The sequence below is a fragment of the Salvelinus alpinus genome, chromosome 18 (assembly GCF_045679555.1).
Source record: "Salvelinus alpinus chromosome 18, SLU_Salpinus.1, whole genome shotgun sequence".
NCBI lineage: Eukaryota > Metazoa > Chordata > Actinopteri > Salmoniformes > Salmonidae > Salvelinus > Salvelinus alpinus.
This window is the reverse complement of record NC_092103.1, coordinates 16,244,428-16,315,707: the sequence shown is the minus strand read 5'-3', so window position 1 is coordinate 16,315,707 and position 71,280 is coordinate 16,244,428. Positions and strand designations below refer to the sequence as shown.

The 71,280-nt window shown below is 42.6% G+C and overlaps 2 protein-coding genes and 1 pseudogene across 3 annotated transcripts in view; 1 reads left to right on the top strand and 2 right to left on the bottom strand.

The window, feature by feature from the left end:
• Window positions 1–414, top strand: part of LOC139543878 (calcium-binding protein P-like) — a 4,562-nt gene extending 4,148 nt beyond the window's left edge. The window contains exon 2 of the mRNA XM_071350383.1: window positions 1–414. This exon is cut by the window's left edge and continues 2,593 nt beyond it. The gene's annotated coding sequence lies outside the window, so the exon portion shown is untranslated.
• A 29,034-nt stretch (window positions 415–29,448) lies between these two features.
• On the bottom strand, window positions 29,449–51,976 carry LOC139543877 (calsenilin-like). 2 transcript variants are annotated; one of them, XM_071350381.1, is made up of 9 exons: window positions 51,699–51,976; window positions 41,751–41,931; window positions 34,696–34,820; window positions 34,313–34,382; window positions 33,901–33,971; window positions 33,624–33,731; window positions 33,323–33,427; window positions 32,909–32,971; window positions 29,449–32,132 (listed from the first exon to the last, which is right to left on the bottom strand). In XM_071350381.1, the coding sequence occupies exons 1-9, from the start codon at window positions 51,831–51,833 to the stop codon at window positions 32,085–32,087; spliced, it is 906 nt and encodes a 301-aa protein (XP_071206482.1). In that variant the 5' UTR covers window positions 51,834–51,976; the 3' UTR covers window positions 29,449–32,084. The 2 variants fall into 2 exon arrangements, with proteins under 2 accessions (XP_071206482.1, XP_071206483.1); XM_071350382.1 differs by lacking the exons at window positions 41,751–41,931; window positions 51,699–51,976 and adding an exon at window positions 35,543–37,767.
• Window positions 51,977–63,569: 11,593 nt separating this feature from the next.
• Window positions 63,570–69,664, bottom strand: LOC139544662 (proliferating cell nuclear antigen-like; annotated as a pseudogene).
• Window positions 69,665–71,280: the final 1,616 nt, after the last annotated feature.

Here is a 71,280-nt window from a genome sequence, read left to right as displayed (position 1 = left end):
ATAATAATTAAGTATGGAATGGTCAGAGTTTTGTTATTAATCAATCACTATTTCTGTTCCTATTTTTCTTTTGTGCTCTCTTGTCCCATCTCTCTACCTCCCCATCTAGTCTCCCTCTCCATGTCCTCCATGTCCCCTTGTTATCAGAAGTGCACTTATTTCTCTTGGCGAATGGATATAAATGACTCTTCTTTTTCAAGGATGTATTTAGTGATTAACTCATTTATATTGGTTTTAACATAGAGAACAACATGCATTGTTTTAATGTGTCTTTAAAATACTTCAAAATAACCACTTTGTCATGCTTGAACTCAATGGGGAATTTTACCATTATCTTGCTGAAATGACTGATGTCTTCTTCCATTTCCCAAGTACAGAATGACTAAAAACAAATAAAAAAAACACATAATCGCACTTCCTTTTGTGCTCATTGAAAATGTGCGGTCATTTTCTTCAAGGAAAGCACGAGGGCAGTTACCATGATTATCTCACAGAGCACATATAAGCTTTTAAAGACGTTTGTTGCTAGGAAACTAGTTGCCTCAGGGGAAATTGTTACAGAACAGTTATTACTGAGTGAGAAAATCGAACAGACATGGTTTGTGCCTGCTAGTTGGCAGCATTACAATTCCCATACTGTTAAATAAAAAATTATAATTAAGCTATCTTTACAACAGAACACAAATTCCTCGTCGCATCTCTTTCACTAAAAATATGTATTTGATTATGAACGGAATACTACGTCTGTTATTCATTTAAAGCATTTTTTTTGTATTTCTGTGATAAGAAAAAAAAACTTCCAATATTTTTCCAATATTTGCTGAAGCCTGGCACACAATGCTTATACTTAAAGTACTATACTGTTGAGTTTATTTTCAAGTATTTTAATCCAAAATGCAGAGGGAAGGCCTTTTAATTTCTTATTTACTGATCCCCTCCCCTACACTTATCCATGTCACTACATGGTCCTGAACTTAACTACTGCCACATGCATAATAATTAACATTACCATAATAAAGCAACTCACAGAAACAGATATACAGCTCTGGAAAAAATGAAGAGACCACTGCAAAATTATAAGTTCCTCTGGTTTTACTATTTATAGGTATGTGTTTGGGTAAAATTAACATTTGTTTTATTCTATAAACTACTGACAACATTTCTCCCAAATTCCAAATAAAAATATTGTCATTTAGAGCATTTATTTGCAGAAAATGACAACTTGTCAAAATAATAAAAAAGATGCAGTGTTGTCAGACCAGTGGCTTGTAGGCATCTCCAGGTCTCGCACCCACTGTGAAATTTGGTCAATCAAGGTGTGAATGGAGGACCACCAGATCAAGACCCTGTCATGGCCAGCCCAATCTCCAGACCTGAACCCCATTGAAAACCTCTGGAATGTGATCAAGAGGAAGATGGATGGTCACAAGCCATCAAACCAATCTGAGCTGCTTGAATTTTTGCGCCAGGAGTGGCATAAGGTCACCCAACATCAATGTGAAAGACTGGTGGAGAGCATGCCAAGACGCATGAAAGCTGTGATTGAAAATCAGGGTTATTCCACCAAATATTGATTTCTGAACTCTTCCTAAGTTATAACATTAGTATTGTGTTGTTTACAAATGCATTATTCGAGGTCTGACAACACTGCTTTGTTGACCAGTTGTCATTTTCTGCAAATAAATGCTCTAAATGACAATATTTTTATTTGGGAGAAATGCTGTCAGTAGTTTATAGAATAAAATAAAAATGTTCACTTTACCCAAACACATACCTATAAATAGTAAAACCAGAGAAACTGATCATTTTGAAGCGGTTTCTTAATTTTTTTCAGAGCTTTATATATTTTATCAAATTAAACTATAGTGGACCAGAGTAGATAAACCAAGCGTTGTGAATAAAACAAGTTTCCTTTGTAACGATCGTCGTATAGAGGAGAAGGAGAAGACCAAGGTGCAGCGTGGTAAGTATTCCTAATTTATTTTAATGAATACGAATACTAGAACAAAACAACAAACACGATAAACGAACAGATCTGCAAGGTGACATACACTAAACAGAAAATAACCACCCACAAACACAGGTGGGAACAGGCTACCTAAGTATGATTCTCAATCAGAGACAACGATAGACAGCTGCCTCTGATTGAGAACCATACCAGGCCAAACACACAGAAATTCAAAACAAGGACAACATAGAACACCAGACATAGAATGCCCACCCAAACTCACGCTCTGACCAATCAAAATAGAGACATATAAAGGATCTGTACGGTCAGGGCGTGACATCCTTATGATAAGTAATAAGGTAGTTCTGCACTCCCATCCCACTGGGAACACACTGGTTGAATCAATGTTGTTTCCACATCATTTCAACGAAATTACATTGAACCAACGTGGAATAGACATTGAATTGACATCTGTGCCCAGTGAGATTTTAAGAATTCCATAGAAAATAAAATGAACTAGTTGGAAATTACTTTAATATGGGTTACAAAAACGTATGTTTGCTATTTGCAGATACTAAAGCTAGTCAATAATCACACATTTATTGCAATGGCAAAATATGACTTATAAAAGTATTAAAATCACAGCAAAGTAGATGTTAATGGTAAAATTCATTATTTTCAGCATGCTACTTAAGTTCATCCAGCTATTACAGTTTATAAAGCTGAAAAAAGATCTAGCACAGTCCAGTTTGACAGTCTGTGACACATGATTTTACAACATAATTATATACAAACACCCCCCTGACATTTATTCGAATTCAGTCCACTCTAGTCTTTCGGCCCAGCAATTCTGATAAAATCCACTTCCAAGGAAATGGTTTATGACTAGATTCCCCTAAGAAGAAAGGCACCATTGATCCCAGTGTGAGGAGGATGTTACTCATGGGTCCAGGTCCGGGGCCAGCAGCATTTCTGTAGCGACGCCAGTCAGACTGGTTGTGAAACCCTTAACCTTCAGGATAGTGGAATCTCTGGTCCTCTGAGGATGAGTCTGCGTCGTAGCCATACCCACCTCCCCTGTAGCCATTTCTTGGCCTACCGAGTGACCCCAGCCCGTAGCCAATGGCAGCCCCACCCAGTGTCCCGGCGGCTGCTGCCCTGCCATCTTCAGCCCCTGCCTGGAAGAGCCATGACTCTGGGAGGGGGGCCCTTTGCTTCCCACCCCTGTACCCTGTCCCCGTCACCTGAATCCACCCCCGTGTTTACATAGGGAACCTGGGCACAGTGCTGCCACCAGCAACATCCATGCCCACAGGAGGAGAAGCTTCTGCTGGCCTCTCATGACTGGATATTCCTGCAAAAACAAAATACATTGTAAGATTGAACCGTAAGTGTGTGGAGCTGTACATGAACTACTCTGAGCGTTTCCTGGAGAAGCAGACAGCTGAACGTAGCAGCGGCAGCAACAACAACAACAAGTATGAGAACAGTCGCAGTAACCCCCTTGGCCAGGAGCTGGTACAGCTGATAACCACCTTCCTCATGGTCCTGAGCAGCACTCTCCTGCTGCAGTAAGACAGGAACACATAGCCATGTCCCAGTTGTCTCTCATTTCTTAGTCACGCCTCCTCAATATGCCACTGATTTCCTGTGAGGATAGGTTAATTAAATAAGGTGTAGGTGGAGATATAACCAGTCCTTTAACCAATCCGTGGTCATGAAGGAAAGAAGCCAGTGGAAAAGAACTTCCAGCAAAATGAGGACCATTTCCTCCACATTTTATGGGGATATTTGAGCTTTAATATTGTTTTACCGTTTCTCTAATGGCCAATCTCCTTTGTGTCTCTAACATTTGCAATGATCCCCTGTCAATCTGGATCACCTGCTGTAGTACTTCCACACTTCTTTTTCCATTGCACTTTTTGTTGCAGAGTAGTTCCTGGTAGACTACTCTGTTGAGCTCTGTATTTTGTCCTGTAAAACACTATGGTTAGGTCATGCCAAATGCATGATGCTTTAATATCAGTGGTGGAAAAAGTACCCAATTGTCATACTTAAGTAAAGGTTAAGATACCTTAATAGAAAATGACTCAAGTAAAAGTGAAAGTCGCCCAGTACAATCCTACTTGAGTAAAAGTCTAAAAGTATTTGGTTTTAAATCTACTTAAGTATCAAAAGTCAATGTAATTACTAAAATATACTTAAGTATCAAAAGTAGAAGTAAAAGTATAAATCAATTCAAATTCCTTATATTAATCAAACCACACGGCACCATTTTCTTGTTTTCTTTTATTTATGTATAGCCAGGGGCACGCTCCAACACTCAGACATCATTTATAAATGAAGCAAGTGTTTAGTGAGTTGCCAGATCAGAGGCAGTTGGGATGACCAGGGATTTTCCCTTGATAAGTGTATGAATTAGACAATTTTCCTGTCCTGCTAAGCATTCACAATGTAATTATTACTTTTGCGTGTCAGAGAAAATGTATGGAGTAAACAGTACATCATTTTCTTTAGGAGTGTAGTGAATTAAAAGTTGTCAAAAATATAAATACTAAAGTATTTCGATTTTGACTCTTCAAACATACCAGAGTCGCTATATGCGATCCCTGACTCTGCTTCTGGTACGCAAGCTATTTTAATTAGTTCCCCGCATCCAATGCAGGCGGGAGGGATTGTTAATTGCGCTACCGAACTGCCCCTAATCAAAACGAAACAAAACGGCCTAAACCCAGCCGTCAGAAAACACAGAAAATGTAACTTTTTTCAATGTGTCAATCACTCTCGAGTCATCTGGGACCCACGAGCTAAGCCCAAGGGACTACTAGGGGGGCACTTGAACATTCGTAGTGTCATTCCAAAAAGTGATCAAATTCAACATCTACTCACAGACTCCAACCTTGACTTTCTCTGCCTCTCAGAGACATGGCTCCATAAAAACTCTCCATATGCTGCTTTGATTGTGCCTGGCTACAATGTTTTCAGGAGAGACAGGATTGAAGGAAGAGGAGGGGGTGTGATGATTTACATTAAAGAACATATCCGATGTAAACAAATTGAGTGGTCATGTGATAATGAACTAGAATGTATTGGCCTGAACGTTACACTGTCTCCCCAAATGTCTTTTACCCTCATTGGAATGTATAGGCCACCTTACACCAAAAGTGTGTTTTTTGATCAGTTTAATACCATGCTTAGGGAATGTGATTTTGGGAAAGAGGTCATCTTAATGGGAGATTTTAACATTAATTATGAAGACAAGTGTTGTAGGAAAACCCTCAAACGGATCACTAATACCTTTGACCTTACACAGCTAGTTAAAGGGCCAACCAGGGTGACTTGTTGCTCTAAAACACAGATTGATTTGGTGTTCAGTAATAAACCAGAGAGTGACTAAATCATTCAATATGTTTACTGGGCTGTCTGATCATAATCTGACACTTATAGCCAGAAAGCTGTCTAAGAGCAGGTTTAACCTCTCTACTGTTAGAAAGCCGGATCAACTCAGAATACCTAAGAGTGAATTAAACTATTTTGAAAAAGCAATTAAAGGATTAAACTGGAATGATCTCTTGTCCTATACAGACGTGGAAGCTGATAGTCAGGTTTTTCTATCCACAATCCAGACTACAATAAATGGCTTCCTAAAGAAAATCAAATCCAAACCTGGCCAAAAGAGCACTCTTCCTTGGCTAAATGGAGAAATCTGGAAATTGATGAAAGAACGAGATTATGCTCTAAAAATAGCCCTAAAATCTAAATTAGAGCATGACAGACGAAGGGTTTACCATGTTGAGAAATAAGGTGATGAAAGAAATCAGACAGGCCAAGGCAAACTTTTTTATTAACATAATTGGTGAAGCAAAGGGAAATTCTAAATTGATATGGGAGAATCTAAAAAAAGTTAACAGGGAAAGACCATAGTAACACTGCAAAAAGACTAGAAATCATGGTGAATAACAATCTAACACAGGATGCAGTCGAAATAGCAATAGCCTTCAATTCCTACTTTATTGACTCTGTCAGGGTACTGACACAGAACCCCTCCACTGGTTTCTTGGGCTCAGTGCTAGTGAATGACACTCAACCTGTCTTCATCATAAGGGAGGTTTCTGAGTCAAAGGTGAACAAGGTGATTAGCTCACTAAAGAACTCTAAAGCCAAAGATGTGTTTGGGATGGACTCTACCTTTCTTAAAAACTACAAAGAGTCACTCATTGGCCCCATTACTAAGGTCACCAACACATCTATTGGTCTCGGTGTGTTTCCAAGGGTATGGAAGTTGGCCATAATAACGGCCATCTTTAAATCAGGTGACCCTGCTGACGTGAGTAACTACAGGCCCATTAGTATACTACCTGTGGTGTCAAAGGTTGTTGAAAAGTGTGTAGCAGAACTACTGATTGCCCACCTCAACAACAGCCCCTTCACATTACACTCCATGCAGTTTGGCTTCAGAGCGAAACACTCCACAGAAACGGCCAACTGCTTTCTTCTGGAAAATGTGAAGTCCAAGATGGACAAAGGGGGTGCTGTTGGGTGTTACGGCTGTCCTCGCTGACAGAAGGTGTGGACCAAAACGCAGAGTGGTTAGTGTTCATTCTTTTAATGAAAGTCAACAAAACACAAAAACAATCAACGTGACAAAACCGAAACCGTCCTGTGTGGCAACAAAACCTCCACAGGAACAAACACCCACAAAACACAAGTGAAACCCTGGCTGCCTAAGTATGATTCTCAATCAGGGACAACGATTGACAGCTGTCTCTGATTGAGAATCATACCAGGCCGAACACAAAATCCCAACATAGAAAATCATCCATAGACAACCCACCCAACTCACGCCCTGACCAACTAAAATAAATACAAAACAAAGGAAAACAGGTCAGGAACGTGACAGAACCCCCCCCCTTAAGGTGCGAACTCCGGGCGCACCAGCACAAAGTCTAGGGGAGGGTCTGGGTGGGCGTCTGTCCACGGTGGCGGCTCTGGCGCTGGTCGTGGTCCCCACCCCACCATAGTCAACCCCCGCTTCCGTGGCCTCCTCCCAATATCCACCCTCCATGTCAAACCCACTATTCCAAAGGGCAGTAACGGACTGAGGGGCAGCACTGGACTGAGGGGCAGCACCGGACTGAGGGGCGGATCCTGGCGGCTCTGGCGGATCCTGGCTGGCTGGCTCTGGCGGATCCTGCCTGGCTGGCTCTGGCGGATCCTGCCTGGCTGGCTCTGGCGGATCCTGCCTGGCTGGCTCTGGCGGATCCTGCCTGGCTGGCTCTGGCGGATCCTGCCTGGCGGATCCTGCCTGGCGGATCCTGCCTGGCGGATCCTGGCTGGCTGGCTCTGGCGGATCCTGGCTGGCTGGCTCTGGCGGATCCTGGCTGGCTGGCTCTGGCGGATCCTGGCTGGCTGGCTCCGGCGGATCCTGGCTGGACGGCTCCGGCGGATCCTGGCTGGACGGCTCCGGCTGGTCCTGGCTGGACGGCTCCGGCTGGTCCTGGCTGGACGGCTCCGGCTGGTCCTGGCTGGACGGCTCCGGCTGGTCCTGGCTGGACGGCTCCGGCTGGTCCTGGCTGGACGGCTCTGAAGGCTCGGGACAGACGGGCAGCTCTGACGGCTCGGGACAGACGGGCAGCGCTGGGCAGGCAGACAGTTCAGGCAGCGCTGAGCAGGCAAGCAGCGCAGGCGGCGTTGGGCAGACGGCCGACTCTGACCTCCTGAGGCGCACAGTAGGCCTGGTGCGTGGTGCCGGAACTGGAGGCACTGGGCTGGAGACACGCACCACAGGGAGAGTGCGTGGAGGAGGAACAGGGCTCTGGAAACGCACTGGAAGCCTGGTGCGTGGTGTCGGCACTGATGGTACTGGGCTGGGGTGGGAAGGTGGCGCCGGATATACCGGACCGTGAAGGAGGACACGCGCTCTTGAGCACCGAGCCTCCCCAACCTTACCAGGTTGAATGGTCCCCGTAGCCCTGCCAGTGCGGCGAGGTGGAATAGCCCGCACTGGGCTATGCTGGCGAACCGGGGACACCATCTGTAAGGCTGGTGCCATGTACGCCGGCCCGAGGAGACGTACTGGAGGCCAGATATGTTGGGCCGGCTTCATGGCACCCGGCTCGATGCCCAACCTAGCCCTACCAGTGCGGCAAGGTGGAATAGCCCGCACTGGGCTAAGCACGCGTACTGGGGACACCGTGCGCTTTACCGCATAACACGGTGTCTGACCAGTACGACGCCCTCTCACTCCACGGTAAGCCCGGGGAGTTGGCTCAGGTATCCAACCCGGCTTCGCCACACTCCCCTTTAGCTCCCCCCCAAGAAATTTTTGGGTGAGCCTCTCGGGCTTCCGTGCTAGCCGCGTACCCTCATACCTCCGGTTCCTCTCTCCGGTTGCCTCCAGCTGTTCCCATGGGAGGCGATCCTTGCCAGCCAGGATCTCCTCCCATGTGTAGCAACCCTTGCCGTTCAAGACGTCTTCCCATGTCCATTCCTCTGTCTGTCTCTGCTGCTGTCGCTGCCCTTCTCCACTCCGCTTGGTCCGTTTGTGGTGGGTGTTTCTGTTACGGCTGTCCTCGCTGACAGAAGGTGTGGACCAAAACGCAGAGTGGTTAGTGTTCATTCTTTTAATGAAAGTCAACAAAACACAAAAACAATCAACGTGACAAAACCGAAACCGTCCTGTGTGGCAACAAAACCTCCACAGGACCAAACACCCACATAACACAAGTGAAACCCTGCTGCCTAAGTATGATTCTCAATCAGGGACAACGATTGACAGCTGTCTCTGATTGAGAATCATACCAGGCCGAACACAAAATCCCAACATAGAAAATCAACCATAGACAACCCACCCAACTCACGCCCTGACCAACTAAAATAAATACAAAACAAAGGAAAACAGGTCAGGAACGTGACATTGGGGCTGTGTTTCTGGACCTAAGGAAGGCTTTTGATACTGTTAACCATGAGATTCTCATCACAAAATTGTCCAAGTTCAACTTTTCCCCTGATGCCTTGAGATGGATGAAATCATACCTTGAAGGCAGAACTCAGTGTGTCAGAGTGAGCAATGAGCTGTCGCCCACTCTTAGCTATGATGTGGGCGTGCTCAAAGGGTCAATACTGGGGCCCCTCCTGTTCAGCCTGTACATTAATGATCTGCCTTCTGTCTGTACTGGGTCTGAAGTTCAAATGTATGCAGATGATACAGTGATATATGTGCATGCAAAGAGCAAACAACAAGCTGCACAAGAACTCACTACTGTAATGGTCCAGGTTACAAAGTGGTTCAGTGACTCGTGTTTGCATCTCAATGTAAAAAAAACTGTTTGCATGTTCTTCACAAAGAGGGCAACATATGCTACTGAGCCAGATGTCTATGTGTCAGGGGAGAAGCTCCAGGTGGTATCCGATTTTAAGTACCTTGGCATCATACTTGATTCCAACCTCTCTTTTAAAAAGCATGTGAAAAAGGTAATTCAAATAACCAAATTCAACCTAGCTAATTTCCGATTTATACGAAATTGTTTGACTACAGAGGTAGCAAAACTGTACTTCAAATCTATGATACTCCCCCACTTAACATACTGCTTGACTAGTTGGGCCCAAGCTTGCTGTACAACATTAAAACCTATTCAGTCTGTCTACAAACAGGCTCTCAAAGTGCTTGATAGGAAGCCCAATAGCCATCATCATTGTCACATCCTCAGAAAGCATGAGCTCTTGAGTTGGGAAAATCTTGTGCAATACACCGACGCATGTCTTGTATTCAAGATCCTTAATGGCCTGGCTCCCCCTCCACTCAATATTTTTGTTAAACAGAAAACCCAGACATATGGCAGCAGATCCACAAGGTCTGCCATGAGAGGTGACTGTATAGTTCCCCTAAGGAAAAGCACCTTTAGTAAATCTGCATTCTCTGTGAGAGCTTCCCATGTCTGGAATACACTGCCATCAGACACACATAACTGCACCACATATCACACTTTCACAAAATGCTTGAAGACATGGCTAAAGGTCAATCAGATTTGTGAACATGGTCCCTAGCTGTGTGTTGCCGCTTTCCATGTCTGTTGTCTGTAACTTGTAAGGTGTGGAAACACTTTGTTGCTTTTATGAATTTTGTCTTGCTGCTTTTTGTTCTATGTTGCTCTGTCTGTATGCTACGTCTTGCTTGTCCTATGTTGCTCTGTCTGTATGCTATGTCTTGCTTGTCTTATGTTGCTATGTCTTGCTTGTTCTATGTTGCTATTGTCTATATTGTAATTGTTTTTAATAACCTGCCCAGGGACTGCGGTTGAAAATTAGCCGGCTGGCTAAAACCGGCACTTTTACTGAAACGTTGATTAATGTGCACTGTCCCTGTAAAAATAAAAATAAACTCAAACTCAAACTCAAGTACAGATACCCCCAAAAAAGACTTAAGTAGTATTTTCAAGTATTTTTACTTAAGTACTTTACACCACTGTTTAATATTGTATGTGTGTATCTATTACGATATACAGTGAGGAGAACAAGTATTTGATACACTGCCGATTTTGCAGGTTTTCCTACTTACAAAGCATGTAGAGGTCTGTAATTTTTATCATAGGTACACTTCAACTGTGAGAGACGGAATCTAAAACAAAAATCCAGAAAATCACATTGTATGATTTTTAAGTAATTAATTTGCATTTTATTGCATGACATAAGTATTTGAACACCTACCAACCAGTAAGAATTCCGGCTCTCACAGACCTGTTAGTTTTTCTTTAAGAAGCCCTCCTGTTCTCCACTCATTACCTGTATTAACTTCACCTGTTTGAACTCGTTACCTGTATAAAAGACACCTGTCCACACACTCAATCAAACAGACTCCAACCTCTCCACAATGGCCAAGACCAGAGAGCTGTGTAAGGACATCAGGGATAAAATTGTAGACCTGCACAAGGCTGGGATGGGCTACAGGACAATAGGCAAGCAGCTTGGTGAGAAGGCAACAACTGTTGGCGCAATTATTAGAAAATGGTAGAAGTTCAAGATGACGGTCAATCACCCTCGGTCTGGGGCTCCATGCAAGATCTCACCTCGTGGGGCATCAATGATCATGAGGAAGGTGAGGTATCAGCCCAGAACTACACTGCAGGACCTGGTCAATGACCTGAAGAGAGCTGGGACCACAGTCTCAAAGAAAACCATTAGTAACACACTACGCCGTCACGGATTAAAATCCTGCAGCGCACGCAAGGTCCCCCTGCTCAAGCCAGCGCATGTCCAGGCCTGTCTGAAGTTTGCCAATGACCATCTGGATGATCCAGAGGAGGAATGGGAGAAGGTCATGTGGTCTGATGAGACAAAAATAGAGCTTTTTGGTCTAAACTCCACTCGCCGTGTTTGGAGGAAGAAGAAGGATGAGGACAACCAAGAACACCAACCCAACCGTGAAGCATGGAGGTGGAAACATCATTCTTTGGGGATGCTTTTCTGCAAAGGGGACAGGGCGACTTCACCGTATTGAGGGGAGGATGGATGGGGCCATGTATCGCGAGATCTTGGCCAACAACCTCCTTCCCTCAGTAAGAGCATTGAAGATGGGTCGTGGCTGGGTCTTCCAGCATGACAACAACCCGAAACACACAGCCAGGGCAACTAAGGAGTGGCTCCGTAAGAAGCATCTCAAGGTCCTGGAGTGGCCTAGCCAGTCTCCAGACCTGAACCCAATAGAAAATCTTTGGAGGGAGCTGAAAGTCCGTATTGCCCAGCGACAGCCCCGAAACCTGAAGGATCTGGAGAAGGTCTGTATGGAGGAGTGGGCCAAAATCCCTGCTGCAGTGTGTGCAAACCTGGTCAAGAACTACAGGAAACGTATGATCTCTGTAATTGCAAACAAAGGTTTCTGTACCAAATATTAAGGTCTGCTTTTCTGATGTATCAAATACTTATGTCATGCAATAAAATGCAAATTAATTACTTAAAAATCATACAATGTGATTTTCTGGATTTTTGTTTTAAATTCCGTCTCTCACAGTTGAAGTGTACCTATGATAAAAATTACAGACCTCCACATGCTTTGTAAGTAGGAAAACCTGCAAAATCGGCAGTGTATCAAATACTTGTTCTCCCCACTGTATCTATGAATGTAACACTAACACTACAAGTACATAGAATGCTTAAAATGTTATTCAGTTTGAACCTGTTTTATGTTATTATGTGATAGGACATGAGGTAAGTGTCGAGGAAAATCTAACCAGAAAGGAGAGACACTGTAGATTCTTTAAACAACCTTTTTGTTATTAAGATTTGCAAAAATGAGACCGGTCAAACATCACCTCAATGGTGTATGGTTGAGAGCTCAACAAAGAAGAGTTGTCTCAGTTTATATAAAGAAAAAGTATAGCCCCCCTTTGGGTGGTGTGACAAACAAACAGAACAATATCGTGAGGAAGTACTGGTTGGTGACAAAGGATTATGGAACTAAGAAACTGCGGTTGGCCTTTGGTGAGGTCTTGTCGAGAAATGTTGGCCATTTCTCAATGCTCATTGTCTCGACACTGTTTCTAAAAGAAACTGAAACCATTTGTCCTGCTCGTCTCTTGCAGCTTAGTTCAGTCTACTACTCAATATGGAATAACAGCATTTTGTCCGTCAGTCCAAAACCATGAGTCAGTCACATAGACAAAGAGGAAGTGTAAAAGCAGAGGGAGCAAGTCTCATCAGTACATCATATGACTTTAATTAAATGCAGATACACTAGATAAACACCGCACCGTCAAGCTTGCCTCAACTCCAGGCAAGCCATATGGGCCCTGTTGTTCACACGGTTCAGCTTCTCCCTTTCGTACCCACCGAGATCCAAGAATGTCAAGCCGGATGCACTGTCCCGCAACTATAGCCCCACGACTACTACCCTGGAACCCGATACCATCCTTCCCACCTCATGCCTGGTGACGGCACTCAGCTGGGGAATAGGGAAGCAGGTCCATGAGGCACAGCGTTCCCAGCCAAACCCAAGGGGGGGCCCTGATAACCGGATGTTTGTTCCTGACACCGTCCATTCCGCAGTCCTGGAGTGTGCTCACTACTCCAGGCTGGCCTGCCACCTGGGCGCCCGTCGGACCCTGGCCTTTGTGCGACAGCGTTTTTGATGGCCTACCATGGTCCTGGACTTGTCTGCATTTGTCACCGCATGCACAGTTTGTTCACAGAACAAGACTCTGCAAGCTCCGGCTGGTCTCCTCCAACCTCTGCCTGTCCCCGACCGTCCCTGGTTTCACATCTCCCTGGACTTTGTCACGGGTCTTCCCCCGTCTGATGGCAACACGCCCTCCTGACCGTGGTGGATCGGTTCTGCAAAGCCGTTCACTTCATTCCTCTCCCCAAACTACCCTCTGCCAAAGAGACGGCCCAGCTCATGATGCAGCACGTCTTCCGGATCCATGGACTTCCCGTGGACATGGTCTCCGACCGGGGTCCTCAGTTCTCGTCCAGGTTCTGGCAGGCGTTCTGCACCCTCATTGGGTCGTCGGCCAGCCTACCCTCCGGGTTCCACCCCAGTCCAACGGCCAGTCGGAGCGAGCCCACCAGGACCTCGAGACCACCCTGCGCTGCCTGGTCTCCGCCAACCCCACCACCTGGAGCCAGCAGCTTGTGTGGGTCGAATATGCCCACAACACCCTTCCCTGCTCTGCCACGGGCCTATCTCCCTTCGAGTGGTCCCTGGGGTATCAGTCCCTGGGGTATCAGCCCCCGCTCTTCCCTGAGTAGGAAGAGGAGATCGGCATATCTTCTGCCCAGATGTTTGTCCACCGCTGTCGTCGTAACCTGGAGGAAAGCCCGGTCGGCCCTCCTCAAGACCACCTCCAGGTATCGACAACAAGCGGATTGCCATCACACCCTGGCTCCTCGGTATCGTCTCGGGCAGAAGGTATGGCTCTACACCCAGGATCTTCCCCTCCGGGTGGAGTCTTGCAAACTGTCCCACTGGTTTATCGGCCCTTTCCCCATCTCCAAGGTTATTAGCACCTCTGCTATTCATCTTCTGTTGCCCCGTACCCTTATACACCCCACCTTTCATGTGTCCCATATCAAGCCCGTGTCTCACAGTCCCTTGTCTTCCATTTCCAGGCCCATCCCTCCTCCCTGTGTCGTTGATGGCCATCCGGCGTACACGGTGAGACCCCTCCTGAGGGTTTGACCATGGGGCAGGGGTTTCTAGTACCTTGTTGACTGGGAGTGTTATGGCCCGGAGGAGAGGTGCTGGTTCCCCGCTAGAGACATCCTGGACCCTGCCCTCATCGCCGACTTCCACCACAGGCACCCCGGTCAACCAGGTATGCGCCCAGGTAGGACGCCAGGTGGCACCCCTAGAGGGGGGGTGGTGGTACTGTCACGCCTTGATCTGGTTCACCTGTCTTTGTGATTGTCTCCACCCCCCTCCATGTGCCGCCCATCTTCCCCATTATCCCCTGTGTATTTATACCTGTGTTCTCTCTGTCTGTTGCCAGTTTGTCTTGTTTGTCAAGCTTACCAGCGTTTGTCCTGTCAGCTCCTGTCTTTTCCTAGCCTCTCTTTTTCTCGTCCTCCTGGTTTTTGACCTTTGCCTGTCCTGACCCTGAACCCGCCCAACTGACCACTCTGCCTGCCTGCCGTCCTGTACCTTTGCCCCTATCTGGATTTCGATCTCTGCCTGAGCCTGCCTGCCATCCTGTACCTTTGCCTCAGTTGCTGTTATAAAAATTGTTACTTCGACACGGTCTGCATCTGGGTCTTACCTTATCCTGATAAGAATATGCAGGCTATAAGAATATGTTGAAGGCTAGCTCTATTGGGTGCAGATGACTGAACTACTCACTTTTGTTTCAGTCTTCAGGTAAACAGTCGAGGAGGCATACAAAAGTATGTCTATTGGTATTTTATGCTGATTACATTTACCATCCTCTTCCCTTACCTCTTCAATGAATATCCCATAGGCCTCTACATTATGGACAAGGTATGAGTATGAAATGTACCACAAAAACCAAGGTATGAATGCTGTTATGTGCATGTTTTGTTAATCATCTGTATATTAAAAATGGTTTTGGAGTCACAGACTTCACCCTCCCTACACCTCTGATGAATATAACAGGAAACATGTTCGATCACCATGCACTGCAAAATCATTCTAGCTATGGGTACGGAGAACATCAACACTAACATCAACACGCCAGAGGATAAACCCATTATACTTGGGTTTCTGCTGGGAGTTTACCTCGTATTTGGATTTTTTTATTCTGCTTTGCCACTAAGATCATAATAAACACTGACACCTAAAATATTGTGGTATTGTTATGCGTATTATTAATGGGGGGGGGGGGGGGGGTCGTTCAAAAACGTACCCCAAAAGGTTCTTCAAAAAGTTATTTGTGGAATCATTAAAAGGGGTTCTTCGAAGAACTTATAGGAGTTCCCCCACAGTTTCAATTTGAAGAACCCCTAAAGGATACTCCAGGAACCTTTTCTTTTTAGAGTGTGGTTCCACAGAATGTACAGACAAGCATTATGTTGACCGTCTGTCATATTAAATCAATTTTTTCATGCATTTCCGTATACTGTACATCAGTGGTTCCCCAGGCACAGCAGGGGTTCAAACTGTAGAACCCAGTTCCTACATTTGAATATAAACATTTATTTTTATCAAACAAAACTATGCTACCTTTTATCTCTGGGACCCTCAGGATGACAAATCAGATCAAGATGACTAAATGTAAGTACATTATTTACCTTCAGAGGTGAATGTTTATGTTAGAGCCGATTTGGACATATTTGTATAAAAGACAGAACATACAGAGCTCCATGTACATTTGTGTAAATATATGAATGTATATGATGAAATATTAGGTACGTACCTTTACGATTTATATTTACCTGATTGAGATATATTCATTTGTTGTTAGTGTAACTTAGTTTTTGGCCCCCCCTCTTGCCCATTCATTGTACTGTGGTAAGTGTGTTAGGATAAAGGCAGGAAGTTGGGCCTTCGGGGGAAGGAGTCCTTGCTAGATGTGGGAGCGGTATAGTATTTTGACCATACAGACATACAGACAGGTCATATTATGTATTTGCCATATCAAGTAATCTATGCTTTAAGTTGATTGGAGAATCTTTTTTTTGTTAGATATAAGAAGAATAAACATTTTTGTTGCACCATATTCCTGGATCTCATTGAATGTTTGGCCGTTTGGAAACCTTGAGTGTGGACTGTATGAGTACGAAACAAACCCGCTTCAGGCTTGGGCAGTGGCTATGGTAAAGAGGAAAGGAAGCCACTACAGTATCAAACGAGTTGCTGTGATAAAAAGTTTGTTGTTGTTGTGCACTCTCCTCAAACAATAGCATGGTATTCTTTCACTGTAAAAGCTACTGTAAATTGGACAGTGCAGTTAGATTAACAAGAATTTAAGTTTTCTGCCCATATGAGACACGTCAATGTCCTGGGAAATGTTCTTGTTACTTACAGCGTCATGCGAATCACATTAGCGCACGGGGGGAACACCAATCCTGTAGAGGTTTTAAAATAACCACTTTGCCATGCTCGAACTCAATGGTGAATTTTACCATTATCTTGCTGAAATGACTGTCTTCTTCCATTTCCCAAGTACAGAATGACTAAAACAAAAAACACAATCACTTTTCCTTTTGTGCTCATTGAAAATGTGCGGTCATTCTCGTCTAGGAAAACATGAGGGCAGTTACCATGATTATCTCACAGAGCACATTGAAGCTTTTAAAGACATCTCTTACTAGGAAACTAGTTGCCTCAGGGGAAATTGTTACAGAACAGTCATTACTGAGTGAGGAAATCGAACAGACATGGTTTGTGCCTGCTAGTTGGCAGCGTTACAATTCCCATACTGTTAAATGAAAAATTATCATTAAGCTATCTTTACAACAGAACACAAATACCTAAACTCATCGCATTCACTAAAAATATGTATTTGATTATGAATGGAATACTACGCCTATTATTCATTTAAAGCAATTTTTGTGTTCCTGTGATGAGAAAAAAAAACTTCCAATATTTTTCCAATATTTGCTGAAGCCTGGCACACAATGATTATACTTGAAGTACTATACTGTTGAGTTTATTTTCAAGTATTTTAATCCAAATGCAGAGGGAAGGCCGTTTCATTTCTTACTTACTGATCCCCTCCCCTATACTTATCCATGTCACTATATGGTCCTGAACTTAACTACTGCCACATGCATAATAATTAACATCCAACATAATAAAGCAACTCACAGAAACAGAAATATATATTTTATTAAATTAAACTATAGTGGACCAGAGTAGATAAACCAAGCGTTGTGAATAAAACAAGTTTCCTTTTGATAAGTAATAAGGCGTTTCTGCACTCCCATCCCACTGGGAACACACTGGTTGAATCAATGTTGTTTCCACATCATTTCAACGAAATTACGTTGAACCAACGTGGAATAGACATTGAATTGACGTCTGTGACAGGTGAGATTTTAAGATTTCCATAGAAAATAATATTAAATAGTTTGAAATTACTTTAAAATGGGTTACAAAAACGTATGTTTGCTATTTGCAGATACAAAAGCTAGTGAATAATCACACATTTATTGCAAAGGCAAAATATGACTTATAAAAGTATTAAAATCACAGCAAAGTAGATGTTAATGGAAACAGCAGCCTCCTCCCTAATTTCATCCAGCTATTACAGTTGATAAAGCTGAAAAAGGATCTAGCACAGTCCAGTTTGACAGTCCGTGACACATGATTTTACAACACAATAACATACAAACCCCGTCTCTGACATCTCTTTTGCCAGAGGTAATGAGGTTTGACTGAGTATAGCTTTGTAAAGGTGATGGTGGGACTAACCCAAAGGACAACAAGATCAGGGCTTGTTCAACGTTTATTTGAATTTAAAAGCAGTCCACTCTAGTCTTTTGGCCCAGCAATTCAGATAAAATCTTCTTCCAAGGAAATGGTTTATGACTAGATTCCCCTTATCCAGTCCCCTAAGAAGAAAGGCACCATTGATCCCAGTGTGAGGAGGATGTTACTCATGGGTCCAGGTCCGGGGCCAGCAGCGTTTCTGTAGCGACGCCAGTCAGACTGGTTGTGAAACCCTTGACCTTCAGGATAGTGGAATCTCTGGTCCTCTGAGGATGAGTCTGCGTCGTAGCCATACCCACCTCCCCTGTACCCATTTCTTGGCCTACCGAGTGACCCCAGCCCGTAGCCAATGGCAGCCCCACCCAGTGCCCCAGCGGCTGCTGCCCCTGCCATCTTCAGCCCCTGCTTGGAGGAGCCATGGCTCTGGGAGGGGGGCCCTTTGCTTCCCACCCCTGTACCCTTTCCCCAGCCCCTGAATCCACCCCCGCGTTTGCATAGGGCACCAGGGCACAGTGCTGCCACCAGCAACATCCATGCCCACAGGAGGAGAAGCTTCTGCTGGCCTATCATGACTGGAGATTCCTGCAAAAAGAAAATAAACGTAAGCTTGAATAACATTTGGTGAAATGTTATGAATGCAAATCTAAGAACAACCTATTGTAAAAGTTTTATAAAGTCATCCGAGGTAACAGGAATTATAATATATGTTTTAGCGTTTTGTCAATGGGATGTTCTGAATGAGATGAAGGCACATTAACAGCCATATAGCACAGTCCAATTCAATGTACCTGTTAGTTGTAGGGAACCAAAACAAACCCTGCACCAAACAGACCGTTGGTCAAGAGTCAATTGTAATCTATGTCATTCAGACAGGCATTAAAGCTGATTACACGCCCCAGCACATTTCAAAAACATTGTCTGCACTTTTGCCAACAAACAAACAAGACAAAACAAATGGCACCTCATCAAATGTGAGGTCTAGAACATGCCCCATGCTCTGCCGACACCAGCACTTCTATACAGTACACGAGTAACCTCTTTTTCCTAGTTCCAATCATGAAAGACCATTCTACCTGATGAGAATGTAGTGTGGGATGGTGCACGTGCACACTAAGTAAGATAGAGAACATGCTCAACTCTAAATCCTCTTGTATAAACAAGTAATACGGGTGCTTGGAACCAACAGAAATCCTATAAAACATTAAGAAAGGCCAGCTCTCACTTCAACATGCTTTGCATTCAAATCATATTCAATAGAAGCTTCAATTGCAAATGATATTCAGTAAAGGCTTCAGTAACACTTTACTTGACACCCAGTGTCAAAACCCACATTTATTCAAATCATTTTTTCCCTGCCAAGAAGTTTCCTTTCATTTTCAAAGTTTGTTTCTTAAATCCTTTGTTGTTGTTGTACTGAATTCTTCACAGTCATTTTTTTCATCATATTTGATAGAACTTGTACAAAATACACTTTATGACACAGTCAGGAAGCATTATGACCATCCTGTGTCACTTTATTTGGACAAAAAAAATACATGATGTCTGACATCAGTGTGTGCACAACAACAATTGTTGTATTTTTTATATATCATAAACATACTGTTGACACATAGGCTGTGGTGTAATGGAATGTTTTGTCTTGTGTGGTAGGTTTTGTGGGTTTTGACACTCTTCTGTAGGTGTCATAACCTGCCATAAAATAACGCAATATATGTCACAACAGGTCTAAATATATGTGTCATGACAGTGTTATGATCATATTATAACAGGTTATGGCAATTTATTTCAGCTCTTATGACATACTATGACATGGTTATTGCCTTGTCATAACGTGTTATGACACCGAGTGTCACGTTAAGCGTTACCAAAGCTTCAATTGAAAATCATATTCAAGTGAGTGCTGACCTTTTTTCATTTGTAAGTGCACACACTAATCCTATTCACTCTAACCTTTCCAAATATGTAGTCTGTTTTGTGTTTCCTCCAAGAATATTAGGCTACCATGTTGAAGGTCTGACATATCTATATCTATGTACTGTAAGGGACATTTTGTACACAGATTCTGTACTTGGACATACAGTATATCACAAAATCTTTTGAAAAGGTAGTGATCTATCCTATTATATTTTCTATCATAGTAACAGCAGTACTATATAACACAGTGATAACAGAGTTATACAAATCAACACAAAATGACACATTTATCCTGTGCATCAGGTATTGTATAATTGTCAAAGCAGTGGGGGAAGAGGTTTTGTATTTTAGAGCCTACCTGGTCGAATGGTCACTGAGAAGACTTTCCTTGGTAATGCTGGAGTGGATCAGTCTGTTTTCACATTGAACTGCTCTGGGTCTCCAATGGTTACCTTACACTGCCATTCACAGTCACAGCATCCAGTCAACAGCCTCATAATGACAACATTGCTCCTCCCTAGAAAAACATATATCCCTTACTATTGGCTTATGATTGATAGTTGAATTGCTTATGTTAATTATTCTTTGTTCCTTTCCCCCACTGCCTCTTTCCCCCTCCTCACTGTTTGTTCAACCAATGCAATGTTTGCATTTGATCTCAGTGTACAATTTTAGTCATTATTTCAATGATGCTCCACATTTCTATCAGTGCTCTTAGTTGCCTGGGATATGCCCTTATCTTCCACACCATAGAAAAAGTATGAATTCATTCTATTTCTATGTTCCACACCCCCACACATCCAGGCAGTTGTCATGGTGACCGAACAGGGAATAGAGAAGAGGTGACATTTGAAAGTCTCTCAATTAGATGTGTTCATTATCTTTATTGATTACGGTCCATAATTGAAAAGACAATAATGATATAGTAGGAATAAATACATCTCACGGACTTCTGTAAGGTACAGTACCTTAGGTACATGATCTACATAAACATAGGCCTGCACCCTATAAGAAATATGATTTATCAACTTAATTCTAAAGAAAAGTATTTTCTATGTGTAGATAGTTAGTGGTTAGGATAGTTAGTGCATGCCTGAAACTCTAGTAGACTCACCAACATGAGCAGTGGGGAGGCCACCAACCAGTAGGCTTTAAAGAAGATGTTTGGAGGCTGTCCCAGAATCCTCGTCATCATGATAGAGAGCCGCTGTAATTCTGAAAATCAAGTATACATAAGCAAACAGAAGAACTACATCATCATCATTATCATCATCATGTCTACGTGAAAATAATGAGAGCTGAGGAAAAGTTTGTCATTGTCAGACATTTCCTTGATTTTCTCTCAGTTCGAGAGAGAAAATCAGTAATATCATACGTACAGTATGTACAGTTCACAATAATTTAGGGCCAGGTGAGGCAAAAAGAGACATTGAGCTGAGCTTAGGAGTATTTTTGTAATAATAATGTATTTTTTTATATGTTTTTTTTAACTCAATCTGATTGGCTGGGCCTGGCAGGGCCTGGTTCCCCAGTGGGTGGGCCTGTATCCACCCAGGCCCACCCATGCCTATGCCTCTGACATACACCTGGGTAATGCAGGGAAGGCCAAGCAGACTTTTTGGACTTTTCGTCCGTACTTTCCGCTGGACTTGCAGGCGTGTCGTGAGTTTGGATTTGTTTACCAAACGCGCTAACAAAAGGAGGTATTTGGACATAAATTATGAACTTTATGGAACAAATCAAACATTTATTGTGGAACTGGGATTCCTGTGAGTGCATTCTGATGAAGATCATCAAAGGTAAGTGAATATTTATAATGCTATTTCTGACTTCTGTTGACTCCAAAATGGCGGATATCTTTTTGGCTTGATGGGTCTCTGAGCGCCGTACTCAGATTATTGCATGGTTTGCTTTTTCCGTAAAGTTTTTTTAAAATCTGACACAGCGGTTGCATTAATAAGGAGAAGCATATCTTTAAATCTGTGAATAACACTTGTATCTTTTATCAATGTTTATTATGTGTATTTCTGTGATTTGATGTGGCTCTGTGCAAATTCACGGGATGTTTTGGAGGCAAAGCCAAATGTAAACTGAGGTTTTTGGATATAAATATGAACTTGATCGAGCAAAACATACATGTATTGTGTAACATGTTGTCCCGGGAGTGTCATCTGATGAAGAATATCAAAGGTTAGTGATTAATTTGATCAATACTTCAGCTTTTTGTGACTCCTCTCTTTGGTTGGAAAATCGCTGTATGCTTTCTGTGACTAGTTGCTGACCTAACATAATGATATGTTCTGCTTTCGACAAAAAGCTTTTTTGAAATCGGACACTGTGGTTGGATTAACGAGAATGTTATCGTTAAAATGGTGTCTAATACTTGTATGTTTGAGAAAATTTTATTATGAGATTTCTGCAATTTCATTGGCTGTTGAGTCCTAGGCAGGATATAAAGCATGCAGACAGTTACTGTTCGATTTCACGATAGAATGGGCAAAATGAGTGACCTAAGCAACTTTGAGCGTGGTATGATCGTCGTTGCCAGGCACGCCGGATCCAGTATCTCAGAAAGGGCTGCCCTTATGGGCTTTTCACGCATGACAGTGCGATAAATGGTTGAACTAATTCCTGTCTCCAGTCTCATCATTATTGAATTATTATAAAGATGTGGTTATGAAACCCACAAGACATAGCACCTCTATTAAGGGTTCTTCCTAGAAGTCTCTATAAATTGTTCGACCAAGAACTCTTTTATCATCCAAAGGTTCTTCCTAGAACCCTACAGGAACGGTTCTACCGAGAACACTTTTATCTTTAAAGGGAAACCCTCTATGAACGGTTCTACCATGAACCCTTTTATCTTTGAAGGGTTCTTCAAAGATAAAATAAAATTAAACTCTTTATGACAATACATTACATATATCACAAGGCCTTTCTTTGAGGGCCTAGTTATACCATAACACAGTGGTGTTAGGAAACTCCTGGTTTTACAGGCCACATTAGGTCTACAAGTCACATTATAGGCCTTTTCACACTGCTTTGTTCTTAGCCCCGGGCTATCTTAGACCCAGCCTAGACTGGCCCTGGGCTAGCTTAGCCTGTGCTCGCTCACACAAGCATTTGTTAGCCCTGGGCTAAGGATTCACATTTGTATTCCAAAGCCCTGGGATAACGGACAAACACAAGATGCAACCAACACACACAAACAATGTTATAAGCAATAAGACATGTATTAACACATTATTTCATCTTGCTTCTAGGTTAGCATTTGATTTCCAACAGTGATGGTTTGTATAAACCTTGCTGTCTGCCTATCTGACCTCGGAAACAATGTTACACTTTTGGAATTCGATCTCGCTCCTGTACAGAGAATGTTGTGGCTGAACTTTTATGATCCAGGCGAAATCATGCAACAATATTATTATCATTGATATATCCAATTAAAGTAAATGAAAAAGCTACAATATGACAACAAACTTGAGCGTTTGCTGGCCTTCCAGCTGTAGAGTTTGTAGCTTTAGTTTGCTAAGGGACTGTACGTTATTTATAATGAGGGATTACCTTGAGAAAATGGGATCGCTCCTTCAGTAAAATATATTTTTACCTGAACACTTGAAACAAGTGCATCCTGCTTCCATTGATCATCCTTGAGATGTTTCTACAACTTGATTGGAGTTCACCTGTTCAATTGATTGGACGTGATATGGAAAGGCACACACCTGTCTATATAAGGTCCCACAGTTGACAGTGCATGTCAGAGCAAAAACCAAGCCATGAGGTCAAAGGAATTGTCCGTAGAGCTCCGAGACAGGATTGCATCGAGGCACAGATCTGGGGAAGGGTACAAATTATTTTTGCAGCGTTGAAGGTTCCCAATAACACACTGGCCTCCATCATTCTTCAATGGAAGACGTTTGGAACCACCAAGACTCTTCCTAGAGCTGGTCGCCCGGCCAAACTGAACAATTGGGGGAGAAGGGCTTTGGTCAGGGAGGTGACCAAGAACCCAATGGTCACTCTGACAGAGCTCTAGAGTTCCTCTGTGGAGATGGGAGAACCTTCCAGAAGGAGAGACCCTCAGATTAAGATAGAGTTGGGTGCACCCTAGTAAACTATAGGCAGGATATATGGCCGATATCTAAGTCTATTTGTCACGATCGTTTGTTGAATAAATGGACCAAGGCGCAGCGTGCGTGGAGTTCCACATCTTTAATAATGAAACTCACAAAAAACAATAAAGGATAAACGATACGTGAAGCAAATGCAGTGCTCACAGGCACTACACAAAAACAAGATCCCACAAACAACAGGTGGGAAAAGGCTGCCTAAATATGATCCCCAATCAGAGACAACGATAGACAACTGCCTCTGATTGAGAACCATACCAGGCCAACAATGAAATAGAAAACATAAATTGCCCACCCTAGTCACACCCTGACCTAACCAAATAGAGAATTAAAGGGATCTCTAAGGTCAGGGCGTGACACTATTGTACTATTGATGTATTTCATTCATGTTGAGCTCATTGTACAAATTTCACATATCAATATTTACTCAAGGTGATACATTTTTTGCAAGTAATTTTATTTACAAAAGACAAGCCGGCATTCTTTTCCTAAATTATTCAGTTGTGTGATTTTCATTCTAACTGGTCCAATAGAGTTTAAGCTTAAACATTCAGTAGGCCATAGTGTTAAGCAATTGTTACACTTGCTGGACTTTTAAAAAATGTCTTAGATTAATAAATTATTCGAACAGGGATGCAAGCTTTTGTTTGCTGAATGTTAAATACAGCAGCCAATATAATTCACGGGTAGTTTGAAAGAAGAGAATTGCAGTTATTTATTGAGACCCATAACCATTCGAATTTGAGGAAGAGAAGTGAAAGCATCTGCATCTTATTCTAGTCCTATATTATTCAAGCACCGTCAAACCGAATAAGTTAGCAGAACTCAATACATTTGTGGCAACTGATTGCTTCGTTTTGTGTTTGTTATGAAACTGAAAAGTATTGATTGATACAGTACTTAATTGATGTTAATTAATATACAATTTTGATTACAGGTAACATAAAGTAATACAATGATGAAGATAAGGACAACAAAATACATTTTCTTTAACTGTTGAAAGCAAGGAAGGAAGGTCGCAACAATAGAGAGAAAAATAGGTATGCTAATAACATGAGGGGAAATATTATGAAAGGTATACAGTTGAAGTCAGAAGTTTACATACACTTAGGTTGGAGTCAATAAAACTCGTTTTTCAACCACTCCACAAATTTCTTGTTAACAAACTATAATTCTGGCAAGTCGGTTAGGACATCTACTTTGTGCATGACACAAGTCATTTTTCCAACAATTGTTTACAGACAGATTATTTCACTTATAACTCACTGTATCACAATTCCAGTGGGTCAGAAGTTTACATACACTAAGTTGACTGTGCCTTTAAACAGCTTGGAAAATTCCAGAAAATGATGTCATGGCTTTAGAAGCTTCTGAAAGGCTAATTGACATAATTTGAGTCAATTGGAGGTGTACCTGTGGATGTATTTCAAGGCCTACCTTCAAACTCTTTGCTTGAAATCATCAAAAGAAATCAGCCATGACCTCAAAAAAGTAATTTTAGACGTCCACAAGTCTGGTTCATCCTTGGGAGCAATTTCCAAACGCCTGAAGGTACCACGATCATCTGTACAAACAATAGTATGCAAGTATAAACACCATGGGACCACGCAGCCGTCATACCACTCAGGAAGGAGACACGTTTTGTCTACTTGAGATGAACTTAGTTTGGTGAGAAGAACAAGAACAACAGCAAAGGACCTTGTGACGATGCTGGAGGAAACAGGTACAAAAGTATCTATATCCACAGTAAAACGAGTCCTATGTCGACATAACCTGAAAGACCGCTCAGCAAGGAAGAAGCCACTGCTCCAAAACCGCCATAAAAAAGCCAGACTACGGTTTGCAACTGCACATGGGGACAAAGTTTGTACTTTTTGGAGAAATGTCCTCTGGTCTGATGAAACAAAAATAGAACTGTTTGGCCATAATGACCATCGTTATGTTTGGAGGAATAAGGGGGATGTTTGCAAGACAAAGAACACCATCCCAACCGTGAAGCACAGGGGTGGCAGCATCATGTTGTGGGGGTGTTTGCTGCAGGAGGGACTGGTGCACTTCACAAAATAGATGGCATCATTTTGCAGGAAAATTATGTGGATATATTGAAGCAACATCTCAAGACATCAGTCAGGAAGTTATAGCTTGGTCGCAAAGGGTCTTCCAAATGGACATTGACCCCAGTCATACTTCCAAAGTTGTGGCAAAATGGCTTAAGGACAACAAAGTCAAGGTATTGGAGTGTCCATCACAAAGCCCTGACCTCAATCCTATAGAAGATTTGTGGGCAGAACTGAAAAACACGTGCGAGCACGGAGGGCTACAAACCTGACTCAGTTACACCAGCTCCGTCAGGAGGAATGGGCCAAAATTTACCCAACTTATTGTGGGAAGCTTGTGGAAGGCTACCCGAAACGTTTGACCCAAGTTAAACAATTTAAAGGCAATGCTACCAAATACTAATTGAGTGTATGTAAACTTCTGAGCCACTGGGAATGTGATGAAGGAAATAAAAGCTGAAATAAATTATTCTCTCTACTATTATTCTGACATTTCACAATCTTAAAATAAAGTGGTGATCCTAATTGACCTAAAACAGGGAATCTTTACTAGGATTAAATGTCAGGAATTGTGAAACTGAGTTTAAATGTATTTGGCTAAGATCTATGTAAACTTCAGACTTCAAATGTATATGAGTCAACCAACTTATTTAACACATGCAAAATAAGCCCTATTGAAATAAAATCAGAAAGTTTTTAACTGAAACTTTGTAGGCCGCATGTCCTGCACCAGCATCGCATGTTCTCTCCCAGCTTCATGGTTTGAACAAGGTGCTTAATTCCAGTCCATACAAGACAGTATAATACAATACAGTACAGTAATACAGTCCACACTCAAGAAGATTAGCCCACTGGAGCTTGTTAAATTTATTTACCAAAGAGAGAAAAGCTACATCCACGGGCTATTATGTTTTGTTTTGTCATGCATAATGTGCTGTAGCATATATAGGCTATGTATTGGATAATGGTATTATCATTTTCTTTTTTTGGGGCTTGGGCTCATAATATGTCTTTAATGTCGGGATCATCAAATGTATTTAAGGTATGGCTCATCAAGCTCAGGTAGCATCAGGCTTAAATTTTCATGCCTATCAAAACTAATCAAATCCAGGCATATTTATATGTTTTGAATGACACTCAGTTTTGGCGGGAAATATCAGGTTACCTGGAAGAAAAGGTGATTTATTATCAGGATGGAACATTTGTAAAATACTGGGAAAATATTCAACCCTAATGGTGAATGAAGGAATTGGCTGACAAAATCTATGGATAGTAGACAATAATTATGTCTGTTTAACAGGTAGGCCTACCTCTTATTTATTGAATAGGAAGAAATAGGCTCCAACACAAAGACCTCCTGTTGTTAGTAGACTATAGTCAAATTAAAATGAAGATTATTTAAATGGATTAGGCCTTTTCGAATTAGTCTACTTTCAGCTGTCCATCTCAGTCGCTACCGCTTCATAGTAAATTATGCAAATTACTCGAATATGGTTTATTGTGAGGTTAATAACTCTGATAAATAGCTTTATTATTGTCAACAAAAATCTATTATAGCTGTAGCAAGCTTACCTCCGGTCCTCCTCATCTGCATGCTATCCCTTTCAAACTGAACAGGACATCAGTAGGCCTAATCCGAGCACACATGCAGTATATAGATTATTTTTTTAAACAAATTGCCTTGCCCCCTGAAGTGCCACCGTGCACAGCGCAGTCATTGGTTAGGCGGCAGAAAATGGTTTACTCAGCAAAAGCAAGGCAGGCCGCGATCGTGATTGGGAACGCCTATCCATTGCAGTGTGTAATTGTATACTTCACCAGTGGCGATTTTAGCATGTCAATTTTGGTGGGGCAAAAAAACAAACAAAGTGGGATGCATGTCAGCAACGCCACTACACTACACAACACAACACTAAACAATACATTAATTGCACCCACAAACTGATAGGGCCTACATAAAGCTGTCCCAACAGCAGTCCCAACATCTTACCACTGCTACACCTGGCTATCAGCGGCGCCTTGTCTGGCAGCGAAACAGTTCATTCAGCCTCATTTACTGCCTTTAAAAAAAAACATAGCTGATATGGCTGACTTGCTTCAACAAATGTGGTTTCTAATGACAATTGAGATGTACAAACTATGGGCATAAGGGGACGACAAGCGGATGAGATGCACGAGCTAGGACGTAGTCAATATAACTATTTGTTTAGCACTTTTGACATGTACAGTGACAGAATTCAGAACATGGGCTGTTTTTACAGTGTTCTGCCTGTACACCAAGTCAGAACCGTAGGATAAATAAAGGGGGCATATAAGCAGACAATGAAAGCTCTTACAATATTCAATGATTACATTTCTCTAAAACAGGTTATAGGCTACATGTGCACCACCAAGTCAGAACAGTAGGCAAAATTAAGAGTCGTAAATAGACCAAATTATTAGGGTGAGGCACATGGGCTATTAACATCTTATTACACAATATACACTTAGTATTACTTTCTTAGCTACAGTATACATATCTCCCTGGCATATTACATCATTTATACAGCAGCGTACAATACATTTTTGGACTCAACGTGTTGTGCTGTGCTCACTTGAACAGGAAGGTGGCATACTGGTCCTTCGTGGGCAAATTTGGTCATCAAAGTCTGTCATTCTCTGGATTTATGGTGCTTTCAAAACAACTGGGAACTCTGAAAAAAAACAAGGTTGAATCATGATGACCTCATTGATCTTCAGGTCGTAGCTCCTGAAAGAGGCCGGATTTACAATTCCGAGTTGTATGACCATTCAAAACGTATTTTCCCAGTTGGAGTTTATTTATTCCCGACTTACAAGTTGTCTTGAACTCACGGAAGTCAAGTTTTCGCTGTTCCGAGTTAACAGTTGTTTTAGGCGCGGGACAAATCAGGCTTCATTGACAGCATGGCCAGTGTTGAATGTGTATAATTTTGAACTTGGAAAAGAGCCCCTTAATCCCAGATTTGCGACCACACAGCCACTGTTACTGATTCCTTCCAAACCACTCATTGTTGAATTTGCGATGTCCAACTTGTTGTGTAATGTTTGTGTCCAATGGCCGATGAGCACCGATAGTTTTTATCTATAATTTATTTTCCTTATTTCTCTTCATATGACAAGGATTAAAAAGGATTTGCCAGTAGATTGTCGGCTTGATTCATGATGATGACTGCTAGCTAAGATTTTGAAAGTATGATGTTGACATGATCAGTCCAATCAAAGCTACAGTAGATATAATGTCATTTGACGTTCTTCTCCTTCTTGGATTGGCACTTCTAATGTAACTCTATGACAGCACCAAGGGGCTAGAACTTTCATGTTCTACCCTTAGACTTGACGATGACGTAGTGTCCCCATGAGTGACAGAACAATGAGCCAATCACGGCGCAACGCTCTGTATGTTCTGCTGGCTTGCCCCACCACCACCACAGAAAGCACTGAGCTAGGCTGAAACACCTGCATTTTGGAGCTACCTTACTCAAGAAAACAAAAAAGAGACCATGTTTGTATGCGGCTTTATTATCTCAATGATATATCTATTTTTTTTTTTTTACATTGTTTGCAAACTGATATGTGACACTTATTTATGCCAAAATAAACATGCAAAACAGGCAACCCCCCCAAAATTGCCACTGATATTCACCAACCCAGCAGAAATTAATTCTCAAATCCTGAGCAATATAACATTTAGTCAATTAAATTACATAACCCTCCCTTGGACTAAATTCAAAAAATACTAAACCCTCCCCTTGACTAAAATTGAAAAATGTGTTTCCATCCATCATGATCGGCCCATCCTCAGTGCAAAACTTTTGATTGTGAGTTAAAACAAACTAACAAAATAAGTGAGACTGTAGAATAACAAAATAATAGAGTTGAGTCTTTCCCTTTCTCACCTTCCATGAGTCCTCCTCTTTCAACACCTTGTAGGCTATTGAGTGGCTCACATTTCCTCCTTCACATTTAGCTTGGAGTTAAGACAAGACTGATCAAGGACACTATATTGTCTATAATATCTGTTACATACATCTTTACCTTTTACAATTAACAAATAAACACTATCACGTACAGTTTTGTTGATACATTAAATACAATCACTTCTATTCTCCATTGTACTATATGATTGAGTGTGTGCTTCACAACTCTCCAATACAGAGCGACCCTCAGGGTTTGAGTTCTGCTTCCATTGTTACTCCTCCTCGGAAACAAATCATTACTTCAGATTACTTCAGAATCTATTATTGCTTATGGAGCATTTAAACAAATGTAAAATGTATATATTTCACAAAGTATTAATGAACTAGTAAAAAGCAACAAGAATACAAAAGTTTATGACTTGAAGCAAGACTGGTGTTCCTCTGTCCAGTGTCTGTGGTCTTTTGCCCATCTTAATCTTTTATTTTTATTGGCCAGTCTGAGAAATGGCTATTTCTTTGCAACTCTGCCTAGAAGGCCAGCATCCCGGATTCGCCTCTTCACTGTTGACGTTGAGACTGGTGTTTTGCGGGTACTATTTAATGAAGTTGCCAGTTGAGGACTTGTGAGGCGTCTGTTTCTCAAACTAGACAATCTAATGTACTTGTCCTCTTGCTCAGTTGTGCACCGGAGCCTCCCACTCCTCTTTCTATTCTGGTTAGAGACAGTTTGTGCTGTTCTGTGAAGGGAGTAGTACACAGCATTGTACCAGATCTTTAGTTTCTTGGCAATTTCTCACATGGAATAGCCTTCATTTCTCAGAACAAGAATAGACTGACGAGTTTCAGAAGAAAGGTCATTGTTTCTGGCCATTTTGAGCCTGTAATCGAACCCACAAAAGCCGATGCTCCAGATACTCGTCTAAAGAAGGACAGTTTTCAGCTGTGCTAACATAATTGCAAAAGGGTTTTCTAATGATCAATTAGATTTTTTAAATTATAAACTTGGATTAGCTAACACAACGCGCCATTGGAACACAGGAGTGATGGTTGCTGATAATGGGCCTCTGTATGCCTATGTAGATATTCCATAAAAAATCTGCCGTTTCCAGCTACAATAGTCATTTAGAACATTAGCAATGTCTACAGTGTATTTCGGATCAATTTGATGCTATTTAATGGACAACAAAATTGATTTTGTTTCAAAAACAAGGACATTTCTAAGTGATCCCAAACTTTTGAATGGTAGTATATATATATATATATATATATTAGTCAAAGTGCAAGTAATCTTCAACTGTCCCTCAGGGAATCAATTGACATTGTAATTACACACCTGGGGGTCATTCATAAACATTTACTGCCACAGGAAAATAACCACTTTCTGTGAAAATTACATAAAATCCCATTGAAAAATATCATGCAATTTACAGGTCACTTTATATTAAAAGTGCAAATTCATTCAAGAATGAAAGTGATATTCAACATTTTAAAATACGTTCTCTCTCCGGGTATGCAATGAGTAGATGACGTAGGCTGTAGGTGCCGCGACGGCTGGGACGTATGGTGGCATGATATATGATATGGCAACATCAATAAATCCCACCTTCCTATCATGATGCTGATGAGCTATACCCGGGTGGGTGGGGGGTGGGGGGGGGGGGGGGGTGCAATGTAAAAAGCTTTTACATTTCCAAGCTATTGAGTGAATATCAACTTATCCTAGGTATCCAGTTTTGTGACCCCAAACACACACACACACACACACACACACACACAAATACAATATTAGGTTTCAGCCTACTCAATAACAATATTCATATTTGCATTCCTCTGTGTTAACATTAACTTACACTAGTCTCAGGCAAACATGCAAAGGATCATAATCTGTTCAGACATGGGCAGTTCTGTACAGTGTACTAACATTTCCATTTTTATGTTGCCATTCCCTGGGTGTCCATGGTAAGGAAAGTAGAACTGTCAATAGAACCATTGTAGGGATTATTTTCCCATACGTAGTGGAATCAAACGTTTAAAAGGTCATTTCCCTATGCCCCCTGCCAAATGTTTACTGTCCTCATTTCGATGTGTGTAAATATTTTTCAATTATCAAACGGTGAGGGGTTAAAGTGTAGAGGGGCTTGTAGGGTCTGGTATCGGAAGCAATAAAAGGTCATCAGGACTTATACTTCTATCCATGTTCTCCGTCCGTTCCTAGACCTAGATGACGTTCTCAAAGAGCTGCATGGAGGCCATGATATTTTCATCCTGGTGAGAGAAATGAAAAGTTGAGGAATCGTTTGTTAAGGACACAATGTCAATGTCATGTTTTGTCTTTGATCATGTCTTGTCCCTGTGCTTCCCTCTGCTGGTCTTATTAGGTTCTTTCTCTTTCTCTCTCTCTATCGTTCCGTTCCTGCTCCCAGCTGTTTCTCATTCTCCCTACGACCTCATTTACTCTTTCACACCTGTCCCCTGTTTTGCCCTCTGATTAGAGTCCCTATTTCTTCCTCTGTTTTCCGCTCCTGTCCTTGTCGGATTCTTGTTTGATGTTTGCTGTTCCTGTGTCCTTGTTTCGCCCTGTCGTGTTCTTTGCCTTCTTCAGATGCTGCGTGTGAGCAGGTGTCTATGTCAGCTACGGCCAGTGCCTTCCCGAAGCGACCTGCAGTCTGTGGTCGCGTCTCCAGGCGTTCCTCTCTATTGACGAGAGGATTTCAGTTTCCTGTTTTGGATTACCATTGATTATATCCAGGAGAATCATTATTTGTTTAATACTGGAATAAAGACTCTGTTACTATTACGTCGCTTTTGGGTCCTCATTCATCAGCATAACAGTCAATTCTGTTCTTAGCTCTTCATATGCTTTGTGTTCCTCTGACATGAACAGGTTCTGTAAGACAAACCTGTCAGCTAACCTGCTGTCTGCCAGCTACAGGAATACCTGGAATGTTAAAGCCATGTAATAGCATGTGGCTTGTCTGGGCATTCTAACATGATGTACAGTACATCTTTTCATCAGTAAAGATTGTGGAGGATGTGTTTACCTTCTGACAAGTCTCTATGAACTCATCAATGGTCACCACCCCGTCTCTGTTCCGATCCATTTTCTGAAAAAGCTAGCCATTAAATATCTTATACGATTACATACAGAACTACAATTTTTTACATTTTATTTAACCTTTATTTAACTAGGCAAGTCAGTTACGAACAAATTCTTATTTACAATGACGGCCTAACCCTAACGACGCTGGGCCAGTTGTGCGCTTCCACAGTAACAAAATGTGAAGCTTTTAGGTTGGGAAAACTCAAACAGGCAAGAGTTCTTATTACACAATAGCCAAACAATAAATCTTTAGGACAGAAACAACACAAACATAAGGACAGAAGGTGTTAATCAACGTGAAATGTTAGACATGGGGGTGGGATGGGAGGGGGTCATACACTGGGGGTTTATGTACCTGAAAGAACTTGTCCACATGCTCAGATGGATCAACATCTCGTACACTGGGAGAGGTATACCTGCCCATCATGTCATAGATGGACGTCATTATGGCCAACATCTCCTGTACACAGGTTTACACGCGCGCACACGCACGCACGCACGCACGCACGCACGCACACACACACACACACACACACACACACACTCGCACACCCGCACACATACAGTCATGAGTCAGCACCAGGTCTTGGAGTGTTATGTCTAGCAGAAGAGCATCTCTATGCAACAAACAGGAAATGCACGACCTTACACTGTACCTCCTTGGTGATGTAGCCATCCTTGTTGATATCATATAGATTGAAGGCCCACCGGAGTTTCTCTGTTTCTGAACCTCTGAGCAGTACAGATAGTCCAATCACAAAGTCCTGCAAAAAAACATAGAAAACCTTACTGACTGTCGAAGAAACAGATTTCATCTACTGAAGGCAGTTTGTTTTTTAGATTGAGCAGGTTATCGGGATGGCTAAGGTTGATTGTTCTGGAAAGTTTTATATGAGAGGACAACCGACCTAACTTAAAAGGAGCTTTGCTTACCTCAAAACGGATAGAGCCATTTCTGTCCATGTCAAAAGCGTTGAACAGGAAATGTGCATATGTGGTGGCATCTGAGAAGGGATACCAATAATGCAGTTAACATTAGGCAGGTATACAGTGGGTGACAGCTGGTTATTTATTCTCTTTCCACTTTTATCCACTTTGACGGTCGCTCTGGGTGAAATGGGTCAGTCTTTATAGCATATATAAATCAATAGGTGAGGTTCTGAGTTGTCAGAATCTTTCATTTCTTATCAAATGTTGATTACAAAACAGTATGATAATGCTCTCTATTAAATCACAGCCCATTAAAAGAGCTGACAACGTAGCAGCAGTTGAAAGGGAGTCTCCCACCTATCTGCAGTACTATTACATTGTGCCTCCCTTACATCACTTGAGGGCAGACTCCTACCTCCCTGGGGGAAGAACTGTGAGTAGATGTTCTTGAAAGTCTCCTCATCCACCAGCCCGCTGGGACACTCCTGTTCAGAGGGAAATTAAAATATATTTAATAAGTACTAAGTGCTTAACTTGTATGCCCTGTATGCATTTATAAATGTAGTTAAATATCTATGAAAATAGATATATCTAACGGTTTGTTATCGGCTAATATATGTGTAACAGCTTGTAGTGAGTGAGTGTAAATATCTGTGTAAATAAATGTGTGTAGCTATGCAAGTATATCAAACATATTGTGAGATGATATCTTTGCAGTCCTTCAAGTCCCTGACAGTGTGTTTAACCTCTACCCCACTCCCACTCGGTGCTCTACGCCCAGCCAAGTCCCAGTCGCACGTTTTTAAAGCCTCTGTAGAGTGACTGCAACTCCTTCTTGGTGAACTGGGTCTGGACCTGGAGCTGTTCCAAGCCTTCAGGCTGGTGACGAACAGTAGAAAGCTCCAATTCACAGTCGCTACTCTCTGTTTGAGAGAGGAGAGGGAAAGAGAGAGAGGAGGAGAACCCAGGGAAATGAAGGAGAGTCGGGAGAAGGGGAGAGGTGAAAGGGAGGGGAGAATGTGGATCAGGTGAGAGGCAAGAATAGGACGGGAGCGGATGAGAAAGGTCGAAATCAGGAGAGGAAGACGGGACAATCAGAACAAATTGGGAGGGAGAGGAATTTGTGTGGTGGGTAACAGAGAAATTGGATTTGATGAAAATGGTGTAAAAAAAATTGGCAAAAAGAAGGTGGACAGGTGAACAATAAAGTGGGAGAGGATGATGAGTGAATGACAAAAAGAAATGACAAATACAGGGAATTACTACTGTGTGTGTGCTCACCATCTATGAAATACAAACAAACATCGTGAGGAATGGGGAGAGGAAGACGGGGGAGAGATTGAAGTATAGGGAAGTGAGAAGGGGGGAACATATACAATCAGATTAAGCCAGACAGTCACAGTATTTTGGTTTAAGTTGTTTCTTTCTCTATAAACCAGTAATAAGACATGAAACCTTCGAAGTCTTGAGGCAGTTTGTCTAGAGTTGCAGTGGAAGCCCGTCTTCTCTCATAAAGTGACAACACTGAAATCCATTTATATCTTCAACTATCAATAACACAGTACAAGAAGCTTCTGTCTATCTGTGAGGAATATGATGGCCTTGAAAAGAACAGGGCACTGTAGAGTCTCTCCTTGTTACTTACCATCTAATGTCAAGGGCTCCCAGGCACCAAACTGCTTGAACACTACAAAAAACAGGCCAATGACTACAGTAATTGCAATCAGTTCCATGCCTTCCAGCACCATGGCTGACTTGTTTGAATAAGAACCTTAATCCGCTTGCTATTGGCCAGCTCTGAACATATTGGATGCGTTTTCCACAACTTAACAAATGTTTGCTGCTGGATGTGTGTGTCTAAGAAAACATCAAAACAAACAATTGAACAAGATGTCTGAAAAATAGCTGCGAACACTGAAATCTATTGGTCACACTTTACTCCCCCCATTTCCCCACCCACACACAGTGTTAAAGGAAGTGAACTCTCAGGTGACGATGCTCCTCGTGATGAACAAGGTAAAGATCCAGTGAAAGTAGAGATCCATTAACAGTCACTCTGTTTCAGGTGCCCTTCATTTAACCCCTTGATATCCAGCAAAAGCAAAAAGGTGAGTTTGATGATAATATCTTCTTGTCTTCAAAAAATCCCTCTAAATCCAAGTCCAGTGCATGGTATTGAGTTGAAAACAAACACATACCACTTGATTCCTCATCTCCCAAATATCTCCATCCTCTGTGAAGTATCTTCCGTAGTACACATTCTGCACCAGTTAAGGGCTGAACCCTCTGTGTCTCCCTTTTTGGGTAAGTCTGTCCTACAGGTCCATCAAGACAGGAATTCTCCCTCTAGTGCAGTCTCCAATTGGAGCGGGTGCGGAAGATGAGAGAGAGAGGGGAGTAGGGCAGCGAGACCGGAGGGATGATGTGTTGTTTTTTTACTAATAGTTTCTAATTGACGGTCTGAGCATTTCCTTGTTTTCCCAGGCATTTCAAGGATGATGTAAAGCTGTAAACCAGGCATTGATCCACATCCACTGATGGCTGGAATATGACCAGCAGCACTTAGAGTGAAGGAGTCTGCCCTGCCCTGTGTGGCGCTGCCTGTGTCTACCTCCCCATTCACACAGCCCACATAACACTGGATTCAAAAAGAAACCTCACATTGTGGTTCTAATTCAACAAACTGATATCAAAAGCTGATATTTCAATTGAGTTTATTAAGGGACTTTAAACAGGAGGAATAGTGAAGGTAGACCGAGTGCCCTAATTATTGTTCCTATCCCAGAACTCCTTACAAAGTCACTGTAAAGTTTTAGCAACATTCCTTGACAATCCACCAATGCTTTCATGATATCAGTTGTGGTGTGCATGAGTGTGAGGCCGTAAAAAATACAAATAGAGGTAGAGTTCACAACTGATGAGTGTGCACATCTTATAGGAGAGAGTTTAAGCAGGAGCTCTGAGAGGGAGCAGGGGAGGATAAATCAATGAGATGCAAAATACTGGTTTTAGGACTGGAATGGGAACAGGCCAGAAATGCATTTTACCAGAGAGAGATTTAGATGGAGTTAGCCACTGGACTCAATCTTCTTTATGCTGCACATCAAGGTGTTGCACCTTGTGGACACTGTAGGGAAACCACTGAAGCTGTCACGGTCGTGTGGAAGAGATTCGGACCAAAACGCAGCATGAGGAAAATAAGCCATCTTCTTTTAATAAATGAACGAAGATGAACATGAAACGAAAACACTATACAAACAAACAAAAAACAACAAATGATCGTGAAGCTAAATAACGCAAGTGCACAGACAAGCAACAAACGTTAAACAAGACAACTACCCACAAAAGCCTACTGCCTATGGCTACCTTAAATATGGCTCCCAATCAGAGACAAATGAATGACAGCTGTCTCTGATTGAGACCCAATCTAGGCAGCCATAGACATAACTAGACAACCTAACAATACTCTATCCCATACACATACAACACCCATAGACTAACCAAAACACACACAACATACAATGCCCACCCCAACTCACGCCCTGACCAACTAAACATAATCAAAATAACATAAAAATAGGTCAGGAACGTGACATAACCCCCCCCTCAAGGTGCGTACTCCGAACGCACCACCAAAAGTCTAGGGGAGGGTCTGGGTGGGCATCTGTCCACGGTGGTGGCTCCGGCTCTGGACGCTGTCCCCACACCACCATAGTCACTCCCCGCTTCCGTATCCCCCCCCCAATGACCACCCTCCAACTAAACCCACCTAACTGAAGGGGCAGCATCGGGATAAGGGGCAGCACCGGGATAAGGGGCAACACCGGGATGAGGGACGACAGCTCCGGGCTGAGGGACGGCAGCTCCGGGCTGAGGGACGGCAGCTCCGGACTGAGGGACGGCAGCTCCGGACTGAGGGACGGCAGCTCCGGACTGGCTGGCGGATCCTGGCTGGCTGACGGCTCTGGCTGGTCATGGCTGGCTGACGGCTCTGGCTGGTCATGGCTGGCTGACGGCTCTGGCTGGTCATGGCTGGCTGAAGGCTCTGGCTGATCCGGTCTGGCGGAAGGCTCTGGCTGATCCGGTCTGGCGGAAGGCTCTGGCTGATCCGGTCTGGCGGAAGGCTCTGGCTGATCCGGTCTGGCGGAAGGCTCTGGCTGATCCGGTCTGGCGGAAGGCTCTGGCTGATCCGGTCTGGCGGAAGGCTCTAGCGGCTCCTGTCTGGCGGACGGCTCTAGCGGCTCCTGTCTGGCGGACGGCTCTGTAGGCTCATGGCAGACGGGCGGCTTTGCAGGCTCATGGCAGACGGGCGGCTTTGCAGGCTCATGGCAGACGGACAGTTCAGACGGCGTATGGCAGACGGGCAGTTCAGGCGCCGCTGGGCAGACGGGCAGTTCAGGCGCCGCTGGGCAGACGGGCAGTTCAGGCGCCGCTGGGCAGACGGGCAGTTCAGGCGCCGCTGGGCAGACGGGCAGTTCAGGCGCCGCTGGGCAGACGGGCAGTTCAGGCGCCGCTGGGCAGACGGGCAGACTCTGGCGCGGCTGGGCAGACGGGCAGTGTCAGGCGCTGGTGCGTGGTACCGGCAACTGGAGGCACCGGGCTGAGCAGACGCGCAGCTTCAGGCGCCGCTGGGCAGACGGGCAGTTCAAGCGCCGCTGGGCACACGGCAGACTCTGGCCGGCTGAGACGCACTCTAGGCCTGGTGCGTGGTACCGGAACTGGAGGTACCGGGCTGAGGGCACGCACCTCAGGGCGAGTGCGGGGAGAAGGAACAGTGCGTACAGGGCTCTGGAGACGCACAGGAGGCTTGGTGCGTGGTGCCGGAACTGGAGGTACCGGGCTAAGGACACGCACCTCAGGGCGAGTGCGGGGAGAAGGAACAGTGCGTCCAGGGCTCTGGAGACGCACAGGAGGCTTGGTGCGTGGTGCCGGAACTGGAGGCACTGGGCTGGAGACACGCACCATAGGGAGAGTGCGTGGAAGAGGAACAGGGCTCTGGAGATGCACTGGAAGCCTGGTGCGTGGTGTAGGCACTGGTGGTACTGGACTGGGGTGGGAAGGTGGCGCCGGATATACCGGACCGTGAAGGAGGACACGTGCTCTTGAGCACCGAGCCTCCCCAACCTTACCAGGTTGAATGGTCCCCGTAGCCCTGCCAGTGCGGCGAGGTGGAATAGCCCGCACTGGGCTATGCAGGCGAACCGGGGACACCACCTGTAAGGCTGGTGCCATGTACACCGGCCCGAGGAGACGTACTGGAGGCCAGATACGTTGGGCCGGCTTCATGGCATCCGGCTCGATGCCCAACCTAGCCCTCCCAGTGCGGCAAGGTGGAATAGCCCGCACTGGGCTAAGCACGCGTACTGGGGACACCGTGCGCTTTACCGCATAACACGGTGTCTGACCAGTACGACGCCCTCTTACTCCACGGTAAGCCCGGGGAGTTGGCTCAGGTATCCAACCCGGCTTCGCCACACTCCCCTTTAGCCTCCCCCCAAGAAATTTTTGGGTGAGCCTCTCGGGCTTCCAGCCACTCTGCCTTGCCTTTGCCTCATAAAACCGCCTCTCCGCTTTCGCTGCCTCCAGCTCCGCTTTGGGACGGCGATATTCCCCTGGCTGAGTCCAGGGTCCTTTGCCGTCCAGGATCTCCTCCCAAGTCCATTCCTCTTCTCTCCATTGCTTTAGTTCCTTCCCTCCTTCCTCAATCCGCTTGGTCCTGTTGTGGTGGGTAGTTCTGTCACGATCGTGTGGAAGAGATTCGGACCAAAACGCAGCATGAGGAAAATAAGCCATCTTCTTTTAATAAATGAACGAAGATGAACATGAAACGAAAACACTATACAAACAAACAAAAAACAACAAATGATCGTGAAGCTAAATAACGCAAGTGCCCAGACAAGCAACAAACGTTAAACAAGACAACTACCCACAAAAGCCTACTGCCTATGGCTACCTTAAATATGGCTCCCAATCAGAGACAAATGAATGACAGCTGTCTCTGATTGAGACCCAATCTAGGCAGCCATAGACATAACTAGATAACCTAACAATACTCTATCCCATACACATACAACACCCATAGACTAACCAAAACACACACAACATACAATGCCCACCCCAACTCACGCCCTGACCAACTAAACATAATCAAAATAACATAAAAATAGGTCAGGAACGTGACAGAAGCACAGCTGCACCACTGCACTGGGAACACAGTCCCACAAATGAGCCCCTGTTCATAATTTCCGAGTACTACTTTGCAAACACATAAATGTCAAACATTTGTATTTTAAAGATAACAGTACCCTCACTTTCAACTCCATTCCTACAAAGAGCAAGCACAGGTGACCAAACCACTACCATCAGAATGATCACAGAGCATTTTTAATCCACTGATATCTCTATAACGTGTCAGGCAGAGCCTTGTGTTCATGCATACAGTACAAGGTTAGCTCATGTAATAGACCATTGAAAACCAAGACAGCAGCAAAATGTTCATGCTCCCTAAATGCTGATCTATCTTAACTCTTACATTAAAGACGGACAAGGCTTAATGCTGGCATATCGGCATTTCTGCACTCTTCAGAGCAAACATTAATAACAACAGTAATGAGAACGTCATGAAGGCCCATAGCCCCAGAATATCAATCATACGACAGCAACTCACAACAACACAACCTTCTGCTTACAGTTCAACCCAGCCCCCCCCCCCCCCCTCCCTCTGAAAGGTTCTAAGACTGCCAGAGTGTGAGACTAACATCTGGTGCATAGGAATACTTATATTGTGTCATGTAATGATTAATACTATCCAGCAGATGGCAGTGCCTAGACATGGTTGTATTGGTGGTTCCTTACTGGAAAGGGCTTAGAGTTGAAGCAGGGCAGGGCGACGGAGGGGTTAACATGGGGGGGCGGGATGGTGGTTGGGGGTCTCTTCGCTCTGGTGAGTGCACATGAACATGTTAGCCCCAGTCTGCATGCACAGAAGGGCAATGTCAATAATTTAGATAGGTAGAGAAAACGAGGGCATACCGGGGGTATAAGCAGTAACAGACACTCTGCTATTCCCTCCTTATTCAGCTCATACTTCCACCCATAAAAAATACAAATATCAAACTAGTTCAGGTGCTGGACAGAAAAAACAAATAATGTACTCTTTCAACAACACCCTTATTTACTTGACAATATTGTGTATAGCCTTGGATGTCTCTCTTTTTGCATGTGTTGTACGTGTTCCTGAAAAGGGTATAGCAAAGGATCTAATGAGAAATAATCCACAAAGGCTTTGAAAAAAAAGTTATTGATCATTACCATTTTGACAAAATGACTGGCCATAGTTTCTTTCTGAAGGCAGCTTCCCTCCAGTAAGAGATGACTGGTGCATTACTGTCAACACTGGGACTTTTATTTCAATAATCATTTTAAGCTTTCTAAATCCCTACTAAAATAACTGAAGGAAAAGGAAAGAAGAGAAAAAGGAGAGAGTGGGAGAGTTTACAGGAGAGTTAACAGGACAAGTCTCAGCAGTAAGCCTACGGCAATCAGTTTGCTGGGATTGTGGAAAACGAATAGAGATTTATTGATAGTATATTGAAGTGACACAAAGAGATGAGTGGGAGAGTTTCGCACAGTAGAAGTCCACTGAGAGACAGCAAGAGAGATGATAGAGTTTAAAAATATAGTCCTATAAGATGGGGTAGACGCATTCAAATGAATCTTATCTGCATCCCCTCCCCCTCTCCTCTGCCTTCTCCTTCACTCCACCCCAGCTATCCCACACAGGAAAGAACACATACAACTCTGTAGCTGGGATGACTGAGCCTCATGTAAGTTTGGCACTGTCCCTGACCTACCTGGCCCCTGAGTGTTTGTGGTGCTGTCAATGATCCATTTGACGAGGCAGCACTTCATCAGAGATTTACGAGTGATTCGGGGCTTCTGCCATTTCCCTCTGTCCTCCCTCTGTCCTCCTGGGCTGGGCTCCTTCCCGTTGGCATCAGGCAGCAGGCCACCGTCCACTCCCTTTCCATCAGCCTGGGGGACACAGAACTAACTGGGTTAACAGATGACAGAGAGAGGGGTAAGGACACTACAGAGAAGACTGTTGGTACAGACGGGTTAGAGGATGCACAGAGGAGAACGTATAGGCTGGACAGAGAGGGGGAGGAAGAGAAAGAACATGATATTACGGAAAATGTGTACAAAGAACCCTGCATAAAATAATCTAATAAAACTAAGCCATCCCTATTCCACTTTTTGTTTCATTAATCTATTGTTGTTCATGCATTTTGCATCATACTGTATGGTTGTGCGTTTTTGCAAAATGCATCATAGCGGCTGTATTTCGAAAGTTTTACAGTGCCTTCAGAAATTATTCACACCCCTGGACTTTTTCCACATTTAGTTGTGTCACAGCCTGAATTTAAAAGGGCTTAAATAGAGATGTTTTTGTCAATACCCCATAATGTCAAAGTGGAATTACGTTTTTCAAAATTAATAAAAAATTTAAAGTTGAAATGTCTTGCGTCAATAAGTATTCAACCACTTTATAAGTAGCCTTGCACGAGCCTTGGCATGTGATGTACAAATACACTCCCTGGACAGGACGCTAATCTATTGCAGGGCCTTCTTTTTCTTTCAATATCAAACAATCTATCTCCTTAATGCTGAGTATCAAACAGCAGAGACACATCAGCTCCCATTTTACACAGCCTTTGGTATGACTCGGCCGGGGATCGAACTCCCAACCTTCCAATGTCAGGGTGGACACTCGGAGGCCGCTGAGATGGTACCCTTTTCTTATGACAAGCCCCAAAAAGTTCAGGAGAAGACAGTGAATGTTCCTGAGTGGCCAAGTTATAGTTTTGACTTAAATCTACTTGAAAATATATGTCAAGATCTGAAAATGGTTGTCTAGCAATGATCAAAAACCAATTTGACAGAGCTTGAAGAGTTTTTTAAAGAATAATGGGCAAATGTTGCACAATCCAGGTGTGGAAACTCAAAGAGACTTGATAAGAAAAGACTCACAGCTGTAATCGCTGCCAAAGGTGCTGCTACAAAGTATTGACCCAGGGGTGTGAATACTTATGTAAATGAAACATTTCTGCATTTTATTTTCAACACATTTGCAAAAATGTATTCATTTTGTATTCAGGCTGTAACACAACAAAATGAAAAAAAATCCTTTAAAGTTGTCAATTCTTTCAACTTGCCACCTACGCATTACCTAGCAACACTGTCTGGTTAGATGTTATAATAAAACTTGATAAAACAATGGAATGTGCATAGTTATAAATCCAATGTGCTCCAATAAGGATCACATATCAAAGTTACAGTCAATTCACAGAGGCTGAAGAAATACAGGATGCTGTGACTGAAGATAAGAGGAGGATGGGCTGTAGGATGACATGGATGAAGAAAATACTAGATAAGGAGAGAGGAAGCTTAATAACCCCTGGATTGATGGGGAATGGAAGGCCCACTAGTATGTATGGGTGTGACTATGTAAAATATATTCTCTGTTAATGTGAGTGTGAGTGTGTGTGTGTGTGTGTGTGTGTGTGTGTGTGTGTGTGTGTGTGTGTGTGTGTGTGTGTGTGTGTGTGTGTGTGTGTGTGTGTGTGTGTGTGTGTGTGTGTGTGTGTGTGTGTGTGTGTGTGTGTGTGTGTGTTTGTATGTATGCATGCGCATGGCTGCACACATGCGTTCTTGTTTTGTTACAGTATTTGAAGAGAGAATGGAGCAAAATATCCGGGGATTCCCAGCCCCCTCGTAATCTCCTCATCTCCTATTTGAATATGAAAGGAAGCCAAGGCGCACAGAGCACTGAGGAACTCACTCAATAATTCACACTCCTTAAAACAGCATAAATAAAAGATCAGAGTCAGCTGCCATGGTGGGGATGAGTACCAGCCATGTGCTAAACACTGAGTACCAGCCATGTGTTAAACACTGAGTACCAGCCATGTGTTAAACACTGAGTACCAGCCATGTGTTAAACACTGAGTACCAGCCATGTGTTAAAAACAGTGAGTACCAGCCATGTGTTAAACACTGAGTACCAGCCATGTGTTAAACACTGATTACCAGCCATGTGTTAAAAACACTGAGTACCAGCCATGTGTTAAACACTGAGTACCAGCCATGTGTTAAACACTGAGTACCAGCCATGTGTTAAACACTGAGTACCAGCCATGTGTTAAAAACACTGAGTACCAGCCATGTGTTAAACACTGAGTACCAGCCATGTGTTAAACACTGATTACCAGCCATGTGTTAAAAACACTGAGTACCAGCCATGTGTTAAACACTGATTACCAGCCATGTGTTAAAAACACTGAGTACCAGCCATGTGTTAAACACTGAGTACCGGCCATGTGTTAAACACTGATTACCAGCCATGTGTTAAAAACACTGATTACCGGCCATGTGTTAAACACAGATTACCGGCCATGTGTTACACACTGATTACCGGCCATGTGTTACACACTGATTACCGGCCATGTGTTACACGCTGATTACCGGCCATGTGTTACACACTGATTACCGGCCATGTGTTACACACTGATTACCGGCCATGTGTTACACACTGATTACCGGCCATGTGTTACACACTGATTACCGGCCATGTGTTAAACACTGATTACCGGCCATGTGTTAAACACTGATTACCGGCCATGTGTTAAACACAGATTACCGGCCATGTGTTACACACTGATTACCGGCCATGTGTTACACACTGATTACCGGCCATGTGTTACACACTGATTACCGGCCATGTGTTAAACACTGATTACCGGCCATGTGTTAAACACAGATTACCGGCCATGTGTTAAACACTGATTACCGGCCATGTGTTACACACTGATTACCGGCCATGTGTTAAACACAGATTACCGGCCATGTGTTATACAGTGATTACCGGCCATGTGTTACACACTGATTACCAGCCATGTGTTACACACTGATTACCAGCCATGTGTTAAACACTGATTACCAGCCATGTGTTAAACACTGATTACCAGCCATGTGTTACACACTGATTACCGGCCATGTGTTACACACTGATTACCGGCCATGTGTTACACACTGATTACCGGCCATGTGTTACACACTGATTACCGGCCATGTGTTAAACACTGATTACCAGCCATGTGTTAAACACCAGGACAAGAGAGACCATCCCCCACCCACCCCCACACACACATACACACACACCGCCCTCAAATGACTACACTGAACCATGGTGTCAACTGTCGCCTCCTGAGCGATAAACAAATGCAGCTTCTTGCTTACGCTGGCAACATGGCATCGAATCCAGGAAGGGTTGGTACATGATATGCATGCAGGGTAAATGGTTTGTCCACATTGCTCTGCAGCAAACTGTTCTTCTTATTGATCACGTTGACCACTATCTGTGTGTGCTGAACTATTCTTCACACACACTGTCAACAATACAGTATACACTGAGTGTACCAAACATTAGGAACACCTTCCTAATATTGAGTTGCACCCCCTTTTGCCCTCAGAAGAGCCTCAATTCGTTGGGGCATGGACTCTATAAGGTTTTGAAAGCGTTCCACAGGGATGCTGGCCCATGTTGACTCTTATGCTACTTACAATTGCGTCAAGTTGGCTGGATGTCCTTTGGGTGGTGGACCATTCTTGATACACACGGGAAACTGTTGAAGGTGGAAAAACCCAGCAGAGGTACAGTTCCATGTCTTAATTGTCTCAAGGCTTAAAAGTCCTTCTGTAACCTGTTTCCTTCCCTTCATCTACACTGAGTGAAGTGGATTTAACAAACAACATCAATAAGGGATCATAGCTTTCATCTGGATTCACCTGGTCCAGTCTATGTCATGGAAAGAACAGGTGTTCTTAATGTTTTGTATACTTAGTGTATGTCATCTCAACAGTGGATGATTGTAGGCCCTGGCATCCGCAGTACTACATTATTAACGTTTAGCCTGACATGTGGGAGATGCAGCAGGGTTTAACTATCCTCCCTTAATAATCCAACTCATCATGCACACTGCGGGCGACTGCACCATCCGCTGATCACCACACATGTCACCAACACATGCCCTCTTCATTGTCAGCCCCTCTTTCTCCCCGTGTGTGTGGCGCTTGTAGCCTCTCCCTTGGTCCTGACAGAGTAGGAGAACACAGTGTACACAGAGCTCATTGACATGCAACACAGATACAGCATCCTTCCCCTTCTTCTCTTGCCATGAATCACAGTGAGGTGGTACACTCACCACTCCAGTAGAACTGGCTCATAACAGGACTGCTAAATACAGATTGTCTGGGTGATCACAAGCCCTAAAGATAAACTTTCCCTGCCCTGACCTGAACAATGCACAAGGGACATTTTCTTGTGGGAGAAATATTCCAAAGAGAAATGTTTATTTATTACATAATACATACTTGGACAAGCAAATACATTTTCGCTTTCTTACAGAAATACTTCAAATTGTCTCCATAGTCCCCATACACTCCTCCAAGATGTCTCTTCCTCTCTCAATCAATCCTGCTTCCTTTCTCCTATTGGCGAGCTAAAGCAGATTTCACGACAGGTGAGAAAAGGGGAAAAATATATATATTTTATTTGCCTGGATGAATTGTTCAATGAACAATCCAATAGAAGCAACGGTGTGGTTACTTTTGAATCTTGTCAACGTGTCCACTGAGTCTGAAATCGCAATGTATGAAATTCTTTCTGTTTAGATCTACAGGCCTGAGTGGTTCCTCAACTACTGTGACCTTTTGGGAAAGAGCTCCTTTTACATATTTCCTAAGCAATTGTAACTATTTATTCGGGTTTTGTATCGTTTGGTGAGGAAGGGGCCAGCAGTGGAGAAGCTTCAGGGTACAGTGCTACTGGCTGGTAAATCACAGACCCTTTAGGGCAGGGTGTTGCAAAACCTTTTTGACAAGTGCCCCTTTTTCACATTTTCACAGCCAAAGACCCCTTTTGTATTATTATTATTGTCTATTGAGATAGCCTATATTAAATACACCACCAGCTTGCTTTTGTTAAATTTGAGGGTTTTTAAGCTCATTTCCTACAATTCTACTTAGTTTAAAAGGACTCATGACATATTTTAGATAGTATATTTAATAATAATAATAATGATAATGGATAAGGAAACTGTCTGGACCCGATTTCCCCAAATGTTATTCCGCTACTACATATGTTTTTATTATGATAATTAATATAAACCCTCCATTTAATTCTACATATTTTCTTTTACAGAAAGTGAACAGATCAAATGATCGCAACAGAGTCCCACATAAGATCACTTCCAAGCAAAGTCTAATTTCTTTGACTCCTCGACTGTAGGTGGTTGAACCTCAGCTTCTGTCATAGAGACAAACCCCTCTGATGTTCCCATGTGCATCAGAGTAGCATCTTCCTCTGGCATTTTACCACTTGGTTCTGGCCTAAAGCATCAAAAAACGCATGCGCTGTTTTAGATCGGTCTAAACAATCGCGAACGAAAAAAATAAAAAATAAATCCAATCAAGCCAGGTCCCGCGTACCCCACACAAGACCTTGGCGCGCTGTGCCCCCTATGGTGAGAACATCTGCTCTAGGCTTCCGTTGTACTCATAATGCCTGGCTGCATGGAACAGCTGGGATCAGCAGATTATTGTCACAGAGGGATGCACTGTAATTCAGAACACTATTATTATATTGTATTAAATATGATCTCTGTGCACTGTGTCTCTCACAGTCAAAATACAGTACAGAGTTGGACAACTACAGTGGAAATGGTTATATCATTTACATAACGCTCCCTCGTTGCTTTTGTCGAGGGTCCCAAGATACAGTGCCTTCAGAAAGTATTCACACCCCTTAACTTTTCCACATTTTGATGTGTTACAGCCTAAATTTAAAATGGATTACATTTAGATGTTCTGTCACTGGCCTACACACAATACCCTATAATGCAAAAGTGGAATTATGTATTTCAAAATGTTTACCAATTAATTAAAAACGAAAAGATGAAATGTCTTGAGTCAATAAGTATTCAACTCATTTGTAAGCCTAAATAAATTCAGGAGTAAGAATGTGCTTAACAAGTCACATAATAAGTTGTGCACACTGTGTGCAATAATAGTGTTAACATGATTTTTGAATGACTACCTCATCTCTGTACCCCACACATACAATTATCTGCAATGTCCCTCAGACAAGCAGTGAATTTCAAACACAGATTCAACCACATAGACCAGGGAGGTTTTCCAACGCCTCGTAAAGAAGGGCACCTATTGGTAGATGGGTAAAAAAAGGACATTGAATATCCCTTTGAGCATGGTGAAGTTATTCATTACACTTTGGATGGTGTATCAATTCACCTAGTTGCCGGAGAGGAAGGAAACCACTTAGGGATTTCACCGTGAGGCCAATGGTGACTTTAAAACAGTTACATAGTTTAATGGCTGTGATATGAAAACATTTAGGAAGAATCAACAACATTGTAGTTACTCCACAATACTAACCTAATTGACAGAGTGAAAAGAACGAAGCCTGTCCAGAATACAAATATTTTAAAAAATGCATCCTGTTTGCAACCAAACACTAAAGTAATACTGCAAAACATGTGGCATAGCAATTTACTTTTTGTCCTGAATACAAAGTGTTATGCCTGGGGCAAATCCAACAGAACACATTACTGAGTACCACTCTCCATATTTTCAAGCATAGTGGTGGCTGCATCATGTTATGGGTATGCTTGTAATCGTTAAGGACTGGGGAGTTTTTCAGGATAAAAAATAAATGGAATGGAGCTAAGCACAGGCAAAATCCTAGAGGAAAACCAGGTTCAGTCTGCTTTCCACCAGACAATGGGAGATGAATTCACCTTTCAGCAGAACATTAACCTAAAACACAAGGCCAAATCTACACTGGAGTTGCTTTGCAAGAAGACAGTTCCTGAGTGGCCGAGTTAAAGTTTTGACTTAAATCTGCTTGAAAATCTACGGCAATACAGGAAAATAGTTGTCTAGCAATGGTCAACAACCAATGACAGAGCTTGAAGAATTTTGAAAAGAATAATGGGCAAATGTTGCACAATCCAGGTGTGGAAAGCCCTTAGAGACTTACCCAGAAAGACTCACAGCTGTAATCGCTGACAAAGGTGATTCTAACATGTATTGACTCAGGGGATTGAATACTTATGTAATCAAGACATATATATATATTTTTTTACAAATGTTAGAATTTTTCTTCCACTTTGACATTAGAGTATTTTGTGTATATCGTTGACAAAAAAAAGAAAATTCAATCCATTTTAATCCCTCTTTGTAACACAACAAAATATGGAAAAAGTCAAGGGGTGTGAATACTGTCTGAAGGCAGTGTAAAAGTGTATGACAATTTTTTTGGGGGTGGACTGCAAGTCTTGAAGGCATACTGTACATACAAAAGGGATGCTGTACAGAGGCTTGCATTGCAGTTCTACACGTCATTGTGCAGAAGACATTGCTTAGAGCAATGGAGTGTGTCTTTATGTTCATTATGCAACTACTTTTCTTCAGCTCACATTTAGGTGTGTGAACCCTCCACCCTCACAAATACGCTATTATTAACTTGAGCATTGGATACTTTCCTGACCATCAACCAAATTCAAACGGACTAATGGACCCTGAATCCATCGCAGGGCTAGTTCCACAAGCTCTGTACAAAAGTAGACGCCTCTCACCATAGGCTCTATTTAAAGTGTCACAAAGTGCCAGTGGAAACAAACAACCTGAGAGAGTGAGAGAAAGAGAGAGACAGAGAGTAAACAAAAAAGAACACAGTGCTCCTAATCCCTGGGCTGATGATAATGTCCTCCTCCTTGTTTCCCCTCCATCAACCTTGTCTCCATTGTTACCTCCACTCCGGGCACAAAGATCAAGGGCTCCTCTCTGTTTCCCAATGTGAATCTAGCAAGGAACACAGTCTAATAACAACTTGGGAGTTAGTGAAACTGCCTGGCAAACTTGTTGAGTGGATTCTTAAGATCTTATTCAACAACCACTTTCTGTGGAGCTTTCTGTCCTTTTCACTCCCTGAAAGAATGCCTGATTTGTAACACAGTCAACATTTTGTCCCAGAGAGGAAGTGATATTGTTCAGTAAGTGCAGTAATGCATTAGTAGACACACCACATAGGACAGCCGCTGAAAGATGAGTGATGGAAAAGGACATCACATGAGGTCACTGTTACATAAGCCAAGGGGATAATGCCTTTAGTTGTGGTTCATCATCACACTGCTCTTGTGTGTCACGCTATGCATGTCTGTCCCCTCACACATCTGGAAGATGCATGTCTGTCCCCTCACACATCTGGAAGATGCATGTCTGTCCCCTCACACATCTGGAAGATGCATGTCTGTCCCCTCACACATCTGGAAGATGCATGTCTGTCCCCTCACACATCTGGAAGATGCATGTCTGTCCCCTCACACATCTGGAAGATGCATGTCTGTCCCCTCACACATCTGGAAGATGCATGTCTGACTTACAGATTCTTGTCTAAATCAAAATCTGTGCATTTGCTTTGAAGACAACAAAAAATTTGTTCAATTATCAAAAATCACAGTTAAGCATCCCAGTGTGTGTGTGTGTGTGTGTGTGTGTGTGTGTGTGTGTGTGTGTGTGTGTGTGTGTGTGTGTGTGTGTGTGTGTGTGTGTGTGTGTTGTATTATGCAGGGGGGTTGTGTATTATACATTATTTACAGTGTATTAACTGGAGGGCAATTGCAACTACTTCTTGACCTGTTTTTCCCTCAAAGCAAGATGACATTTCAGCTCCATATTTTTCAGTTTGTTTACCAATTAGCCTTTAGCACATTAACAAGTAAACACATTGCGCTTCTACAGGGAGTTGTCATAACCCAAATAGTTTTAATGTCAAATCTCAACATATGGCTCAAAACAGCAAGGCAACTGCTGAAAACAGAGTCAAACTCCAGCTGCAGCTGCAATGAGTGATGTCTACATACTGTATCTGACAGAATGCTGAGCACCTTCAAGAGAGAAAGAATCCCCCATGTACCTTACAACTTCAGCAAAAAGCTCAATAATTGTATTATGAAATAGCTTTTTGCAGCTACTAGACTTCTGTCTAGCACAACTGCTACAATGGTTTGAACAACAGTCAGTCACTCTATAGATCAATATGCACACCATTAGTTGATTAAATACATTAAGTGATTTCTGAATGCCTCCCTTTGGACAATGTCTTAACTTGAAAAATGAAATAGTAATTGCCTGCTTGAATTTGATACTCATAATTAATTGAGTAGTACATGGTTACAACGCAATTAAGCTACTGACACACAATACTGCAGATGGTAAGAACCAATATAATTAAGTTGACCCTAGCCATTTTCACAACATGGCATAGAATAAAGTCATTATCAGAGCAGGTACAATATCAGTGACACATTTGACATTTATATTTAGGTAATTTAGCGGACGTTCTTATCCAGAGTGCATACATTTTCATACACCAAGCAGCTTACATGACAACTTTTCCATGGCATCAACAAGCAGTTTGGTTACTGTTGCACTTGATTGATTCAACAACACTCACGTGCTTCCACTTTATGAGACATGCAATATCTCAATGATGAGTTTTTTCTACCGTAACGTAATGCGCGAATGACGTGCGCATGGATTTGGCAGATCTGCCTCGTACTGAACTCAAACTTGAGAGTGAATGTGCCGGAGCAGTTTGTTTAGGCTATTCCAACAATTAAAACAACACATCAAAATATACATGTAATATTTTTTTGATTTACCTGCATGATGTTGATGTTATGTTGATTTCTTGCTTTTTGCAGTAAACCGCTCTGAGGCATTCGTCTAGTCGCGCGCACTTTCTGTTCTGAGGATCCTGATGTAAACAGTAACCTGTGAGGCATAAACTCGTTCATTTCAAAGCACCGCACGAGAGAGAGAGAAAGAGAGAGAGAGAGAGAGAGAGCACCACCAGTATGCCTTCTTCCACGTGCTGTCCGTGGTTCTGAACACGCTGTGGTGTTTTTTTTAAAGACAGCAGTGCTGCACTGAAAAAAGTGGCTTGGCTTGGAAGTATTGCACAAGCCAAGCAGAAGAAGAGAGGATGAGGAGATGAATGACTTCCCACTGTTTTGGCTTGTATTCAGATGCTACTCAGGCTAGGTATTAGCAGTTCAAGACATTTTTCTGTCAGTTACGATAGAGTGAACACAGGATGAATGTGTGGCAAGGTCAAGGTAAAAATATCCCTTAGGAACCTGTGATTGTATATTATACTGGACATTAATAGATGTTATAAAAGCATATAAAGTACCCATTTGAAATTAATACAAACGCTGATGGTATTGCCAGATATTTTATGGGAATTGCCATGTCACTAATGTTTACACAGTCCTGCCTCTAAAATGAGCCTGCACAGTTGTATTTTCACTATTTAAACAGTGATCTGAGTCCTTTCTCTTTTCTTTTCTATAGACAGATGACTGACTAGAGATTGGTCTTCTTTGACCTCTCATGTCGTTTATCCCAACAGTCAATTAGGAGGTTAATTTCCTATTGAACTCAATCACGATAACAGAACACACAACACTAATCACAGAGGTCTCTCCTGAAGAGTGCTTAAGATTCCCACCCAAAGACCTTGATTCTTGTTACCTTCCGAAATCATTCGATTAATGACAGAGCATTTTTATCTGCACTGATCTCCCTGCTGCATAGGCAGACTTAATGAGGTGTTCAAAGCCTCTCCTGCTCCTTTCCTACACAAAAATGGAAGTAGGGTTTCATTCAGAATGTGAACTGTAAAGTAAAGCCATTTGATCACATTGCTTGTCAAATATCTGAATGTCATTCCATTCACTGCTTTGATTATCTTATCACCGCAAACCAATGGTGTCACTTGCAATTTTATAAGAAGCAGTTCTTGTTACGTTGTAAAAACGGAGTCGACTGTATGTGCGATCATATATCAATCCATTAAATCACTTTCAAATTCCAGTCAGATCAATAGACTCTAGCAGGAACAGCAGGTTTCCCTGCCCCCCCTTTTTCTCTTCACCTGGGGATTCTATTATTGTCGAGAACTGTCAACTTGTTATACTTCCGTGGAACTGTGTGACTTTATAATGAGCAAGATAAAGGCCAGGGAGGGAAGATAGAGAGATATATAGAGAGAGAGACAGACAGACAGACAGACAGACAGACACAGACAGACAGACAGACAGACATCTCAGCTATCCAAAAATGCATCTTCTCTGGGGGAAAGGGAAGGTAGTGTGGGGCAAAAAAGTATTTAGTCAGCCACCAATTGTGCAAGTTCTCCCACTTAAAAAGATGAGAGAGGCCTGTAATTTTCATCATAGGTACACTTCAACTATGACAGACAAAATGAGAAAAAAAAATCCAGAAAATCACATTGTAGGATTTTTAATGAATTTATTTGCAAATTATGGTGGAAAATAAGTATTTGGTCACCTACAAACAAGCAAGATTTCTGGCTCTCACAGACCTGTAACTTCTTCTTTAAGAGGCTCCTCTGTCCTCCACTCGTTACCTGTATTAATGGCACCTGTTTGAACTTGTTATCAGTATAAAAGACACCTGTCCACAACCTCAAACAGTCACACTCCAAACTCCACTATGGCCAAGACCAAAGAGCTGTCAAAGGACACCAGAAACAAAATTGTAGACCTGCACCAGGCTGGGAAGACTGAATCTGCAATAGGTAAGCAGCTTGGTTTGAAGAAATCAACTGTGGGAGCAATTATTAGGAAATGGAAGACATACAAGACCACTGATAATCTCCCTCGATCTGGGGCTCCACGCAAGATCTCACCCCGTGGGGTCAAAATGATCACAAGAACGGTGAGCAAAAATCCCAGAACCACACGGGGGGACCACGTGAATGACCTGCAGAGAGCTGGGACCAAAGTAACAAAGCCTACCATCAGCAAAGGCATTGAAGATGAAACGTGGCTGGGTCTTTCAGCATGACAATGATCCCAAACACACCACCCGGGCAACGAAGGAGTGGCTTCGTAAGAAGCATTTCAAGGTCCTGGAGTGGCCTAGCCAGTCTCCAGATCTCAACCCCATAGAAAATCTTTGGAGGGAGTTGAAAGTCCATGTTGCCCAGCAACAGCCCCAAAACATCACTGCTCTAGAGGAGATCTGCATGGAGGAATGGGCCAAAATACCAGCAACAGTGTGTGAAAACCTTGTGAAGACTTACAGAAAACGTTTGACCTCTGTCATTGCCAACAAAGGGTATATAACAAAGTATTGAGATAAACTTTTGTTATTGACCAAATACTTATTTTCCACCATAATTTGCAAATAAATTCATAAAAAATCATACAATGTGATTTTTTTGATTTTTTTTCTCATTTTGTCTGTCATAGTTGAAGTGTACCTATGATGAAAATTACAGGCCTCTCTCATCTTTTTAAGTGGGAGAACTTGCACAATTGGTGGCTGACTAAATACTTTTTTGCCCCACTGTATAAGCAGGTGCGGATGTCTCTTTAATTCATTAAATAATAATAGAGTAACAAGTAATTATGTTTTAAGAGCCAATCAATTAGTGTCACACAACGATCTACCAATTAAGGCTTATACTCTTTAATGTGATTCATTTCTTTGGTATTTCGTTACACTACATGTATTAAATTCCACTGTAATTTCTGTTACAGGGACCAAGCTAAAAATATTCTATATTTCCATGAGTCTGTCCCTGTGTGCCTCTGGGTGCTTATCTCCCTACAGGTCTATCTCATTCCTGCAGCCACTATGGCTATTTTTAGCCTAGTGACAAGTGCGCTCCAGCTAGCGCTTGGTGTCCCTGGTGATTACACACCAATGGTGAGTCTAATTGAGAATGTGAGTGTGTGTGTGTTTGTGTTTGCTTTTTCATCATATCTTCTCCAACAATGGATGCTGTTGGACCGTGCAAACGTGCATGCACTCACACACACAACAACCCCTCGTTCTTTGCCACGTTATTTAATCTACTATATCCGTCCCTTTCTCCTCTCTCTATACTTTCATCCCTCAGCCTGTTTTACAATCACACTTCTTGCACTCCTTCTCTGTCATCTCTCTTTTTCCCTCTCTGCAATCTCACTCCTACTCTCTGTCATCTTTTCTCTGCTTGCTTTACTTGCCACACACCTCCTCTCTGTCACCCCATCCGTACCAGTTCCCCCCCTTCCTGCCAGCCTGCTGATTCAACCCAGTATCGCCTTTTTTTGCTTACATACTGACTATCGTGTGATGTTAAGCAGATTCAAAAGATCTATCATGCATTGATAATATGCATAAAGTATAATAGTAGACGTCAAAATATAAGTATTGGAGATTTTGAGAAAATGAAAATGTATACCTCACTAATTTAGGGTGATACAGTATTGAAACTCCCATTGCTATGATTCAGAGTGTTTGGGAAAACAAGTCAACGTCACCATACAGGTACTATATACAGTAGGTACGTAACAGAGTCAACGTCACCATACAGGTACCATATACAGTAGATACGTAACAGAGTCAACGTCACCATACAGGTACCATATACAGTAGGTACGTAACAGAGTCAACGTCACCATACAGGTACCATATACAGTAGGTACGTAACAGAGTCAACGTCACCATACAGGTACCATATACAGTAGGTACGTAACAGAGTCACCGTCACCATACAGGTACCATATACAGTAGGTACGTAACAGTCACCGTCACCATACAGGTACCATATACAGTAGGTACGTAACAGAGTCAACGTCACCATACAGGTACCATATACAGTAGGTACGTAACAGAGTCAACGTCACCATACAGGTACCATATACAGTAGGTACGTAACAGAGTCAACGTCACCATACAGGTACCATATACAGTAGGTACGTAACAGAGTCACCGTCACCATACAGGTACCATATACAGTAGGTACGTAACAGAGTCAACGTCACCATACAGGTACCATATACAGTAGGTACGTAACAGAGTCAACGTCACCATACAGGTACTATATACAGTAGGTACGTAACAGAGTCAACGTCACCATACAGGTACTATATACAGTAGGTACGTAACAGAGTCACCGTCACCATACAGGTACCATATACAGTAGGTACGTAACAGAGTCAACGTCACCATACAGGTACCATATACAGTAGGTACGTAACAGAGTCAACGTCACCATACAGGTACCATATACAGTAGGTACGTAACAGAGTCAACGTCACCATACAGGTACTATATACAGTAGGTACGTAACAGAGTCAACGTCACCATACAGGTACCATATACAGTAGATACGTAACAGAGTCAACGTCACCATACAGGTACCATATACAGTAGGTACGTAACAGAGTCAACGTCACCATACAGGTACCATATACAGTAGGTACGTAACAGAGTCAACGTCACCATACAGGTACCATATACAGTAGGTACGTAACAGAGTCAACGTCACCATACAGGTACCATATACAGTAGGTACGTAACAGAGTCAACGTCACCATACAGGTACCATATACAGTAGGTACGTAACAGAGTCAACGTCACCATACAGGTACCATATACAGTAGGTACGTAACAGAGTCAACGTCACCATACAGGTACCATATACAGTAGGTACGTAACAGAGTCAACGTCACCATACAGGTACCATATACAGTAGGTACGTAACAGAGTCAACGTCACCATACAGGTACCATATACAGTAGGTACGTAACAGAGTCAACGTCACCATACAGGTACCATATACAGTAGGTACGTAACAGAGTCAACGTCACCATACAGGTACCATATACAGTAGGTACGTAACAGAGTCAACGTCACCATACAGGTACCATATACAGTAGGTACGTAACAGAGTCACCGTCACCATACAGGTACCATATACAGTAGGTACGTAACAGAGTCAACGTCACCATACAGGTACCATATACAGTAGGTACGTAACAGAGTCACCGTCACCATACAGGTACCATATACAGTAGGTACGTAACAGAGTCAACGTCACCATACAGGTACCATATACAGTAGGTACGTAACAGAGTCACCGTCACCATACAGGTACCATATACAGTAGGTACGTAACAGAGTCAACGTCACCATACAGGTACCATATACAGTAGATACGTAACAGAGTCACCGTCACCATACAGGTACCATATACAGTAGATACGTAACAGAGTCAACGTCACCATACAGGTACCATATACAGTAGGTACGTAACAGAGTCAACGTCACCATACAGGTACCATATACAGTAGGTACGTAACAGAGTCAACGTCACCATACAGGTACCATATACAGTAGGTACGTAACAGAGTCAACGTCACCATACAGGTACCATATACAGTAGGTACGTAACAGAGTCAACGTCACCATACAGGTACCATATACAGTAGGTACGTAACAGAGTCAACGTCACCATACAGGTACCATATACAGTAGGTACGTAACAGATTCAACGTCACCATACAGGTACCATATACAGTAGGTACGTAACAGAGTCAACGTCACCATACAGGTACCATATACAGTAGGTACGTAACAGAGTCAACGTCACCATACAGGTACCATATACAGTAGGTACGTAACAGAGTCAACGTCACCATACAGGTACCATATACAGTAGGTACGTAACAGAGTCACCGTCACCATACAGGTACCATATACAGTAGGTACGTAACAGAGTCACCGTCACCATACAGGTACCATATACAGTAGGTACGTAACAGAGTCACCGTCACCATACAGGTACCATATACAGTAGGTACGTAACAGAGTCACCGTCACCATACAGGTACCATATACAGTAGGTACGTAACAGAGTCAACGTCACCATACAGGTACCATATACAGTAGGTACGTAACAGAGTCAACGTCACCATACAGGTACCATATACAGTAGGTACGTAACAGAGTCAACGTCACCATACAGGTACCATATACAGTAGGTACGTAACAGAGTCAACGTCACCATACAGGTACCATATACAGTAGGTACGTAACAGAGTCAACGTCACCATACAGGTACCATATACAGTAGGTACGTAACAGAGTCAACGTCACCATACAGGTACCATATACAGTAGGTACGTAACAGAGTCAACGTCACCATACAGGTACCATATACAGTAGGTACGTAACAGAGTCAACGTCACCATACAGGTACCATATACAGTAGGTACGTAACAGAGTCAACGTCACCATACAGGTACCATATACAGTAGGTACGTAACAGAGTCAACGTCACCATACAGGTACCATATACAGTAGGTACGTAACAGAGTCAACGTCACCATACAGGTACCATATACAGTAGGTACGTAACAGAGTCAACGTCACCATACAGGTACCATATACAGTAGGTACGTAACAGAGTCAACGTCACCATACAGGTACCATATACAGTAGGTACGTAACAGAGTCAACGTCACCATACAGGTACCATATACAGTAGGTACGTAACAGAGTCAACGTCACCATACAGGTACCATATACAGTAGGTACGTAACAGAGTCAACGTCACCATACAGGTACCATATACAGTAGGTACGTAACAGAGTCAACGTCACCATACAGGTACCATATACAGTAGGTACGTAACAGAGTCAACGTCACCATACAGGTACCATATACAGTAGGTACGTAACAGAGTCAACGTCACCATACAGGTACCATATACAGTAGGTACGTAACAGAGTCAACGTCACCATACAGGTACCATATACAGTAGGTACGTAACAGAGTCAACGTCACCATACAGGTACCATATACAGTAGGTACGTAACAGAGTCAACGTCACCATACAGGTACCATATACAGTAGGTACGTAACAGAGTCAACGTCACCATACAGGTACCATATACAGTAGGTACGTAACAGAGTCAACGTCACCATACAGGTACCATATACAGTAGGTACGTAACAGAGTCAACGTCACCATACAGGTACCATATACAGTAGGTACGTAACAGAGTCAACGTCACCATACAGGTACCATATACAGTAGGTACGTAACAGAGTCAACGTCACCATACAGGTACCATATACAGTAGGTACGTAACAGAGTCAACGTCACCATACAGGTACCATATACAGTAGGTACGTAACAGAGTCAACGTCACCATACAGGTACCATATACAGTAGGTACGTAACAGAGTCAACGTCACCATACAGGTACCATATACAGTAGGTACGTAACAGAGTCAACGTCACCATACAGGTACCATATACAGTAGGTACGTAACAGAGTCAACGTCACCATACAGGTACCATATACAGTAGGTACGTAACAGAGTCAACGTCACCATACAGGTACCATATACAGTAGGTACGTAACAGAGTCAACGTCACCATACAGGTACCATATACAGTAGGTACGTAACAGAGTCAACGTCACCATACAGGTACCATATACAGTAGGTACGTAACAGAGTCAACGTCACCATACAGGTACCATATACAGTAGGTACGTAACAGAGTCAACGTCACCATACAGGTACCATATACAGTAGGTACGTAACAGAGTCACCGTCACCATACAGGTACCATATACAGTAGGTACGTAACAGAGTCACCGTCACCATACAGGTACCATATACAGTAGGTACGTAACAGAGTCACCGTCACCATACAGGTACCATATACAGTAGGTACGTAACAGAGTCACCGTCACCATACAGGTACCATATACAGTAGGTACGTAACAGAGTCAACGTCACCATACAGGTACCATATACAGTAGGTACGTAACAGAGTCACCGTCACCATACAGGTACCATATACAGTAGGTACGTAACAGAGTCAACGTCACCATACAGGTACCATATACAGTAGGTACGTAACAGAGTCACCGTCACCATACAGGTACCATATACAGTAGGTACGTAACAGAGTCAACGTCACCATACAGGTACCATATACAGTAGGTACGTAACAGAGTCAACGTCACCATACAGGTACCATATACAGTAGGTACGTAACAGAGTCAACGTCACCATACAGGTACCATATACAGTAGGTACGTAACAGAGTCAACGTCACCATACAGGTACCATATACAGTAGGTACGTAACAGAGTCAACGTCACCATACAGGTACCATATACAGTAGGTACGTAACAGAGTCAACGTCACCATACAGGTACCATATACAGTAGGTACGTAACAGAGTCAACGTCACCATACAGGTACCATATACAGTAGGTACGTAACAGAGTCAACGTCACCATACAGGTACCATATACAGTAGGTACGTAACAGAGTCAACGTCACCATACAGGTACCATATACAGTAGGTACGTAACAGAGTCAACGTCACCATACAGGTACCATATACAGTAGGTACGTAACAGAGTCAACGTCACCATACAGGTACCATATACAGTAGGTACGTAACAGAGTCAACGTCACCATACAGGTACCATATACAGTAGGTACGTAACAGAGGCACATGTTGTGTACCCATGTACAAATCATATCAGAAGTTCACATCATGCATTATTTGGGACATACTATGTTAGACAAAAAAAGGACCTGACAATCTCAAGGGAACATACAAAAAGCTGAAATGTCTTGAGTCAATAAGTATTCAACCCATTTGTTATGGCAAGTCTAAATACATTCAGGAGTAAAAAGTTGCTTAACAAGTCACATAAGTTGCATGGACTCACTCTGTGAGCAATAATAGTGTTTAACATTATTTTTGAATGACTACCTCATGTCTATACCTCACAGTTCCCTCAGTCGAGCAGTGAATTTATAGACACAAAGATCAGGGAGGTGTCCTATCTCACAAAGAAGGGCACCTATTGGTTGATGGGTAAAAAAAAAAGCAGACATTGAATATCCCTTTGAGCATGGTGAAGTTATTAATTACACTTTGGATGGTGTATCAATACAACCAGTCACTACACAAATACAGGCGTCCTTCCTAACTCAATTGGCGGAAAGGAAGGAAACCGCTCAGGGATTTCCCCATGAGGCCAATGTTGACTTTAAAACAGTTACAGAGTTGAATGGCTGTGATAGAAAACTGATGATGGATCAACAACATTGTAGTTAGTATGCCTTCAGAAAGTATTCCTAACCTTTGACTTATTACACATTTTGTTGTGGTACAGCCTGAATTCAAAATTAAATATATTTTTCTAACCCATCTACACACAATACCCCATAATGACAAAGTGAAAATATGTTATTGAAAATGAAATACAGAAATATCTGATTTACATAAGTATTCACAGCAATGAGCCAATACTTTGTAGAAGTAACTTTGGCAACGATTACAGCTGTGAGTATTTCTTGGTAAGTGTCTAAAAGCTTTCTACACCTGGATTGTGCAGCATTTGCCCATTATTCTTTTGAAAATTCTTCAAACTCTGTCAAATTGGGTATTGATCATTGCTAGACAACCATTTTCAGGTCTTGCCATAGGTTTTCAAGTAGATTTAAATCAAAACTGTACCTTGACCACTCAGGAACATTCACTGTCTTCTTGATAAGCAACTCCAGTGTAGATTTGGCAGAAATGACAGTGAAAAGAATGAAGTCTGCACAGTCTATAAATATTCCAAAGGCAGTAAAGTAAAACTGCAAAAAAATGTGGCAAAGAAATTAACTTTATGTCCTGAATACAAAATGCTATGTTTGGGGCAAATCCAACACATCACTGAATAACACTCATATTTTCAAGCATGGTGGTGGCTGCATCGTGTTATGGGTATGCTTGTCATCGGCAAGAACTAGGGATTTTTTGGGAGGATATAACAGGCAAAATCCTAGAGGAAATGTCACGACTTCCTCCGAAGTCGGTCCCTCTCCTTGTTCGGGCGATGTTTGGTGGTCGACGTCACCGGTCTTCTAGCCATCGCCGATCCACTTTTAATTTTCCATTTGTTTTGTCTTGTCTTCCCACACACCTGGTTTCAATTACATCAATTACATGTTGTGTATTTAACCCTCTGTTCCCCCTATGTCCTTGTCCGGTATTGTTTATTGTAAGTGCTTGTGCATGTTATGTCTGGTGTGCGTCAGGGTTATGTACCCATTTATTGATTGTTCTGTTTTCCAGTGGGTTTTTATTATTAAACTGCGCCGTTGGAAACACAGTTTTTGCTCTCCTGCGTCTGACTTCTCTGCCGCCAGTACGCACCCCTTACAGGAAAAGCTTGTTCAGTCTGTTTTAAAACAGACACTGGGAGACACATTCACCTTTCATCAGGACAATAACCTAAAACACAAGGCCAAATATACACTGGAGTTGCTTTTGCTTACCAAGACGACACTGAATGTTTGTGAGTGACCTAGTTACAGTTTTGACTTACATCGGTTTGAATATCTATGGCAAGACTTGAAAATAGCTGTTTAGCAATGATTAACTACCAACTTGACAAAGCTTGAAGAATAAAAAATAAAAAAACAATGTGCAAATACTGTACAATCTAGGTGTGCAAAACTCTTGGACTTGGCCAGAAAGACTCACAGCTGTAATCAATGCCTAAGGAGATTCTGACATGTATTGACTCAGGGGGTTGAATACTTACGTAATCAAGATATAGATTTTTTTCTTCCACTTTGACATTACAGAGCATTTTGTGTAGATCGTTGACAAACAAATTACAATTAAATCCATTTTAATCCCAATTTGATAACACAACAAAATGTTGAAAAAGTTAAGCTGTGTGAATACTTTCTGAAGGGATTGTATGAGTATGTCAAAACAATATAGTCTATTTGTATGTACTTGCAAAATTTATACAGCCATAAATGAGCAACTAATATTGAGCAACTGATTTCAGGTTTTCATCAGAAAGTAAAGGACCAGGTAGGAATAAATTGTGCTGGAGTTCCTCTTTAAAACACTTGACCCATAGAGTATACAGTAGTAATACTGAAAAGCCATTTCACTCTTTAATTAACTCCATCCTAAGCTGTTAAATACTTGAGGGCTGAGCACTGAGCAGTTAAGCAGCAGGCTATGTTGTGGTTTTTATCAGACATTAACGAAGCTTACAGCTTAATTACTCTTTATACCAAGAGTGTGACGGTACATGCTGTCTTCTCACTTCAACTTACCAGATAACTTCAGAGGATAGAAAGCAGAGAAAAGTTGGACTGGAGTCAATTTGACATGTATTAGACTATTTTTGCTTTGTCTTGACTGCCATCAAGTGGCCATACGTGGCAATAGCACAGTGTCTCTGGTTCAATACTCTGATGAACAACATGAGGGATATAACATTGTTCCATAATGAATTAAACTTCTATAGAACTGTATTTGTGTGTAACAAAACAGCATATTTACAAAGGATGAGGGTAAAATAGTAATAAACAGTTACCTAGAGTACATTATTGAGAGGAGCAGTATGATGAGGATAAACAATCCGTGGCAAACATACTGTATCCACCAAACAACTTCAATGTTTCTTACATACCAACACATAAAACCTCTCTCTAGTTATATTGCATTAACCATGATATAGTACACACCATTCCTACAGGTTTAACTGACATCTGTAACATATTGGGAAGTGCAGAACAGCCAAACCTCTTTAAAGTTAACCTTCCACTAGCACCAGACAGTCTTCTTAAGGGTTCAGTCCAGGTGTTGTCAGACGTGCTTTAGGTCAGGTTGATGATTAGGATGCATCCTTGTCAATTTTAGGTGCCAGGTAGTACTTGATGTGGCCGATGTCTGCAATCCTGTACTCCGCCACTGGAGGTAAAGAGCAAACAGGTTGAGATGGTCTTACACACCTTACCCTTGAACAGAATCTCCACAGACCTGAGTCTTCAGGGCCAACAGTGATCATGGAAGTTATGAACAGCTAATTTGTTACCATACTATTACCAGATTATTACCACTTCAATCCGTTCTGTACCGCTACTTACTAATAGGCAGCATGAGTAAAAGACGGCCTTGGTTGGCTTTGAGAGTTGCAATTAAAAATGAATAAGTAAGTGGTGTGACTCTCTGTGAAGTCTTCCCTCTGCAGTCTCTGGGCATGTAGCGTACCTAGAGGGATGCCAGCTGACATGCAGAGGGTGACCGTGTTGGAGAGAGAGGAGTAGCTCTGGAGAAGAAGTTCAGGTAGTTGAGGGTAAAGATCAGCCGTACTGGTTCTTTGATCTCAATTCACCTGTAGGAGACAGAATCAAAAATGGGTCACTTTGGAATTATGGCTCTCGCTTTCTTCAGCTTGACCCATTTAAGCGTAATCAGCCTCAAATAACCCAGAGGGTGGAGCAAAATTAGGAATGAGGCATTTTGCTGCAAAACGGTTTTATTATGCAAAGTTCTCTGTTAATAGTACTTGTGCTGAGCCTTTTGACAGATTGATTTAAAAGGTTATGTAAGTCGGGGCAGCAGGTAGCCTCGCAATTAAGAGTCTTAGGCCAGTAACCGAAAAGTCGCTGGTTCGAATCCCCGAGCCAACTAGGTGAAAAATATGTTGATGTGACCTTGAGCAAGGCACTTAACCTTAATTGCTTGAGAGTCACTGTCAGTAATGGATGATCCCTGGCCCTGATCCCGCTTTCAAGGGGAGTGGGATATGCAAAAAACACATTTCCAGTTCACACACGTGTATAATACACACTTGTATCTAATTATTAAGTGTGCAGTGCACTTGGCTCAAGTCAACAATCCAAACAACTACAGTAATTGCTATTGAAGTGGTCGGCCTAGTGGTTAGTTGCCTGACTACAAATGATGTCCTGTGGCTGTTGATTTGACTGTCAGGGCAAGTGAGTGTGAGTCTGTGTGTGGAGGCAGTCAGGCCTCTCTCACCGACTCATCCTCATTGTCCACAATGTTGTTCTGGGACAGCTTGATGTTGCCAGTGCACAACTCCCCACTGGCTGAGAACTGGACCCCGCCTTTTGCACAAGTGATCATGACAGCATCCCGATTTGGGACAGGTCTCTACAAATCCGTGAGAATTCGCCAGACGGCATTTTCACCACACAATTGTACTCTTGTTCCTAAAGAGAGAACAGGATATCGTGCGAGCTAAACATTTTGCCAGCTCCTCCACTTCCACTGTACATTAATGGACATTGAAAAGATCACATCTAAATTGCACTGAACCGATTGTGAATAAGGAATAAAGATTGCTTACTGGAATACGGAGCTGTTCCACATTCAAGTCCATCGACTTAGTCTCATAGTCAGAGACTTTCTCCTGATCTAACAACATAGAGACAAGGTTATACATTAGGACATGCCTCAGAAAATATATGACCTTCATACATGGAACAGGTCACTCAGCAGGTGTTTACAAAGAGTGTGTGTATGTGGCCAGCCTGGTCTCATAGACTAGACATAACATAGTAAATGTAAACCGGGACAAATTAGGTTGTTAAGTTTGGTATAGTCACATAAGACAGTTACTTAATATCCTTTTACTGCAGTGGGCTAAATCAGGGTCACACAGAGTGATTCTTGGTAGTTTTAAACAAATCTACTTTGAAACAAAAGTATACACCTCACACACATGGTTATGGGCTTATGTAGCATGTCAGATATAGAGTTGAAATGTATTCAATCTTGAGTTTGCATCCCAATATTACACTTTATATTCATCACAGAAGACTGAAGTATATCAAAACTGTTTGACATACTGTAAAAAACGGATTTTTGTTGTAGAAAAAAAAAAGTATTATGAAAAATAATAATAACATTCCACCCAAGAGGCCAAAGACGGTGCTTTTTGTCATTGACTGCAGCAAAGGGCTAAAATGAATGTAGAGTGGTTGGTCGGGGTGGGTAGGCATTTAACACGAACATCTAGCAACCCGAATCTCATCACGGACAACTGTAGTATTTTAACTAATTAGGAACTTTTTAGCTACTTTGCAACTACTTATAATATTAGCTAACCCTTCCCCTAACCCAGGGTTTCCCAAACACGGTCCTGGGCACCCTCTCACACCCGGGTGCACGTTTTGGCTTTTGCCCTAGCAATACACAGCTGATTCAAATAACCAAGTCATCCTCAAGCTTTGATTATTTGAATCCGCTGTGTAGTGCTAGGGCAAAAAAACTAAATCTGCACCCGGGGGACCCTGGACCAAGTTTGATAACCTACCCTAACCCTAACCCTTTTAGCTAACTCTTCCCCTAACCCTAACCCTTTTAGCTAACCCTTCCCCTAACCCTAACCCTTTTAGCTAACCCTTCCCCTAACCATAACCCTTTTAGCTAACCCTTCCCCTAACCCTAACCATTTAACCTTACTCCTAAACTTAACCCTAACCCCTAGCCTAGCTAACATTAGCCAGCTAGCTAACATTAGCCACCTAGCTAGAATTCGTAACATATCATAAGTTTAGCAGATTTGTAACATTGTATGTTTTGCTAATTCATAACATACTGTACGTTTAGCAAATTCGTAACATGTAATACGAATTGTAATTTGTAACATATCATACGAAATGGGTGATGGACGTCCACAATATATACCATACGAAACATGACATATCATACTACACTGAACAAAAAATACAAACACAAGATGTAAAGTGTTGGTCCCATGTTTCATGAGCTGAAATAACATTTCCCAGAAATTGTCCATATGTACACTAAATAATATTTCTCTCAAATGTTGTGCACAAATTTGTTTACATCCCTTTTAGTGAGCCTTTCTCCTTTGCCAAGATAATCCATCCACCTGACAGGTGTGGCATATTAAGAAGCTGATTAAACAGCATGATCATAACACAGGTGCACCTTGTGCTGGGGACAATAAAAGGCCACTCTAAAAATGTGCAGTTTTGTCACACAACACAATGCCACAAATGTCATGCTGACTGCAGGAATGTTGACCAGAGCTGTTGCCAGACAATTTAATGTTCATTTCTCTACCATAAGCCGCCTCCAAAGTCGTGTTAGAGAATTTGACAGCATGTCCAACCGGCCTCACAACCACGTGTATGGCGTCGTGTGGGTGAGCGGTTTGCTGATGACAATGTTGTTAACAGTGTTCCCCATGGTGGCGGTGGGGTTACACTATGGGCAGGCTTAAGCTACGGACAACTAACACAATTGTATTTTATCGATGACAATTTGAATTCATAGAGATACAGTGCCGAGATCCTGAGGCCCATTGTCGTGCCATTCATCACCTCATGTTTCAGCACGATAATGCACGGCCCCATGTTGTAAGGATCTGTACACAATTCCTCGAAGCTGAAAATGTCCCAGTTCTTCCATGGCCTGCATACTCACTTGACATGTCCCATTGAGCATGTTTGGGATGCTCTGGATCGACGTGTATGACAGGATGTTCCAGTTCCCGCCAATATCCAGCAACTTCCCACAGCCATTGAAGTGGAGTGGGACAACATTCCACAGGCCACAATAAACAGCCTGATCAACTCTATGCGAAGGAGATGTGTTGCGCTGCATGAGGCAAATGGTGGTCACACCATATACAGACTGTTTTTTTTATCCATGCCCCTAGCTTTTTTTAACGGTATTTGTGACCAACAGATGCATATCTGTATTCCCAGTCATGTGAAATCCATAGATTTGGGCCTAATTAATTAATTTATATTGACTGATTTCCTTATATGAACTGTAACTCAGTAAAAAAAAATGAAATTGTTGCCTGTTGCATTTACAGTGGGGAGAACAAGTATTTGATACACTGCCGATTTTGCAGGTTTTCCTACTTACAAAGCATGTAGAGGTCTGTAATTTTTATCATAGGTACACTTCAACTATGAGAGACGGAATCTAAAACAAAAATCCAGAAAATCACATTGTATGATTTTTAAGTAATTAATTTGCATTTTATTGCATGACATAAGTATTTGATACATCAGAAAAGCAGAACTTAATATTTGGTACAGAAACCTTTGTTTGCAATTACAGAGATCATACGTTTCCTGTAGTTCTTGACTAGGTTTGCACACACTGCAGCAGGGATTTTGGCCCACTCCTCCCTACAGATCTTCTCCAGATCCTTCAGGTTTCGGGGCTGTCGCTGGGCAATACGGACTTTCAGCTCCCTCCAAAGATTTTCTATTGGGTTCAGGTCTGGAGACTGGCTAGGCCACTCCAGGACCTTGAGATGCTTCTTACGGAGCCACTCCTTAGTTGCCATGGCTGTGTGCTTCGTGTCGTTGTCATGCTGGAAGACCCAGCCACGACCCATCTTCAATGCTCTTACTGAGGGAAGGAGGTTGTTGGCCAAGATCTCGCGATACATGGCCCCATCCATCCTCCCCTCAATACGGTGCAGTCGTCCTGTCCCCTTTGCAGAAAAGCATCCCCAAAGAATGATGTTTCCACCTCCATGCTTCACGGTTGGGATGGTGTTCTTGGGGTTGTACTCATACTTCTTCTTCCTCCAAACACGGCGAGTGGAGTTAGACCAAAAAGCTCTATTTTTGTCTCATCAGACCACATGACCTTCTCCCATTCCTCCTCTGGATCATCCAGATGGTCATTGGCAAACTTCAGACGGGCCTGGACATGCACTGGCTTAAGCAGGGGGACCTTGCGTGCGCTGCAGGATTTTAATCCATGACGGCGTAGTGTGTTACTAATGGTTTTCTTTGAGACTGTGGTCCCAGCTCTCTTCAGGTCATTGACCAGGTCCTGCCGTGTAGTTCTGGGCTGATCCCTCACCTTCCTCATGATCATTGATGCCCCACGAGGTGAAATCTTGCATGGAGCCCCAGACCGAGGGTGATTGACCGTCATCTTGAACTTCTTCCATTTTCTAATAATTGCGCCAACAGTTGTTTCCTTCTCACCAAGCTGCTTGCCTATTGTCCTGTAGCCCATCCCAGCCTTGTGCAGGTCTACAATTTTATCCCTGATGTCCTTACACAGCTCTCTGGTCTTGGCCATTGTGGAGAGGTTGGAATCTGTTTGATTGTGTGTGGACAGGTGTCTTTTATACAGGTAACGAGTTCAAACAGGTGCAGTTAATACAGGTAATGAGTGGAGAACAGGAGGGCTTCTTAAAGAAAAACTAACAGGTCTGTGAGAGCCGGAATTCTTACTGGTTGGTAGGTGATCAAATACTTATGTCATGCAATAAAATGCAAATTAATTATTTAAAAATCATACAATGTGATTTTCTGGATTTTTGTTTTAGATTCCGTCTCTCACAGTTGAAGTGTACCTATGATAAAAATTACAGACCTCTACATGCTTTGTAAGTAGGAAAACCTGCAAAATCGGCAGTGTATCAAATACTTGTTCTCCCCACTGTATAGATTTTTTTGTCCAGTATAAATGGAGTGTCTTGGATTTACATACAGAATAATATGAAAGGCTCTGAGACCTACTTACTGGCCTACTTACTTTCAGTCTCAAACATCAGGAGAAGAGTCTCTGCAGTGTCATTTGCACGTAGGGTGATGATGTCGTCATTCCCTGCACACCTCAACATCTTGGACATGCTGCAAGTAAGCCAGCAAGTGTTAATTTTAGGTCAACTCAACAGTTATCAATGCATGCCAACTCATGAAAAGGAATGCACACTTTGTTCACGCACCTGGTTAGGTTGACTCCCATAGCGAGCGTGCGATCACAGCGATACCAGTCGAATCCATCGCTTCGCAAATTGAGGTGCACGAGGGAAACATGTGACGAGTCCATACTCTGGAGGGAGATGCCCGAGGACCTCACATCCCAGCAAGCTTCAGTGACAAGGTCTTTCAGAGCGTCCAAAACTTTCTTTAGTATTAGACCTTGGGTCAATCGTGCCTCAAACATTTCGCTTTTGTTTGTGTTTTCATTGCTGATTTGGAAAGCAGTATTTAGGATCAGCTGCTGCTACAGGTCGAAATATGCGCAAGGAGCCCTCCTAATGTTATTCCCACAATTAAATGTAGGCCGCGTTCCAGACCATCTACAAAGCAGTCCTGTTGCACAAATAAAACCACACGAATATTCTGGCATGAGGTACTTGGTGTAAGAATAGTTTTTTATTTTGTTTATTTATCCTTTATTTAATCACAGAAGTCACAATGAGATTTAAATATATTTTTCAAGTGAGCCCTAGCCAAGAAAGCAGCATACATTAAGTTACACATGAGACAACACAACATAAAACATAACAATGAATGCAAGTTAAAACAGTGCATAAGATCATTTAAAAGGTTTAAAAACATGTGCAATCTGTGGTCAACAGCCATCCAATCTGGGATTTAAAATCATCAATCAGAATAAAATGATCTAGTTTCACTTTTTGCAAAGTGTTCCAAGATGATGGGGCAGCAAAGCTAAATGCTTTTACCAAACTAAGTTCTTGTGTTGGGAACATTATATAAAATACAGTTCTGTGATCTTAGATGGTAATGTCAATTACTCTGTAGGGTGAGTAAAGTGCTTAAATATATTGGCAGCTGCCATTAGATGGCTTTATGGACAACCACGTACCAGTGAGTCTGTGGACTTACAGTTAAGGATGGCCATCCTGCCAACTGATAAATCAGGTATTTTGTTTAAAACTAACATTTTGTTTGACTTGGGTTGATCCGAAATTATGAATTGAATCAAACATAAACAAGTTCTGGATTTAATTGAATTATGGATTTATTTATTTTTGTATTCTCTCCACCCCAGTTCAGTATTTCCATGTGTAGTAAAAGTCCATCTCCTTCCATTCCTGGGTCCTGTGTGTGCACTACAAGATAACAGGCACTTTGACCACAAGATGTCAGCATTCTGCTTCTGATTCAGTGGTAGGCTACGCGGTGGTAGGTGGTAGGCTATTTCAGTGGTAGGCTACGCGGAACAAAAGGGATGGAGGGTGTGTTGTAAATTCACTCTGGAAAGCCAGAGTGTGCTCAGAGTGCACTCTGGGTGTTAATAAAGTCAGAGTCTTGTCAGAATGTCTGTTCCTAAATTCAGAGAGTTTCGCTCTCGGAGCGTTCAGAGCGCAAACTGGACGTTCTGGCCAAGGAGTAGGGTTGATCCGAGCCTTCGGACCTCACAACGTCGGTCAAGCACCCAAGCTAACTGGCTAAAGTTGGCTAGCTTGCTAGCTTCTTTCAGACACAAATGAGAGAACACCTCACTCTGACCATTTTACTCACCCTAGCAGAGCTGGTTCGGCTGTTTTCATGGTATCTCGAGCGTTCTTGACTAACTGTGCTGCTGGCAACAATTTCATTTATTTTCTAAATTGGCGAAGATTACTGACACCGGTCATACTCAACGGGTGTTGCGTGTTCGTAAATTAATCAGTTATTCTGTGCTCTGGCACACAGACAAGACTGCTCTGAAATCGGAGTAGATAGCCAGAGGGAATTTACGAACGCACCCTAAGTTATCCTTTGTGACAAGGCTGAGACAAGGCTGACACACTTCAGTTGACACAGTATCTC

Bases quoted from the DNA above. Each gene is read 5' to 3' on its own strand.
- LOC139543877 (XM_071350381.1), bottom strand. From the start codon at position 51,833: ATGAACGAGTTTATGCCTCACAGGTTACTGTTTACATCAGGATCCTCA. The intron at 33,972-34,312 runs GTAGGAGTCTGC...ATCCCTTCTCAG, and splicing joins ACAGTTCTTCCCCCAGGGAG to ATGCCACCACATATGCACAT. The intron at 32,133-32,908 runs GTAAACACATCC...TTCTCTCACCAG, and splicing joins TCATAGAGACTTGTCAGAAG to GATGAAAATATCATGGCCTC.